The sequence below is a fragment of the Podarcis cretensis genome (genome assembly GCF_951804945.1).
Source record: "Podarcis cretensis genome assembly, chromosome: 11".
NCBI lineage: Eukaryota > Metazoa > Chordata > Lepidosauria > Squamata > Lacertidae > Podarcis > Podarcis cretensis.
In genome coordinates this window covers 47,359,817-47,431,905 of record NC_137180.1, presented here as the reverse complement: position 1 = coordinate 47,431,905, position 72,089 = coordinate 47,359,817, and the positions used below count along the sequence as shown (strand labels likewise).

Here is a 72,089-nt window from a genome sequence, read left to right as displayed (position 1 = left end):
AGCTTCAACAAGGGACTCCATATCAGCAAAGTTGGCAGAATGGCATAAAATCATCTCACTGTAATGACTGTTTTTACAATCCCTTGTTCAGACCAAAAGACAAACACATAAAGTCTGTCCTCAAGAAGGCCCTGGATATATTGCTAGTCAAGTATTCTTATGATGGAAGCTAAACCATTTTACGGTTGTCCTTTCAATTGTAGAGCAGTACAGCAATCAAAGGCTGAATGCCAATCTGATGTACAATGCAGCCACTCGTTTCAGAGAACAGTTTCAGTATCCTTTTCTAACAAGACACCATAGCAAGAAAGGAAATCAGGAGAGAGAATTTTGTTAAAGTTATTTTAGAAGTCAGTCAATTTTAATTGGTTTTAGAATGTTTGATGTGCATTAGTGGCATTTAAATGAATGAATGAATGGAAAATGACAGTAAATGTATTATATTTTTAGGGCCTAGTCATCCTGTTTAATGCTACTCTCTAAAACATGGAAGGTTTGCCTCAAATAATCTTTGTTTGTTCCAATACACGAAGGATGGTTTGTTTGTTTGTTTGTTTGTTTCCTTGCTTAAGAAATGCTTCCAGCTTAAGTTCTCTTCCAATCCAAACTTAAAAATTTCAGAGGCCCCATCTGGAACAATGTTGTTAAATTTCCTCACAGTAGAATGTGCAAATAAAGAACAGGTTCTAGAAATGGAGAAAAGGCATTATTATTCTATTTTTTCCAGGACGTGAGCCTGTAAAAGAAGAAAGCTTGCTATGTGAAAATAAAAGGCACAAGAGAAATAAGAGAAATTTTGACAAGTGTTCTTTGCCAATACATTAAGAAGAACCAACATTTATTTGTAACAGTGTTGTCTGTTCCAAAAACTACATTGTATCCCTTTGAAAAGCAAGCACTGGCTTTCTCCAGAGGCGTTCCATTCTCTAAGATGTTGGAACTGATGGACTCATCTATTTCAGGTGAACATATTTAACCGAGTTCTACTGCCCATCAAAGAGCTTTCACACTAAGGTCAACCTCCAGACTTGCAAAAATCCTTTGGGCCTTTGGCGTACGGCTGGCTGGGTTTCAACCTAGTGCTATATTGGCTGTAGGGCTCTGCCTCCAAGATCCGGACCTGTTTAGAGCTCAGCTCCTTCACGGAAGAAAGCTCTATGCCCCAGTCATCACCCAAGGACTACTGGGCCAGTGTGGTGTAGTGGATAAGAGCGGTAGTCTTGTAATCTGGTGAACCGGGTTCGCGTCCCCGCTCCTCCACATGCAGCTGCTGGGTGACCTTGGGCTAGTTGCACTTCTCTGAGGTCTCTCAGCCCCACTCACCTCACAGAGTGTTTGTTGTGGAGGAGGAAGGGAAAGGAGAATGTTAGCCACTTTGAGACTCCTAAGTGTAGTGATAAAGTGGGATATCAAATCCAAACTCCTCCTCCTCCTCCTCCTCCTCTTCTTACATGCTTTTATTCTACAATTTCCGCCCTCTGGCTTGAAGATGGGCACTTCTGCACTCTGTATCCTTCTGCCTGGTATGAGCCCTGCACTGCTGAACTGGAAAAGTACTGTGGGAAGCATTCAGTTCCTTGTGCCCTGGTGCTGTGATATCTGGTTCTCCACATGCGACAAGGATGCGCCCTCTATCTGTCATTATTGAGGATTATGATATTTTGTAACTAGTGCCGGGTTAGGGTGACCCTGGGTATGTATGTTTGTATCTGGAAATATTCTAAATATGTATGCTATATGTTGGATGCAGACTTTGTCTGCTCTAAACATGGCCACTCCATAAACCTGGAGGCCTCCAGTGTGAAAAGAAAAACATCGTAAATAGCAAGACCACACTTGGTGGTTCTTTTGAAGTCTTTCTCCCTGTTCTAATGGATATTTTGTTTAGGGTAAGTAAAAGTAACTTCCAATTAGATCTTTAGGGCACTTTAGATAAAGATCTAAGAAATTTGTTGACTTTGGCAGTCAATTTATCATGTCCCCCCCCCCTTCCCTGTAGATTTACAGGAAACCGTTCCTAGTAGAAATAAATCAGTCTTATCCCAAACTCAAGGCCAAGAAGACAGATATTGAAATAAAAGCATAACTGTGGGCTCAAGTAAGGTTTATCATTGGGATCATCACTGAGGGTGCCAAAAAGAAAATATACATTGGGGAGGGGGGGTCAGTGTAGCCACCACGCTCATTAAACTTTGCCCCAAGCTCACCAAGTGTTGTTCAGCTGAAAATAGAATAAGATCAGCAAGGACAGTAGTGTACATTGAACGATGGTAAAGACTGTAGTCCTAAACCCATTGACTTGGAAGCAAGTCCTGATGAAATTCACAGGGAATTGATAGCATGGGGTTTCTTGATGTGGGTGGCTCAGAGTGAGATGGGCAGTCCCAATTCTCCAAGAGAGTATCATTTAGCAAAATCAAAAGACCATGTAGGACTATTTTAGATATGCTTATCCATTGCATCTCTGCTTTGCTCTCCCCACAACTCTATACTTTTCTCATTTCTTATTTTATGTATGTCAGCAATTTATATACTGCTGTAAGTGGTGCACAGTGAGGTTCAAAAGATACATTAAACATAGAAACCATGAATACGAACCATGAGAGCCCTAATTCAGCTTTCATATATGGGTCTTAATTGAACATTCCTATGGGTTCCATAATTGTTCCGGTTCCAGTGATTGCTGTCCAGTCTTTCATTACCATAACACTTGCCTCTCTCGTCCATATTATAACAAGCATCAGGCATTAGCACCACTCCTTAGTTCAAGTGGGGATTTGGGGGGAAATAAATGTACATGGATTTCTACTAGATGCTTGATGAAAATTCTCAAGCTACTTAGTGAAACATTTGTGGTCAATCTGCACAATTTATTTCTTGGAAATGTTGCTCGGGAGGCAATAAAGCTGCGTTTGGCTTGGCAAAATGGATTTATGTTCATGAGCTAAGAAACAGATGAAGGATATTCAAAGACCTAAACAGGGGAACTAATGGGAACATTTTGAACTGGTGGTGGCAACACCCTCGTATTCTAACCTTGAGGAAGCATTCTCCAATATTAGAAAGTATAAACACAGACCTATAAGAGATTTGTTCTACCAAAGGCATGGGAAATCTGTGAACTCCCAGATGTTGTTAGACCTCAACTCCCATCAGCACCAGCTATCATGGCCGATGGTCAGAGAAGGGGAGCTAGTTTCCAACAAGATCTGGTGCTTCCTCATCCCTGCTCTACTAGATGGTGGTTTAAATGATTCCAAATGAGAAAAAGTTATGTGAGGGTTTGACATGTGGGCTGCATCCAGATTAATCTAGTTGAGCCTATGTTTCATTGAAATCAGTAGGACCTTTAAAAATAATCCCTTTAGGATTTTTGTGAAAAGAGGAAAATGAATTATTCTGAGCCATTTGGGTTAGAAGATTGGGAAAATATTGCTTAACAGAAAGTAGATCCATTGGATGTCGTTCTAGAGTGAATATTTTGAATAATTTCTTTTACGTAATGGACAGATGGAAAATTGGAAGTCATTTTTATTTTTCCTCTTTTCTTTTCTGTTTTTGGGTTTCCCTTTGCTGTTTTCATTCCCCCCCCCCCCATCTATGTCCTTTCTCTTTATGGTTTTGCGTTCATTTAGATAAGTTTCTTTTATCTTATTGGATTATGTTTTTGGATTAATAAAATCTCATTTTTTAAAAAAGAAATCAATAGGACAACATGGTCACATCTTAATTCCAGTGATTTGAATGGGAATGAACTTTGGCTTTAAGCCTATGTGACTTACTTCTGCGTAACACAGTACAGTACCATTCTAGGTTGTTGTTGTTGTTTAGTCGTGTCCGACTCTTCATGACCCCATGGACCAGAGCACGCCAGGCACTTCTGTCTTCCACTGCCTCCCACAGTTTGGTCAAACTCATGCTGGTAGCTTCGAGAACACTGTCCAACCATCTCGTCCTCTGTCGTCCCCTTCTCCTTGTGCCCTCCATCTTTCCCAACATCAGGGTCTTTTTCAGGGAGTCTTCTCTTCTCATGAGGTGGCCAAAGTATTGGAGCCTCAGCTTCATGATCTGTCCTTCCAGTGAGCACTCAGGGCTGATTTCCTTAAGAATGGATAGGTTTGTCCATGGGACTCTCAAGAGTCTCCAGTCTACCATTCTAGGTAGGTTTACTAAAAAAAGAGAGTCCCCTTGAGTTCAACAGGGTGCACTTCCTAAAAGTCTATTAAATGAATGTGACTTTATGAGTCAATCACAAACACCCTTCCTCTGGTTACAGGCTCAATGAAATTTGGAGCTTTTAAATTTCCCCATCCTCAGACAGATCTGGTGGCTTCTCTCAAATATGCAATAGTTCACTCTGCTTGATATCTGAGCCTCAGAGTATTTGCTAGGTTTCCAAGTTAACTCTATAATCCCCAATGGACAAACCAGGAAGATAGATAATAGATATGATAAATACATGCTCATATGACCTGCAACAGCCCTCACAAGTAAAATATGCATTCCCACATATAATAGGCAACAGGCTACACAAGTAACCTAGGACAACAAAGCCCAATCTCTCCACCTGCTTCACAATTCATGCTAATCACTCTAGTTTATTTCCCAATGTCAATTGCTGTTACTTTAGAGTTCTGTGATATGGATCAGAACGTGCCCATCACTACAACAGAGGGTTCAGCACTCCAGCAATGAATTTAATTAGTAGCTCTGAGCAAAGGATCAAGAAGGGCATGGAAAATAAACTTAGCATGGTATTATGTTAGCAGGTTTCGGAGTAAGAGTTTTATTCACACAATTTAAGAACACTGCCAGTTCTTTTCCCGGCTTGCCAGGACTCCTCAAAGGCCAAGGATATGCATTTTGGATTTTGATGCTCAAATAATTTGACTGTTGTGGGGAGCAAATATAATTTGCAGATGTGGAGCAGAGTTTGGGAGGGCTATTTTACTAAATTTGTGTACTCAACCAGCCTATAAATATAGTAAATATGCCCAGTGTTTTGCGTTTCAAGAAGGCATTGCTCTGTTACTCATTCCATTATATTCAAAGGGAAACACTTTCTTTAAAACACCATTTAATTCACCCACAGATCCTAAATAGCAAAATCATGACCACACACAATGCTGTAACAGCAGTAGTGAGTGACTGTGTTTTGTGTTGGGTGTGGCTTATGGATAGGTTAAGTAGAATTGTTGTGGAACACAGAGGCATGCTGAGCATGGGAAGAGTTCAGTGGTCAGAAGACGTATCTTCAGAAGAGTCCCTACCAGAGAGGAATGGCAAACTAAGCTGATGGACTATGCCAAAATGGCACAGCTGACCAGAAAGCTCAGGAACCATGAAGGCAAAAACTTCAAGAAAGAATGGGAAAAAAATACAATTTATTTAGGAGACCACTGTGAGCAGGTGAAAACATTAGCAGGATTTTAATCACACTTGTAATGTAACAAGTACTATGGGCATTATGGACAGATTTAAAATATAGACTATGAAATAATATCCAGTTGAAAACATTGACAATAAGACCGAAGGAGGGGATGGAGGGAAGTCTAGCGATTCAGAGAAATCTCCAAGTGTTGATATTTATTTGGTATTGTTACAACTTGACACTTGTAAAATCAAATAACATTTATTTTCAGAAGAAGAAGATGATGAAGACATATCTTCAGGATTCCTACATAGTTCTTGTGCTTTCCCATGGCTAATAGAAGACCCTCGTAATGACATTAAAGGTAAAGGTACCCCTGCCCGTACGGGCCAGTCTTGACAGACTCTGGGGTTGTGCGCCCATCTCACTCAAGAGGCCGGGGGCCAGCGCTGTCCGGAGACACTTCCGGGTCACGTGACCAGCGTGACATATCTGCTCTGGCGAGCCAGAGCTGCACACGGAAACGCCGTTTACCTTCCCGCTGGTAAGCGGTCCCTATTTATCTACTTGCACCCGGAGGTGCTTTCGAACTGCTAGGTTGGCAGGCGCTGGGACCGAGCAGCGGGAGCGCACCCCGCCGCAGGGATTCGAACCGCCGACCTTTCGATCGGCAAGCCCTAGGCGCTGAGGCTTTAACCCACAGCGCCACCTGCGTCCCTCGTAATGACATTAGGGTTAGACCAAATGGGTTTGGACAGTTCCCCTCAAACCCCATGACTCTGATGTAAAAAGAGACAGCTGAAGCCTTTGGGAGCAGTCATTGGAAGTTCTAGACTAGAGAAAGGTGTTATCAGGATGCTGATGAAATTCAGGTCTATTTCTGCATAACATCTGGCTGAGGAGAGGCTGTCCCTCCTTGATACCAGCCGGGGGGGGGAGGAGGGAGAGACAGGTTGACAAGTTTATACTGAAATGTGAAATCAAGCTAATGAGAGTGGCTGCAATCCCAGCTCCACTGAATTCAGTAGGACTTACTTCTGAGTAGACACGGTTAGGACTGCAGGCATAGATGGCTACTTCATTAACTTTGTCTTTAAGGTGCCACAAGACTTTTAGTTGTTGTTTTTTGCTGCAAAAGTCTAAGAAGGCTAGTGTTTCATTTGACTCAACAGAACATGCAGGGAAGTTAACTGAACCATAAATATTTGTTGATGGAGGAGATATGCACATCTATTGTGCACCGTGATATATGTAGAAAATATGTATATTTCTAAAGGTGACAAAATGAACGTATTGTGCGAAAGAAACCAATTGCAGGAGAAAGGAAAATACTGCCTGGAAGTGTGAGTGAATGGATTGGGGCACATTAATACATCCCCAGTCTAAATGAAACCAAGCTCACAGAAACATCACAAATCTCCTGTGAGCTAAGAAAACCAAATTCAAGGCATGTTTTGAAACTCCTGCAATGTCTCATCGCCTGGAGATTTGAAAGTACATTGTAGTGTGTTATGCAAAACTAGCAAATACATAAAAAGAATGCTTAAGCTACATCTTTCCCAGGTTTCAAATTTTGGAAACTCAGATTCTGAGTCATTTCACGTTCTAGTTGGGTAAATTTTGTGCCTCAGAGAATACTCAAAATTGCCTTGTGGAATCATGCGAATCCATCTTGAAAAGACAAATTGGCAATCTGTTAGTTTGCTCTTTTTGTGATGTTTTGATAAGGAAACCTCATTCTGCTACCTGTCAAGCATGGCTTAAAATGAGGTGGATGATATCATAGCAAACCAGAAAGTCCATTACCACTGATGCTCAGGCCTTTTGACATTTATGCAACTGCACTCACCCAAATGGAAGCTGTGGCATTTTCCCATTTCTAAATGACCAAATTTCCAACTGCCCAAATTAATGGAAATGATGTAACTGAAACTCAAAGGCTGAAATGCACCTGCTTTTAAAGTGGGAGAACCACAACAAGAATGAAAAATGGCATTGAATGAGTCTGTGCAGGAGGAACTGCCAAGAACTTCCCATCATATTTTCCATGAGTTTATGGGCTGGCCAGAGCCGCTGTTATTCTCATTACTAGGGAATTACAGCAACCGTCCACAAGGCATCAAGAAAATGATCCCAGATGCAGCAAAGGCCCTAAACAAGGGATGCTATTTCAGAGTAGACTTACTGAAATTAATGAACATGACAAAGTCCATTCACTTCCATGCGTTTACTGTGAGGAAAACTTAGCTGAATACCACCCAAAGTTCTCTTGGAGACATCTTATGGCAGTGTTCTTCAACCTTCAGTCCCCAGCTGTTATTGGACTACAGCTCCTAGCAGCCCCAGTCACCATGACCAGTGGAAAAGGATGATGGGAACTGTAGTCTTGAAGCATCTGGAGGGCTTCAGCTTTCCTACCCCTGCTCTAAGTAGAGGCTCCCAGCTCTTCTCTGACAAAGCCAAATTGTTCAACCACAGTAGCCAGTTGGTGCCTTGGAAGGTCAAAGGAGAGTCAAGGCATGCTAAAATGTTCCATAAATGCTACCAGAGGGAGCCAGTTGGCCAACTTCCTGTTGGCTGTCAGCCACAAACCACAGCTTGGGAACTACCATTTGTAACACTAAGTAACCCAAAGATGGGAAAAGAAGCTGATGGGGGGGGGGGGGGGAGAGCTGAAATATTTTTTGCCAGTATCATGCCGCAGGCCAAATTGCAAAGCTAGGCAATCAATTTATAAATGGTTTTGCAGATACATAAAAGAAGCATTTCATAAAAGAACCGATTCAAGGTTCTCCAGGCAAGACTTTTTTTCAAAAGCACCACACACCTTTCTGAACTGCAGATAGATTTGTCAAAGGAACATTCTGTCAAGCGGAGATCACATTTTTATTTAGCAATTTGCTCAATGTAAATAGCCACATTGGGTTTTAAGCAGCTGATGCTAACGTAGCCAATTTATGTGGCACATATAATGGGACTGGAATAAAATCAATTCCCTCCTGCATGGTTTATTAGGATATTAATCCTCTCTGCCATCATAGTCAGTTTCATAGCAACTGTCTGTTTGGCTCTAAACAGACCATCATTCGAGTTTTTGTTGACCACACAAATAGAAAGAAAGGGAGATCGCATTTCCTGCAGGGTGAGACTGGAAGGCAGCTGTGCAGAAAGAGAGGATGGACTGAACAGATCTAGCAGATCCAAGGAGGAAGTATGGGGAATTAGAAATGGAATCACTTCATTCTTAGCCTCTATCCATTTCTCCTGTAAACCAGCCTTTCTTTGTGGATCTGGCTGTATGACACAAAAGGGGGGTGGATTTTCCCAGCTCTCACCTGGGAGCTTCCATTCTGTCAACCTCCCACCCTGGGAGATCTTCCCTTCCTTGCCTCTCATCCAGGGTCCTTCATCTCCTGAAAATGCTTCATCATATTTCTCCTAACATACTTAGTGCATATTTTTCCTAATACACACATATTCATGTGCAATTTTGCCTAATACACACATTTCCCCAAAGCAATTTCCCAGAATATAATGCACTTGTGTATGTTGTTTTCAAAAACATACGCATCTATATGCACTTTTTATCCGAGTGCATGCAATTTTGTACATATTATTTGGCCAAAGAACTTCTCTGAAGAACTGCAAATTGTGAAGAATAGCTGTATTTCAGTATACATATTGTTTCAGATAGTGTGGATTAGAGAAATTTGCCTTCTGAATAATTATCACTAACTTAACCCCAACAATTTCAGTGGGTCTGTTCTACTATGACTAAAAGCACAATCGGTACCATGTTCCATTGAATTCTGGGCTGTAATCCTAATTCCTCTTACCGGGGAGTAAACTCCACTGAATTAAATAGGATTTACCTTTGGGTAGGCATGGTTAGAATTGTGCTGTTAATCATATTACGGTAGGTAGACCCACTGAAACTGGTGGGATTTCTATGGGTCTACTCTAAGTCTGCATCCAACCCCTTCCATTTAGCCCATTTAGTTTCAACACTGCTAGAGAATCAGGTGTACAAAAAAAGGGAATTCATTTTAGTCCCTAATCTTTCAAGAGTATCTTACCAACCATTTCAGTCTCTGAGAAGGATGAAAGATGAATGTCCCCCTGAAATAAATGTTAAAGCATGACATTTCCCATTTTGTGATGAATTATCATGGTTCAGAAGCCATGCTTTTAAGAAAAACCCATGTTTCCCATACAAACCTAAGAGCCAGCTGTCCTTCTCCTTGGGATTGACCACTATTTTTGGCCATTGTTTCTAAAACATTGGATAAATAATGTCTAAGTTTAGGAATGGAAATAAGAAAATGTGTTTGGAGAGGTGGAGAGAGACCAGTCTGAAGAAAATGTGCAGTAATAGATCTATGGAAACTTGTGACTGTGATACTCTATGTTTTTTCCTCATCTTTCCAATGCAGATGGAGATTGTCTGAAAATGCTAAATGCATGGGGGCAGCTCAGTTAAGGATATTGCTGTCCCTATCCAAGCAGGGGGGTGATTCCTAGGCTGAACAAGTGGGGTGCCACAGAGTTCTGTCCTGGGCCCTTTGTTGTTCAAGGAAATGACATCATATTTCCCACCAGCTGCAAATACCTTATTTGGAGCTACTGGAAATTGGCTACTACTCTGAGTATTAAAGTAAGGCAGAATAAAATAAGGGATTGTGCAACAATGGCAAAAAATATTATATAAGATCTGAGGAGTACAATTACAGGCAGGAAGCTTTTAAATCAATGTGGATTAAATTTGTTGATCATTGTAAGGTATATGGGTTTCCTTTGAATGTTAGCAATGGATTTTCTAAGTTGTGAAATGAATAATAATAGGAGAATATTATTATTTTTCTCCCTTTTTATTATTTTGTGGAGTGTTTTTGAATGAAACACATTTTTTAAAAGAAAGCCTTGCATCTTAACACGCTGGTGCCTGAATAGCATGTTCTAGTCGCTTTCCGGGAAAAAGAGATGGCAAGTGATAATGAAGGGAACCCAAGCCTGGTGTTCAAAAAAAGTCACCGGAAGCCTTTTGTATGCATTGAAAATCTTCCTCCCCCAAACACTTACAGTGTGTTCTTTCTCCACAGAACAAGACACTGGAGTCTAAAAGCCAAGTCAGATTTTATCAGTGACACTGCTCCATCTGTGTCTTCCTTGAGATCTGCTGGATAATAAACTTTGCTTTTCCTAGAACATCTTTGTATTATGTAATGCTGCACTGGTATCAGAAGAGTGGATTTTAGTGCTAGGTGGTAGCTTTTTATATACTCTTTGTGCAGAGGGCTTACTTACCTTACTATTTTACACCTTGATCCTAACATGCATTAAGCCCCATTCTGTGCTGGGGAAAAGCTCTCCCATGAGCCCTTGCAAAGGGGGAGCCTGTATAATGCTGCTTCACCTGGAGCTCAGGGCCAGTTTGCCTCAAGAGCTTCCTGCTTGCTCACCCTTGGGTTAGAGCCACCACTGAACAATTTTGGGTTGCTGGTTGACAGAGCTGAAAATGATTCCTGCCCCCCTCTCAAGCTGATTGGCACTTGGTTGGGTATTTTTTCTGTCTTTCTCTCAGTGAAATTATAACTTTCCTTTCTTAGACTGAAAAACATCGTTGAAAGTGGAAATGGCGTTGGGCAGGATCAACCTAATATGGAGGCCCACCGTACAGAGCCTGAAGGGAGGGTTGACCATGGCACTCCCAAGCTCGGGTTGGGGTATCTGCTGGATTGGATTCCGCACCCTGGTTGCCCAGTGAGACCTTGCTTGCACCACAGCAAGATTCAACCCTGACCAGGGTTGCCAACTTGAATAAAATATTTTTTGGGGGGGGGCAGGTAAGCCCCGTCCCTCATAATCAATCATGACACAGCATGCACACACCATTTGAATGTCAATGCCCATCAACTTGGGAGGGGCAGCCTCCTCAAATATTTTATTGGGGGACTCACTCAGCCCCTAGGAGTTGGCTGGCCGACTCCCACAACTATTAAAGTTATAGGAGCCCTGACCTCTTTTTCACCTGACCACCCTATTATCAAACTTAAAAAGGCCCAACCATTTCTTGTCTTCTGCAATGTTTCTGAGGCGAGAGTTCACATTGAGTTTACCCTTCATTGCTTTTGTGATCCAACATTTCTCCTGAAATGACCCTCATATGATAAGAACAAAGATTTCCCTGTGCCTAAAACAGATGGATTTTCTCCACATGGGGACACTTTCAGAAAGCATGTTTCCAGTCCACATGAGAAAAGATGGTGAAGACTTAACAGCCAAATCCTATGAACATTTGTTTAGAACAGGTGTAGGGGAAATTTTGACCTTCCAGATGTTGCCAAACTAAACTACTGTTCCCACAATCCCTGGCCACTGGCCATGCTTGTTTTCTATGTTATTTTTATTTCCTTTGCTATTGTCTGTTATAAAACCTTTCCCCTATCTTGCCTTGCTAGCTGGTTGCTCCTCAGCCCATTTCCCAATTGTGAGCTTAGTTTGGATGTAGCTGGGAGGAAAATACCATTCTGTATCACCAGAGACAACATCCTGATAAACCCAGGATAAATTGCTTCTAATCTCTGCCTGCGGCTTATTTGGAGAATCATAACCCTCTAATGCTGTGCTTCTGAAGGTGGCATTAATACCATTTGTGAACTTTTAGTTGGATGCAAATCAATCATGTTCCTGCTCATTAAACTCTATCGGCTCAGCCTTTTAGATTAACAGCCGGCCTGCTCCTCCCGTCTTTTATTGGTGTCTGTGAACAGGGATTATCATCTTCTTAAATATATAGTTGGATTTCCTTAAAAAGGCACTCAGGGAGTGCACAGAAACACAATAAGCAAGCACAGGCTCTGTCTTGTGGCCTATAAAACCAGCATGTGAAGTCCATATAATCACCCAATGCTCTTCCTTGCAATCCATCAACCTGGAACAAGTTCAAATATTTTCTCCAGTGCTCACAGGACGTTCCTGCACATGCAAGTGCCTCCATTTGCACCAGTGGAGGGGACTGTTAGCCTTGCTCAGGGTCCTGGTTTGGGGAAATGCTGTAGCTCATGCCCTGTATTCAGAAGGCCCTAGGTCTGCTCTCTGGCATTCCCAGGCCAGGCTGAGAAAGCCTCTTGTCTGAAACCTGGGCCAGTAGCTGTCAGTCACTGTAGATACAGAGCTGGATAAACCAATTGTCTAACTTGGTCAAAGGCAGCTCTCTGTGTGCCCATTGTGAGAATCAATGCGTACAATGAACAGATGGAGGAAAATAACAGGATCTGTCCATGCCATTGGATGAATGTGTGGAGATAGGGATCAAATCCAAACCATACATTTAAATAGGGCTTTTTTTTCAGCCACAACTTGAAGGAACTCAGATCTAGCACCTCTCAGGTAGGCATTCTAAGAGGTGTTCATTGTGAGTTCCGGCAACTCTTTTTGTAGAATAATAGCACTGCATTTAAAGCAGATGCTCTACCGCTAAGCAGTGGTCCCTAATTTCTAGGTTTCTGGTTCACTTTTCTATTAAAGCAACATCCAAGGCAGCTTCCAGAAGCAACTAAAGTACGGTATCTTGTAAAATAAAATTCTGTAGCTGAGTGCCAAGTGAATGACCCTTAAGTTATTAACATTGCTAAGACAATCTAAATTGTTCTACCAATTTCAGAAACAGTGGGCAAGTAGTTGTTGGTATAAGACCTAATAGTAATGGGTGTAGAAAGGGTGGAACAAAATAATTTTTCATGTCTCCTACAATTAATCGCTGATAACTGCTATCATTAGTTACAGCAATTTAAAAGAGCTTCAGAAATAAATGTGCCCTTTGTGATTCATTGATTTGTGTCATAAGCTCATGGATTCTGAAATATTTTTGAAGGGCGAGTTATGTTTTCAAGTTGCAACAGCTACAAATAACGAGTTTCTGGAGATAATTACCAAAACAATAAGATGTAGCCAACTGAAATATAATGACAGCTGCGTGTTTTGGTGAGATGGAGCAGGAAGATAAAGGGCTGATCATCCTTTAGATTCACTGAGGCAGATAATGCTGGTATGTTTTCTTTTCCAGTGCAGTGGAGCTAATCAATTGGTCATGATGCTTTGGATATGCATGAATCTCTGAATTCATACAAATGGCCAAACTACTCAAGGCCAAGAAGCTCTTGAGCTGTAATTGTCTTTGCAAGTTGCAAGCGGAATTGCTGCACAAGTTGCAATGATTGTTATAAGCTTGGATAGCTTTGAAAAGGATTTAGACAAATTAATGGAGGGCAAGGCTATTCATAACTACAAACCATGATCAGTACGTACTACCTCCAATGCTAAAAGTGGTATACTTATTTTTTTAAAAGAAGTTGCTGGGACTCACAAGTGGGGAGAGTGCCGTAGCACTAAGGTTCTGCTTGCAGTTTTCCATGGGAATCTGGAATTCAGACAGCACTTTATTCTGTTTTCCTTAGGTTCCTTTACCTGATAATTTCCATGTTCTTGTGATCGTTCACTTCTGGAAAACTAGCAAAATCTAGTGGAAGCTTAGTGCTTGTTTCCATGTTATTTGCTTCCTGGAGAAAAGAAAATTTGTGACCCCCTTAACCTGGAAAATTGTGGGAGTTCCGCATTAGAATTTTACAAGATGAAATTCGGGGCAATATCCTGGTATATAGTTCTTTTTCCGCCTTTTAAAATTTAGCGTGACCTGGTGGAGCTTTCAGTCAAAAAGCCACAGTTCCCTAACATGACAGGTGTAAAAGGAATGTTGGAATCCAAGATAGAAACTGTTAAGTTGTGGGTGAACATATCAGACAACACACCAATTCTTCAAACAGCTCTTGTTTATTCACAGACCGGAACAGAACTGAACTGAACTGAAGGGTTCAGCCAGCCTGCTTATATAGAGCTCCAGTACAACGCAACTGTAACAACTTTCTGTAACTATCCAATCACTGAACATCACTTTCAATCACTTATTTGCATATGTGGACCTGAGTGAAAACTATCTACAGTACCCCCCTGCTGGCCCAGGGGGAGAACTTCAGTACATAACACCAACACTAGCATTATTATTGGGAAAACAACTATAATAATCCTCACTTGTGATGCACCCTAAAAGCAGGACCCAAGCTCAAGAGCATTCTTCTCTACAGCTGTTTCCAGCAACTGCTATTCTGAAGTATTACTGCTTTCAACTGCCAAGGCAGAACATAGTCATTGCAACTAGTGGCCAATGTTAACCTTATCCTCCATGAATTTGTTGAAGCCATCCAGGTTGGCCATTTTTTTTAAGCTGCCCTGGTTGTGTTGGTACTACAACACATGCTGGTTGCGGTTAGTGAGAGTTAGAAGCCAACAGCTTCTGGAAGGCCACACCTGATTTAGTAGTAATATTTTCCCCTTCCTTGACCCAGGAACCTTCATATGGGAGCTGTATACAGAGGAAGAACTGTGAGGGGAGAGAAACTCTGTTTGCCATCAGGGGGTGGTCGATTTCACCTGTCCAGCCTGAGGAGCCTTCCGAAGGGCGTTGCTGCCACAGGTATTGTATGTATGTATATTTTAATAAGCTGAGTAGAGTGACAGTCATGGGGGTTTGCAGAGAGTGTGTGTGTGAACTTAACAGTGCTCAGTTTATTTTTTGTTGCTTTGGTTAATGATGTCCAAATTGCTTTATAGGTTACAAAATGTTGTATCGATTCGTTAATCATATAATATGAATTTTGCTTTCATGGAAATACTTAGCTTTTTCAGCTGCTGCTTTGTTAACTGTGTTTTATAGATTGTAATGGTTTTGCTGATAGTTTGTTTATTATTCTGTATGATTTATGCCATATTTCTGATGGTCTTTTATGTTCTATCTTGTTATTTATTGTTTGTAAGCAGGGCCGGATTTAGGTCTGATGAGACCATAAGCAACTGAAGGTAATGGGACCCTTTGTATGTCCAGCTGTCCTTTGTTAACAACAAATTGTCACTGTTTTTTGTGTTGAATATATGCTATATGGTAATTTATGGACCAAATTACATCACAGGAGCCTACACGACACAAAACACTGTTGCTGTATGTAGGTTTTATTTTATTTGTTTTTATCTTATATTTTGGAAATGTACATCCAGTTTTTTCCCCTTTACATTTTTTGGGGGGCCCCAAGAGAGTGCGGCCCTAAGTTATAGCTTGTTTAAGGTAAAGGTACCCTTGCCCGTACGGGCCAGTCTTGACAGACTCTGGGGTTGTGCGCCCATCTCACTCAAGAGGCCGGGGGCCAGCGCTGTCCGGAGACATTTCCGGGTCACGTGGCCAGCGTGACAAAGCTGCATCTGGCGAGCCAGCGCAGCACACGGAAACGCCGTTTACCTTCCCGCCAGTAAGCGGTCCCTATTTATCTACTTGCACCTGGGGGTGCTTTCGAACTGCTAGGTTGGCAGGCGCTGGGACCGAGCAGCGGGAGCGCACCCCGCCGCGGGGATTCGAACCGCCGACCTTTCGATCGGCAAGCCCTAGGCGCTGAGGCTTTTACCCACAGCGCCACCCGCGTCCCTATAGCTTGTTTAGCTTATATGTAAATTTGCCACTGTTTGTAAGCCGCTTTGGGGTTAACTTGAATGAAAAGCGGCATGGAAATATAATAAATCAAAATCAATTCACATTTCCTCCCCCTTTTGACGAAGCAATATAGTGAATGCTTTCAACTTTTACTGCTCACAAATAAGTGCTTTCTAAACCCTTCAAGCTGCTGAAAGCTGTCCTCTGAATCCTTTCCAACTCATCCTTGAAAGGAAGCGATCATTATGGGGTTGATGACATTCGAGAGTTTTGACTGTGACCACCTCACATGAATTTTATTTTGTAACAGAATGGGGAGACAAATGGTGGCCCTGGGGATGGCTGATCTTGCATCACAAAGCCTTTACTTTTGTTCCAGGAAGGCTGCCATCCCTAGAATTTTCCTTCCAGTACACAAGCAAAGTATAGCATTATTTCAAGGCAAGCCACCAAGTGGTTCACTTCTTCTCAGTGTCGTCAGATGGAAATGAATTGGACACACTGATTTTCTGCTTTAACCAATAGCTTTCGGTTGCAACAGATAGTTATATCCGGGCAGAAACTAATTCACTGGGCGTTTGCCCTGCCCCTGCTCTGCCCGGCTTCCAGTCAGATTGTGGGAACTCTGGTTCATTTGATGCAAAGAGATTGTGTCATCAGATGCTGGCATTATAGGACAGATATAATCAGACATTTTAAAAAAGATGGAATGAAAAAAAAATATTTGTGGCGAACATAAATAAGGGGGAAGAAGGGCCATAGCTCACTGGCAGAGCATCTGCCTTCCAATCTTGGATTTGAATGTGGTTTTCTTCTGAGAATCCTTTTGTAAGCCGCTATGACACCCTCTCAGGTCTATATAGCAGGATGTAAGTATCCCAAATAAACAACACCCACCCCAAAGCAACATTCTGCAGAATTTGGAAGTATGCTCAATTTTAGTTGGTCTGAGAACCAATATTACCCTACTTTGACTTTTGGATTTCTATTTAGTAGTGGACCACCATGGCTGCTTACAATTTCTATAAGGGTCGTTCTCTTCTGTAGACCACAAATTGAGAGACTCATGCCCAGGGGCCAAATGTGGTCTTCCAAGCACCTTTTCCTGACCCTTGTGATCCTCAACACACCACTCCCCCTTACAAGGCAGCACACTTCACAGATTCTGCTTCTCACCTTCCTTGAGTATTTTTGCTTTGCTGGAATGTCTCCTTGAACCTTGAGAATCCCTTTTGCTTGCCTGGGTGAAAGGCAGAGAGATGACTATGTGAAGGTGGGTGGATCTACACACATAGTTTTTAACATTAAGGGAGGGTTAAGGAATGGTTTTGATAACGTAGATGGACATATGACATCCTACGTTTTGTGTACGTAATGCATTACTACTTTGTCTTTTTAATCACTTAATTTTTAATTGCTTTATGCTGCTATATCAGTGAAACGCTGCTCATAATTCCCCTATATGATGTTTTACGGGGGTTTTACTGCATTAAACTCCAACCCCCCTCCAATGGTATTTGTGGGGGTGTTAAGTTTCTCTTTCCACCTTTTGCTTCTTCATTAAAATGTGCCACTAGAGGATGGAGCAGAGCAACCAGAAACTACCAGCAGGGAAAGAAACAGTGTTTTGGAATATGGTGTGGTGGGGTATTGCTTACATTTGATGGGGGAAAAACCAAGGTACAAAATGTTTTAATTAACAAGTATGCCCTGTGATGTTTTAGAACACATAGACAATATCATTCTAATAAGGGGATATAATGTTAATCAGTGTAGATCCAGCCTGTGTGTAGCAACTAGTCTGTGGTATAGACTTAATAGTTGCATTCATTGCTCTGTCCAGTTTTGCCACTGGTCCCATTCACCACTGGCATGTGGACCTCAGCTGGTTACCCAGATAGGAATGTGGCCCTCAAGCTGGGAAAAATTGCCCCAACCTCTCCTTCATTTTGTGGCAAGAAACAGTTGGTACAGCTCTGCAAAGAAATAGGTACATTTCAGAGAGCAGATGTCCTCTTGTTTTGAAAAAATCAGAGATGTTTTTCTTTTTTCCTCTTGTTTGCAAGTTTTCACCATGCAACGGTTAAAAGTCAGTGGGGCTGTCAAGGGCCTAATAATACTGCCTGTGGGGATGTATATGACCTTGAAGCAAAGGGCTAGCTACTTCTGGGCCTGCACAAAAACATCACATACCTCCAATGGTTGGAAACCCAGGGGGAGGAGGAGTCATAAAACTCACGCTGCCGATTCTGACCACTTTCTCAGCATCCTGCTGGTACTCAAATTGATGCTCAAAGGCAGCGGCTGCGACATGCTGTGGTGTTTCATTTCTTCAGAGAAAAAACTGCCTGAGAAGCAATCATAGGGCAACACAGATGAAAGTCGGTGGCATGGTGAGTCAGCTGGAACGAGTGAGCTGGTGTGGTCTGGTAAACCGGAATGATTTGTAGAATTAAACATCACAGCCCTCAAGTCAGTTGGCCAAAGCAAAGCATGCTCCAGTCATTCCTGTAATTTCAAAATGCCTGAGGTTTGGTATGTCAATCGGATTCTGCAGAGAGGAGGGGTGGGAATCCATACAGAGAATGTATCTGGGGGCAGGACATAGACACTGCAAGGAGACAGAGGCCACATCCCTACCATACATTCAAAGCATGTTATTAAGCCACTTTAGCAGTCATGGCTCTCCCTCCCTAAAGAATCCTGGGACTTGTAGCATGTTCAGTGTGCTGGGCATTGTTAGGAGACCTCTCAAAGAGCTACAATTCCTTCTGAGGCAGCGGGGTGGAGCTGAGTCAAAGTTCTGTCATAAGAGGAACTGATGGTTAAACTACTCTGGGAATTCTAGCTCTGTGGAGGGAATGAGGGGTCACCAGTGCCCTGAGGGGAAACTCAGACTGAAACACTGTGACTTGCTAAAGACCACCTATTTAATTATCCTATACTCAGGAGATATTTGAATGAGGGGCCTTGGTGTCTTCCCCTTTGGTGTCAGCCCTGATGGAAATACCCCACCACTCTTATGGGGTCTCTTAGGTCAGGTATTTTCAAAAATCCCTGGGAGGACACGGTGCTCTTCACCCAAAACAAATGCGAGGTCAGGTAAGTGATGGTCTAAAGGGATCTTCATGGGCCTCCAGTTGCTCCATTGGGTCTGCAGGGCAAAATCCCACCTACATTAAGAGGCAACCCTAAAATCTTACAATTATGGTCCTCTTTTACCATAGGATGTCACTATTGCTCTCTGCAAAGTTGGATTGCCCCTTACCTGGCTGCAAGTGTGCTTCGCTAAAGGGAAAGTTCTTAAAAATCCAAGATACAGGTTATTAAGTTCATTTCTTAACGAGAAGACGATGAAAAGCAGACTTGGCAGAACTCATCACTATTTCCCATGTGGGTTCTTCAGAATTAACTTTAAACTGATGGATCTACAAGTCCCATTCTCCTTATGTTATTTTACAACTTTTCTTTCCTTGCTTCTACTTGCCTGATGTGTTCGCTATGGTAGAATTCATGACTACAGGATACTGCAAAGTCCATTAGCTATGCAGAACTGTGCAACGGAACGAGACAATAGTGAATTGGCTTATATACAAAGTTGAATATGGTGGCACTGAAGCTGCAGGCAGAGGGGTAGGACACAATTTTGTCACTCAGAATCCATCTGTGCCATCATAGATAGGATCAGAACCCATTTTGCCTGCTGAGCTCTCTCAAAAGCTCTTGCAAGATTTCAGTGAGATCTCATGAGATTTCAATGAGATTTCATGAGTTCTCGTCAGAAGCCACCACTGCTACTGCCACTTCTCCACCAGTGGTGGAGGCGGTGGTGTGGGTGGGCAGAGCTCCCACGGGGTCACTGACTCTTGAGGTTCCACTGCCCAAGGCAGCTGCCTCAACCTGTCTCATTGGTGGACCAGCTCTGGGTCAGACGCATATCCTCAGATGGGATGTGCATGTGTGTGTGCAGCAGACTCACAGGGCAAGAGAGTCCCATGAGTGAGCTCACTCCATCTCAACTGCCAGGACATTGTTATAGGTTGTTTTTTTTTTTTTTTTTTTTTTTTTGGCTATGATTCTCTTGCCTTGCTCATGAACCTTGGAATCTTGACTTCTGGACCTTGTGTTTGCTTGCTGCTGAGCATGCTCTGCTATTAGTAGTAGTAGTAGTAATAATAATAATAATAATAGTGATATATAAAAAATCCCTTGCTTTCAGTAGAGTTGCTGCCCTTGTGTTCTGGGAGAGGAGCTTGACAAACGCCCAGACTACTTGGCTTCTGAATGTGGAACAAGGAGGAAGCCATCTTATCCTTTATCTCAGGCAGCCAAACATCGTGGGCTGACTCTTTTGACACATTGTACCGTGACTGAAATCCAAAGTGTGAAAATAGCTGGACCCTTCCAAGTGAAGTGTCCGATTCATAAAATTGAAAGAACAGAGCCAGCCACAACTGGAATAAGCAGATGCACTTTCAACAGACACCCATTCCTTGAGGCCCAGAGAATGGAAGAGCCACACTGGAAATTCCTCCTGCAGTTTTCACACATCACAATGTGAAACCAAGAATGTTTTAGTGAGCTGATTTTAGGCCTGCCAACTTGCCTGAGTAGAATAAGAAAGAAAGACAATCCAGTGGTTTGGCAGGGGAACTTATTTTTTTAGGTTGGCCTGCACATAGGAACTGCACAGACTCATCTTCTTTGGTTGAATGGAAGGGTGTGCCAGTTCATGTCTCCCGGATATGGCTGAAGGAAGGAAGGGGGCGGGAAAACGGTTTTAGTTTAAGAGCAATGCAGAACCTCTGTTGCTTTTTATATTACTAAATTCAATACAATTATCCAGCAGCAGAAAAACAACCACATAGCGTTTTGGCTCAGTAGTCAATCAAAATGAAATGAAAAGAAATCCAGCAACTGGCCACCTAACAAACAATTTAGTGCCCCAATCTAGTGTGGAGGCATAGTCTGAGAAATGAAAGCTACAAAACAAATGTTCGCTGGGACAAAGAGCCATCTTGCATCCATCTTGAAATAAATAAATGCATCAAAATGAATGCGCAAGTTTTTCAGAATTTGAATTGAATAAAGTTGCTGGGCTGAGAATAGCTTTGCTAAGGGAGGAGATGTTCTCTAGAAAATCCATGGAGCTGGCAGGACAGAGTGGGGCAGTTTTGCTCCATGGCATGGAGTCAGTAGTGGCTCACCTGGCTTCCTAATGTGGATGCTGCTGCCCGAAACCAAGGATAAGAGGCAGAGAGGTTAGGCAACAGGGAGTCTGGCATGCTGTGGGCACAGTGGGGAAAGCATCTGATGGACTCCATTTCCCTGCTGACTCTCCCCTCTCCCTCTCAGTTACTGGCAGTAACCTCTGCATTGGAAAGCCAGGTCGGCCACAATGTTTCACCCTGCCAGCCAGTATGTTCCATGCCATGATTGGCTTGACAGGAAGTAAATACATCCAGCCAGGGAGTAACAAGCAGGGCCGTCCCTACCAGGAGGCAGAATGAGGCAGCCACCTTATACACCAGATGTTTCCCTGTTTTTTCTTCTGAGCCCTTTAGCCATTCTCCCCTGTTGGAGAAAGGTACTGCGGATGCTACGAGGCCTACTCTACCCTTGAAATGAGACTGCTGCTTCTAGCTATAGTGAAGGAGTCTCTTACACCACCATTGTTGAAAAGACAACTTCTAGAGGCAAGGAGGAGGGGTTATTGATTTGTTTTTGTATTCATTTTTATTATGCATGTTGTGCTTTTTATCTTGTATTTTTATGTTGTGAACTGCCCTGAGGTATACGGATGAAGGGTGGTATACAAAGTCTAACAACAACAAGTCAACTTCTTTTGTCCATTGCCTCAGGCAGCAAAATGTCTTGGGCCAGCTTTGGTGACGAGGTACTTCTAGTAATAAGGTATGGTTGTCCCCAACAATAGCCAGTTGACTCCATGCAGGCATGATGGGGAGGGAAGAGAAGAAGGGTTACCAGGTCTCATGTCTTGAGGTTCATTCTCAGGTCAGCAGGTTAAATCTCAGGGCCATCAGCTGCTCTGGCACACTGGTGCAGATGATGGTGTATTCTAAAAGCATAGGACTGCTAGACTAGCTGCCAACCTGTGGCAAATATAGCACATGTACCGGTAACTTGCACATGCAAAACCAGCAGTTATATAAATGCACAAAGCACAGGAGTAGTGGATGCTCCCAGCTCATTCCCAGCACAGAAACAACACATGGAACTGAGGGGAACCCATAAGATGAACTTTTCTACTTTCTAAAAAAAAAAAATTCCCTGGTTTTCTCCCACAGGTCTAGTTAACCAGTGAGGACCTTCAGCTCTGGAGGTCAAATATGGCCCTCTAGACCACTCTATCTGGCCCCCAGATTGCTTCCCAGGCCACCTCCCTCATCAGCCCAACCTGAGTGAATTTGCCTAGCTAGAATGTATCACTGAATTGTGATAATACCTCTTTACTGCCTGGATAGAGAATGGAGGGGGATGTCTGTGCCTGTGTGCAGAAATGTCTGGGTTTTGTGTGGCTGGAATGTAGCCTATTGTACCCATTGCCCACCCATTGCCCATTGTCCTTTCCCTCTTCCAGGCTCCACCTTATGACATCACTGAGTGTTGCCTTGTGATATCATCATCAAGCGCCACCTGTTAAGTCCCAGGATTTCAAATGCCAGAGCCTTAGCAAACCTTAGCAATTTCCTTAACATTTCAGGGAGGTCTAGGGTGTACAGTCATACCTCGGGTTACAGATGCTTCAGGTTGTGTTTTTTTGGGTTATGGACCGCCGAAACCCGGAAGTACCAGAATGGGTTACTTCCGGGTTTCAGCGGTCGTGCATGCGCAGAAGCGCCGAATCACAACCCGCGTGTGCACAGACACACCACTGCGGGTTGCGAACACTGCGGGTTGCGAACGTGCATCCCGCATGGATCGCATTTGCAACCCAAGTGTCTACTGTATTGATCTTGTGTGCCCTTTAATTGCCTTACAGTCAAAGACAAGAAAAGGAACTAGTGAGATATGATTGCTTAAGAAGTCTGCACCTAAGGGAACCATAAAATTCTTCAACTCAGATCTATTATCTCCAAGAAACTAGACTGTGGTTTATCCCACTTAAAAGAAAACATGTGATTCTTCTTTGTGGCCATCTCTTTTGACCTTGGTAAACCCAAAGGCTTAAGTGAACACATAAAGCGGCCATATGCAAATCACTACCCTAAAGTCATTTTACAGAAGTCAATTCAGATGCTTCAGAGGAAGTGGTCTGAGTTTGGAACCTTAAGCTTTATGCCATTATTTAAGAAACGATTTTCCATAAGTGCACTCTGAATTAAAAGATGATGTGAAGCAACATAACCTCTGGCCAAATACTTTACTTGAGCACGCTCTACTGAATCACCCTTCTGTAACTTCAAATGAAACCACTGGAAACATTTCTGCCATATCAGGCTATGCTTCTTAATACTAAATTTGGACTTTCATTTTCACTGAGTTTACAGCATTTCTCTGAATTGTGGCTCATTATTGGCACCCCTTAAACCACTTTCTGAAACTGTTTTTGTGCATCATGCCCCCCCCCAGGGGACGCCAGCCACGCACCCGCCTGCTCTCTGCCCCTGGTAGCGGATCATGCAGCTTTGCCACTGAATCAATGTACTGTACTATAAAATAAATAAGACAGTATTGTAGATGATAAAAATTAAAATATTTTTTCCCCTTATGTGCACTGAGGATAGTCATTGTTTGCATGGGGGGCTTTTATCCATTTCTGCAGTCACACAACCAATCAGTCAGTAGCTGAACTGGGTTCCACACAGTCACAAAAATAAGTCACAAAAACAAAGTCACAAGCCACAGTCACAAAAACAAAGTCACAAGCCACAGTCACAAGTCAGTCCCATAAAACAAAGAACAACTCACAGTCAAAAAACCCACACAAACACAAAATATAGCAAAAACAAAAGCTCCAACTATCACCTCTGTGTGGGTGTGCGGGACTCAACAGCTGACAGACTCAACAGGAAGCCTCTGATTAGCAGTTAGGGACCCAATTTACAAATGGAAGACACTCAACAGGAAGTGGAACATGTTCAGCTTCCAAGGCAAAGTTCACAAACTGGAACACCTACTTCCGGGTTTGCAGTGTTCTGTTTCCAAGTTGTTCATAAACTAAGCTGTTCTAAAACCAAGGTAGCACTGTAGCTTTCTTTGTTGCTGCAGGGGGATAAGGATTCGAAGCTCATCCATGCTTTAAAATCCTGGCTCTTTCCTGCCGTGCTCCTACTGAGATGTTGAAATGGGAGGCAATGTACATAATGGCAATAACTTCATGCACCAGGCTTCATATTGGAATGACTTCATCTAGGCATCTAGGGAAACATTTCTGACCTTCTTCATGGGAGGTATATCATATGCCTATTAAACTTGCAGTTAAGGTTCTGTCGTAAAAGGGGAGAAAACCAACATTAGAAATGGCTTGTGCAATTTGTTTGAATGGGCCATTCCCCTCCATACACCGTTCTCTCTGTGTGTTCTTCTCTACTTTTAAGATATTTTGTGTCAATTATGGCATTGTTATGTATAATTTAGCTAATAAGGTCTACAGCTCCAGAATTGTGTAAACATGCAAAATTGTATAATTCAGAAAATACTCTCTCCGCCATTCCTTTTAAAAAGCTTTCCTCATTTATACATACAAAACCAGGGCTCCCTTTTCTCTCTCTCTACAGTTTGGCATTGATGTATTTATTATGCATTCATTTATAATTCATTTATATTCTGTATTTATTCAACCTGGGAAGCTAGCATGGGCGTAGCTGGGATTTATTTGCAGCTGTATAGCTGAGTCCTAAGCCTATTTCTGGACCAGTTTCAGCTCAAAATTCCCAAGGTAGTTCAGAATAATTTAAGCAATATAATAAAAACACCACAAAACAGTAAAAGGCCATGCTAAAAACAATAATAGAAAGCATTAAAAGGCATCAAATGGCAGAAATTCTATGTCCAAAGCACACCTAAGTGTTATTTTCTATGACGGTCAAAATCTCACCATGAACAAATTTATCCAACTTGTGTGTATTTAGAGCTTTTGGGAGGGATCTTCAGTCCTGTGAAAATAAATGGGAACACACCATATATTGGCATGCTCCAGCTTTGGACTTCTATTCCTTGTGAGAAAATACAAGTCAAAAGGAAAGGAAAGACTTTTGTATACACAGAGCTATTTATCATGTCTTGGCAGACCCTAGTATGTAAATTACGAGAGGGAGAGAGAGAGAGAGAGAGAGAGAGAGAGAGAGAGAGAGAGAACCAAAAGGCAATTTAACTAAAGATGGTTCCCATTATACTGTTCCCAGAATTCTGTATCTAAGAAAACTGTACAGTGGTACCTCAGGTTAACAACTTAATTCGTTCTGGAGGTCTGTTCTTAACCTGAAACTGTTCTTAACCTGAGACACCACTTTAGCTAATGGGGCCTCCCACTGCCGCCACACGATTTCTGTTCTCATCTTGAAGCAAAGTTCTTAACCCAAGATACTATTTCTGGGTTAGCAATGGGTCTGTAACCGGAAGCATCTGTAACCTGAAGCGTCTGTAACCCGAGGCACCACTGTACACAATATTGGCAAGATCTTCAGAACTTGCTGTTTCTTGAGAAAAATCTATACTGACCTGGTAAGCTAGAAAACGTCTGGATTTTAAACCACTGTTTAGCTTCTAAAGATGTGACTTTAAAAGCCAATACCTCAAATCCCCACCACCACCAGCTGAGAAGTAGCTACTCTGGGAAAGATCTCTGCCTGAGCCTTGGAGGGCTGATGTAAATGCATTTTTCCTTCTGTCCACAGAGCAACAACATTAGATACCAACACACAAGGTCCTTAAGGGAAGGGCAGTAGCTCAGTGGTAGAACATCTGTCTTGTATGCAGATTCAATCCCAGGTGCTTCCAGGTAGGGCTGAGAACTACTCCTTCCTACATTTCAGGGGACTGGATTAGTCAACCCTTGGGGCCCCTTCGAACTCTTGAGGTCCCTTCCTATCATTCTAATATTTCAATGTTCCCATAGTATTACACATTCTTGTGAGCTCTGCAATTCCTACTCTCCATTTACTTTGCAGTAGTTTGTCCTGAATTTGTATCTGAAGCTGGGAATGTGTATTTCTGGATGGTCAAGCAGAAGGTTCAGTCTCTGTTTGTGGATGAAATGATGATGATTTTACACAGGTTAAATCAAGCCCTAAGCATGCGAATCATCCATAGAATTATATTTATGTTCTCTGTGTAGTTGATTATAAACTGTCTACTAGGGCTAGGGAAGAAATGTGATTCTTTTCACATGTAAAAACAAACATACCTTATTCACTTTCCCCAAAACAATATGTCAACTGAAACACAGTCACCCCTCAAAATTAGCACTTTTCTGAATTTTGCAATGTAGTTCTCTAGCAATGTAATGTGCACAAAATTCATATACCAAAGTGTGCATAAAAACTCATATGTTCGTGAATGCATTGTGTTAGGGGAAATTGCTTTGGAAAAATGAGTATATTAGGTAAAGTTGCATACAAAAAATTAGGAGAAATTTGCACCCAAATTTGTTGCTTGGAATCACAAGCACATTTTGGATAGCAATCGTTATCTCTGAATTTCACCAGTGTTGAGAATCATTCTTAATTCAGCAATCTTGGGGATGGCTATACTGCCATTTTTGTACTGGTTTTTTTATGCAGCAGCTAGAGATGGATCTCTCAAAATGAATGCCCAAGTAAGGTGAAAGGGGCACTATAATTCTTCACCTTATCTTCAGAAGATAAAAATAGCCCTCTTGCAAATGAGAGGCAGTTTCGGATATGATCACAGCTAAAGGTCAGCCACTGATTTACTGGCATTTTGCTGCAGCATTACTAAGCACTGATGCATGTCAGTGTAAGGGTTAAGTAAACTGCACATTCAGGAACAGAAATCCAAGCCACAAAAATGCAACTGAATTGTATTGAATGCGGCAATAATTTCAAGTACGTCCTAGTAATGATGTCCCCAAATTAGATCTGACAGCATAATCCTATATGTCCTCCCAGAATCAGGTCCTGCTAAGTTCAGTGGAGCCTTAAAATCACAGCCTTAGGATGCAGTCTTCACCCCCTAGTTCATACCAGAATTTTCAAATAATGTATTCCCTAAGAATCTCTACTCCCTATGAAGTATGGCTTGGATTGCAGCTGTAGGTTAAGAAGGCCTGTGGCTCAGCGGAAGGGTCCATGGCTCAGGTGCAGAGCACATGTTCTGCATGCAAAGGTCACAGGTTCAGTCCTTGGCATTTTGCAGGTATAAACCCCCAAATTTATCAGTAGCCTTAGCTCACAGTCCTATACTTCACTTTGGAGACTTGTGCTGTTAAAAATGTTTCTCTGTCTCCACCCTTGGGATTTGATCTGTGTTTCCTCATTTGAAAGCCATTGCCAGCTCTTAGTTAGCAAAACTGCCCTTGGTATTCAGATCCACTGAAGTTACAAATAATGTGTTTTCATATGCTTACTGGGTTGTGAGCAAAATATCTCCCATCAGGTCCATTTCGTCTGTGACTGACGTCTACGTAGAAATGTTCTTGAACCATCAGAAGCAGGTTCTTGTCCATTAGTTATTCAAACCATTTTTTAAACATACGAAAACAGAGAAAACAGAGAGTTGTTTGCCATGGAAGCAGGGTTACATCAACAAATGCCAATAGTTTTTTGAGATGCAGGTCAAATTTTTTGCTCCAAGACAGAGGGAGAGAGAAATACTACACAGAACTTTTTGAACATTGGATGCTGTCCATGTAGTTACAAGTGCCAAGTAAATATAAATTTATGTTCACCAATCCTTGGCCTGAGAGAAAAGAGACGGCTTTCTGTGGGAAAATGGTCCATTCATTCAGCAACAGTTTGTGGAAAAGAAACCTGAAAGTTCTTGTTCACCTGTATGTTAGGATGTAATTCAAAACTTGTGGGGACATTCTGCAGATACAAAGGGTCAAGGATTAATTTATACAACACCCTACTTAGGTTAGGCTAAGGGTCATTAACTGGCCCAAGGTCACCCAGTGAGCTTCATGACCGAGGTGGAATTTGAACCCAGATCTCTCCCAGGTCCTAATCCAGCACTCTAAACACTACACAACACTGGCTCTTACATGTATCCATATCAAAAAATATGTGTTCCCCAGTGCACCTCCATTATGTCCTTGCTGCCACACCTCTTTACCCTGACATTTGACACCCTAGACATGTATTTTTTTAGGACCCAACCTATTCCTCTGACTGTCATTTGTTTTAAACTGTGATTTAGCACTATATATTTGCATTGCTGCAACCCACTTGGGGACTTTATGAGGAAGTGTGGGTAAGAAATTGAATTGTTGATATTATTCATAACAATATGCAAATATCCCATGTCCTCTTTGCTCTCTTTCAGGGTGATCCTTTTCCGTTCTTTTAAGCAATATGTAAGTTGCCACATTGCTGGGATCACGAAATTTATGTACAGTACATGCCAGGATATACTCTTTAGCTCTGTTTTGAAGCTTGCCTGATATCATTTGAACTGCACTCTTCAGCTCCAGCTTCCCAGCATCCTTTGCAAAGGGAAGCCTAGAGAGGCTTCTGTCAGGCTGGTTGACAGCTCCCATTTAGTGCTTTAGAGCCTTGGACTTGTGCATATGTGTCCCCCTGTTTCCTTTCCCTTGTTATCTCTTGACCTCCCCTGAATCTATATCTGCGATGAATCCTGCCCCGTCTTTCTTCCTTGTCCTTGACAGTTTGCCCTTAGATGTCCTGGACCTCATGGCACACATCCCAGCTATTGCTGCCCACATCCTGGCTTGCCCCCTGACCATGTCTTTTTATCACTCTGAAAACTTCCCTCCCCTTTCATTATAGCTATGGACAAACTGCATGTAATAACGCATTTCTGACCATTTGTGGCATGTGAATCAGATGGGTCCAAGAGGAGGAAGAATCTTCCCGCAGGAGATGGTCGGCACAAGCTTAGGCATCATTGCAGGCTTTAGGATATCAGCTGCATACCCCTTCCCTTTTATTCATGGCTTGTAAGCAGCAGGCTGCAGATCTCTCACCACATCTGGTTTGATTTGGACATTTCCCAGCAGGTCATAGTAAATGTCACCCTTTCGCTGGTCAATTTAATAGCAAATGAGCCGTAAGTGAAATCCAGATTGGAACATTTCTAGATTTGGGTCTGCTGGAGCAACTAGAAAATTTGGAGTGCCCTCCAAGCACTGCAGTAAAACTGTAGAAAACAAATAAGAAATGTGTTCACTGAACAAAGAGAACAATTATTTGAGTTGTGTTAATAATTCTGGAACTTTCTAACATTGGCTTCCCACAATGTGAAGGCTGACTGGTTCATTGAGTGCCTGATATTAGTTGTAATTAGTTGTCTCCAGTTGGAGACAAGCAGTTGTCCCTAGCAGACTTTACCAAAGGTATCATAGGCTTTGAAGACAATCAAACTCAGGATGAAGAGAAGAGTTTGGATTTGATATCCCGCTTTAAGGACTAAGGAGTCTCAAAGCGGCTAACAATCTCCTTTCCCTTCCTCCCCCACAACAAACACTCTGTGAGGTGAATGGGGCTGAGAGACTTCAGAGAAGTGTGACTAGCCCAAGGTCACCCAGCAGCTGCATGTGGAGGAGTGGAGACGAGAACCTGGTTCACCAGATTACGAGTCCACCGCTCTTAACCACTACACCATGCTGGGAGAAACGCGCTAAGAGGAAGGCACGCTTGGGAAAACCTCACCATGATCAACTCCCGCCTGGAAATCTATGTCTCCACTGTGGAAGGATGTGTGGATCCAGAATTGGCCTTCACAGTCATTTATGGACTCACTGTTAAGACTGTGTTAATGGAAGACAATCTTACTCAGCTACGAGTGATCACCAAAGAAGAAGATTAGTTGTAATATATAATGTAGCATTTTCATTTTTTGTACTTTGCATCTATACCCCAGCAAGCATAAACAGGATTTTGGGGAAGGGCCACAGCTTAGTGGTAGTCCACCTGCTTTGCATCCCAAATATCTGGGTTCAATCTCTGGGATCTCCAGTTAGGCACAGAAAAAAACGCTGCCTAAAACCTTGGAGAATTGCTTGTCAGTCAGTGTAGACAATAATGAGTTAAATAACTAATGTAAGGCACTTCCCCCTGTTCATTTGCTTCTCATTTTTTAATGTCCCCCACACATGAGTTCTTAAGAATATGTTTAGGCTGTTTCGTCTTGTTCTCAGTTCAGATTCAGAGCAAAGGTCGTGTTTCTTTTATCTCATCCAATTCATCAAAATACCTTTGAGAAGAACTGGTTTTACTCAGTGTGGTGAAGAGACTTCAGATATTAGCAGAGATGCATTTCAAATCCTTTAGGCAGTCTCTTGTCCTCAGGCACTCTTTTCTTGAAGAAAAAAAAGTGGTATTACTGAGGAAACCAGATGAGGACTCTTTGGCGAAGAATACTTAATGGACCCATTGCTCTGAAAATAAGAAATACAAATAAGACAACACCTCAGTATGTACTTAAGAATTCACCCAGCACAGTACAACTAGACAACGCTTTGGATTAAATTCCTGACATACAAACAAATGTGTCTGGTAAAGACAGAGCAAACTCTGTCCTTTATATAACTGAATGCGGGAGGTGGGATGAATATCTGCTTAGTAAAAGATCTAAGCCTGTCTGAACTTGCTGGAAGTCTAATGTTCCACGGAAAGTAAACTAATGTACCATGTTTACCATGATTCAAGATGGGGGGGGGGAGGGAGGTTCCAGTAAGAGTCTTTTTCAAGGTCATATCAGGTTCATCAGAAAGACAGTCCTGGGCCCAACTATTAGTAATAGATCTAGGGCTAAGTTAATCATTACATCAAGTGCTGAACTAGACATATGAGAGAGACATATGAATGTGGAGTCTTGGGTCTCTGCCAAACATCTACAAGCAACAGGAGGAGGAGGAGGAGGAGGAGCAGGTGTGAATGGAGAAGAAATGTCCAATCCACTTCAGAAACTAGACTGGGTAATCTAGAACTTCAAAGTCCAATGAGGAGAAATGGCAATGTGGAGAATTTCAGAAGCATGTCTAGCACATGATCCTTTAGTCTTCCCTAATAAGGTCGTCCCCAAGTGTCACCACCTGCCAATCACCACAACCTGAGCCCACCATTAGGAATGTAAACAGGCAAAAGTAAAGTTGAATAATATATTTTTTTAAATCACATAGGGGCCAAGATAATTTTCCAGGCCAAAATAATTTCAGAAGTATCACTTGGAAGAACTTGTGTGTGTGTGTGTGTGCTTGAAACCCCAGTCAATTTAACACAGAGAGACACACCGTGACAGAACTCTTGCCAAACACAGTATGAAATGCTCCTGGCTCCTGGCTAAGGTCTATGAAAGTCAACAAGGTTATAAACAATTGAAAACACGTGAAGGACTTTGTGTTAGCCAAACTACTAAAGTTAAAGGGATTAACCCTCTTATCAAGGAAGAGATGCTGACTGGTTAGTTTCAATGCCCTTTTGGCACATCATGTAAAATTTAACAAGCTTCAGAGAGGTAGTGCAGAGCCAGGGAGAGCAAACGAAAGCAGACATCACAGCTCCTTTTCAAGTTCAATAATTGTAAGGTCAATGTAATGTTTGTGACAGATCCATGCCTCGATCCAGGCCAAGATTTCAAAGTGCCCCAGGTTCAACACATAGAAATCCACCCCAGGAATTATGCTGGAGCACTTGAGTAATGGGGATTCTACAGGGAAGATGAGGAGTCTGCTTGTGGTTAAAAAGGTGAAGGGACCCCTTATCATTAGGTCCAGTCGTGGCCGACTCTGGGGTTGCGACGCTCATTTCGCTTAATTGGCCGAGGGAGCCGGTGTACAGCTTCCAGGTCATGTGGCCAGCATGACTAAGCCGCTTCTGGCGAACCAGAACAGCGCACAGAAACGCCGTTTACCTTCCCGCCTATTTATCTACTTGCACTTTGTCGTGCTTTTGAACTGCTAGGTTGGCAGGAGCAGGGACCGAGCAACAGGAGCTCACCCCATCATGGGGATTCAAACCACCGACCTTCTGATCAGCAAGTCCTAGGCTCTGTGGTTTAACCCACAGCGCCACCTGTGTCCCTCTGCTTGTGGTTAGGCATGGGCAAATTTCTCAATTTTTGCTTCTTTCAGCGCCTCCTTTTTCCCAATTTTTGTTTCAGTTCACTGCATTTTCACATTGGTTTGTGCAATCTTTAAAAATAAAAAGTCATAACAAAAACATATCAGCATGTTAGTGCATATTTCTCCCAATAAACACATTTTCCATAATATAACTTATTTTAAATCTATTTACATATATTTGTGTAATATGTATATATGAGGTATGTGTGTGTGTGTGTAATATATCTATGAAAGGTTGCCCACTCCTGAGCTAAGCTGACACATCACCTAATATGTGCTTGTGTCTATGTTGGTTTTTGGGGACGGGAAATAGTTTGTCATGACACTTGCTAACAAGTAACATCTGCCTGCTAGGGAAACACAGCTGACAATTTACTGGAAGGCACACTCTGTTTGAATATACAAAGGGAACATTTCTTGATGTTTCTGATTAATGAAGGATGTGCAGAAGAAACTTATGTTCTGACTTGGTCTCTTAGGCCAGCATTTCAGCCACAAGTGATTTGCAGATTAACAGAAGTCTTCAGAATGGGCCATATCCTTGATGGAAGGTAGTGCGGTACAGTGGTTAGCTGGTTGGAAGGGGGTCATGTGAATCGGCAGTCACATTCTCATACTCTTGTTTCTGACTTTACAAAATTATTGGGGACACCTGTTGCAGCTGTTTCGGAGTGAGTGGGAAAGCGGCAATTTATTTATTTATATTTTTTAAATATAATTTTATTGATTTCTTTTTTAACACAATATTTAAATATTTCAATATATCAATATATAACAAAACAAATAAATTATTTGCTCTACTGAGCTCGTGACTTCCCTCCATCTCTTCAACAGGTTTTTTATTTTCAAGTCTTTGTACCACACTTTATATCCTCTACTTCTGACCTTTATGTCCTTGTAATCAATTCTGTCTCTTTGGTCTAGAACTTCCTTTTTTTCGTTGCAGAATTTATATCAGTCCCGCTAGTGTCTTTACATTTTTCAATAATTATTCATATACCCAATAAATTTACTCCAATCTCTCTGAAATTTTTGGTTTTCTTGATTCCAGACTCTGCCTGTCAGCGTGGCTAGTTCTGCATAGTCCATCATCTTCGTCTGCCACTCCTCAAGTGTTGGTAATTCCTGCAGTTTCCATCTTCGGGCTAATAAAGTTCTTGCCACAGTTATGGTGTACATAAATAGTCTTTAGTCTATCTTTGCTATTTCTTCTCCCATCAGACCCAGCAAGAATGCCTCAGGTTTTCTGGGGAAGGTATATCTAAACATCTTTTTTAGTTCATTGTAGATCAATTCCTGACTTTTTGTCAGGCTTAGACTGATTTTGTTCTTGTAAGTTTCATTCATATGTTTCTGGACTTGATTTGATTCTTTGTTGCTTGCTCATTTTTAAAATAAATACAGTGGTACCTCGGGTTAAGAACTTAATTCATTCCGGAGGTCCGTTCTTAACCTGAAACTATTCTTAACCTGAGACACCACTTTAGCTAATGGGGCCTCTCACTGCTGCCACACTGCTGCCACACTATTTCTGTTCTCATCCTGAAGCAAAGTTCTTAACCTGAGGTACTATTTCTGGGTTAGCAGAGTCCGTAACCTGAAGTGTCTGTAACCTGAAGCGTCTGAAACCCGAGGTACCACTGTATCCTGTTCCAGATTTGATTTCAGGCACTGGTGTGTGCACAGCTTGAGAAATCAGGTCCACTTCTTGGTGGGGCCAGGTTGCGGTCCGGCCATCTAGCCACTCTCCTCAGCGTCGGGGCAGAACAGCATCCTGCATCACGCTGGGGGAGACCCCGGTCACGTCAGGTTGCCAGGCAGCCAATCAGGTCGCTTGGGGGTGTGGCCGGGAACGATTTAAGCCATGGCGCAATTCTGAGGCTTCCTCCTTCAGCCTCGCGCCATTATTCTCTTGGGGGTGGCTTGGGGGCCTTGACACACAAAACAGTTGCCAATATGCATTCGTCATCCACAAAGCAACTGCAGATGGAAGTGCAGACTCTCATCCACAAACGAGGTGTTTTGTACCTGAATGTGAATGCAGGCACACCTAGTTCGCAAGCATACATGATGATTCCTGGCTGAGAAAGGAAATTCACAGAAAGGCTTCTTCCATGATTGCAACTCCTTTTCTGGATCATGGGGGTGGGGATGCATGGGCGGGTGGGTGGATATGTTGCTTTTTAATACTATTGGACTGCTGCAATCTGCTTGCCCAGATTTTATTTTTTGAAGCTGGGGGAGAATTAAAATAAGCACATCTGTGGATAATTTTAGTGGCACAAAAGCATTTCATGGGGTAGAGTTTCAGCCAACACAAATGCTTTGAGCATTAGAGTAGTAGGTATCTATCTACATGATAAATTACCCTCGGTTTTGTTGTTGTTGTTGCAAAACTTTTGCTTGACATAGTTGCCAAATTGCCTCTTTTCTGTTTTGCCAGGGGGAGAAAATTAAGCATTTTGCAATATTCTGTTAAAATACTGTAGACATCCTGTTGGGGCTTGCAGATAACATCTCAAGATCATCTCTGAAGCATGTCATTAGAGATCAAGTAGTCCAATGTCTTAGAAGTATAGACTGTGTCTGATATATTTTGGATACTGTTACTACATTAATAAGGTTGCTGTTATCAAGAGGATGATCAGTGCTTCTATGTGCAATCATGTCGAGATCAGCTTGGATAGCTCAGTTGGTTAGAACGTGGTGCTGATAATGCCAAGGTTGCAGCTTCGATGGGACAGCTACATATTCCCGCATTGCAAGGGGTTGGACTGGATGATCCAACTCTATAGTTCTATGATACTATGATCTCTCTTTAGAAGGAACACAGGAACATGGGAAGCTGCCTTATTCTGAGTCACGACATTGGTTCATCTCACTCTGCCTTGTCTACACTGACTAACAAAACAAAACAAAAGAGCAGTCTTCAACATCAGCAGTCAGGAGCGCTTCAGCCCTGTTTTTGAGTTTCTGTCCTGTTTTCGAGTTTGTTTGAAACCTAAACAGCTTATCTCTTATTCCTTTGTAAATTTTTCTTAAAACCTTTTTTAAACTCAGGGAAGCGTTTCATCCCTGCTCTTTAGTTTGCTGGAAATCATTTAAAATTATTTAAGGTTTACAAAGTTCTCTTAAATGGGGCTATGTTCAAAACTTGTCATTGAGGTTTTTATACTTTTTGTAAACTCAAGAAAGCGTTTCAGCCCTGCTCTTGAGTTCGTTTGATATCACTTAAAATCATTTAAGGTTTATAAAATTCTTTATTTCCTTCTGAGGAAACTGATTAGTTCAGTGAAACGAGTTTTGTAGCCGGCATCTTGTTAAGTCTTTGTTTAATTCTTGGTTAATTTTCTGATTTTTGTTATTTAATTTAATTCTATAGTCGATTACCTCTCATTTCAGGGATTTTCACGGCAATTCTTTTGTTTTGTTTTGTTAATCTTTTGGTTCCATGACTGTTTTTCCCCCACTGTTGTCTACATTGACTGGCAGACTTTCTTCAGGATCCCAGAAAGGAGTTTCTTCCAGCCCAACCTTCAGATACTGGGGATTGAACCATGAACCTTCCGCATGCAAAGCAGATGCTCTACCACTGAGCTATGACCACCAGTTTAAATATAATATAACTGGGGTATCATCCGGGGGTATAACAGCAATGTTGAATCCTTGCATTAGGGCAGTGGTGGAGATCTGAAGATTTACATAAAGGCTGTTCAGTGTCCCCTTTATATGTTACCTCCATGAAGGGGACACCACACAATTGCAGTTATGTTCCTGGTCCCATCTCTGGCATCAGTCAAGCTGCCACATATAGGCCTCTTCATGAACATGACCACACCAACGCATGGACTTCTGGAACAGGGGTCAGGCAGCATGCTTGATGCTGGGCCTAGGAATCTTGGCACCACTCCCCAGCAGTCATGTGATGCCCCTTTCATGCCAGGGATCTAGTATATCACAGTGTGTGTGTGTGTGTGTGTGTGTGGCCATAACTCAGTGGTAGAGCACCTGCTTTGCAGGCAGAAGGTCTCATGTTTAACCCCCAGCATCTCCAAAGCTAGGAATGTACCCAGTCTGGAATCTTGGAGGTCCTCTGCCAGTCATTGTAGACAACACTGAGCTAGATGGATTAATGGTCTGACTCAGTACAAGGCAGCTTTCTGTGTTCCTATTTATGATGTTTTTGCTTCTTTCCCCCATGGAGTTATCCTGGAAAACAGACCTTAGACTGTCTTCTGAGCTGGTAGAAGAAAATGATGCTAAGATAATGAACCAAAACCCAAAGTTTACAAAAAATAATTTGTGTACAGCTGTGGCTTCTCTGTGTCTATGTTTTCTTCCATCTGAAGTTTCATGTACTTGACTGAGCTCCTTCGCTTTTTAAAGAAGGTCCCTACTGAGAGTAACAGCAGAAAACAATGCAGTTTTTCTTTTATGTTCCACAGTGTATGGGAAAGAACGGTTCCAAAGCAACCATAACTCAAACCAATCTGCACATTGGTATTTGAGAAACAGAACTTACCCTTCTGCAAAGTGGCTCTCTGGAATTTAAACTTTCAAGGTCATGCAAGGCTCAAGCTCTGTATATTCAAGAGGCAGGAAATGAATGTCACTCTAGCTAGACTTTGGTCCAGTGTTGCCCTGCAGTACAGTGCCAGAATTTGCTGACTCATACCTGTGATTCACCATGTATAATTGCTTAAGTGATTGGATAATGCCAGCAACTACAGCCACTGTAAACAGAAGAAATAAACAGAAGAAATGTTATACCTGCTGCACTGCAAATTCAGGGAAGAGGAGTAAATGAGAGGAAGAACAAGACACAGACCTGCAGGAGGAAATGGAAGGACCTCTTGATATCAAGCCCACAGCATTATTATCCCTATCTATATCCCATACTATTTCTTACTATGTATATAATAAAGCAGTAAGGCTCTCATCACGCTGCAGCTTGTGAGGTCACCAATAGGTGGCCACAGAAACTCCAGCATGATAGCAGGCTAGCAGGCAGATGCGCAAGCAAACAGACAGCCAAGATGAGTTGCATAGCAGAGGGTGGGAGGTACTTCAGAGAGCAGAGTGCCAAACCACTTACACCATACCCTCCTTTCAAAGAGGGTGAGGTGAGCTGTTAGAAAGAGGGAGGGGCTTGGAGTGATCTATGACTGGGAGGCGTGGGGCGAGCTGTGAGGAGGAGGGATTGGGATTGAGCTATGAGGGGGGAGAGGTTTGGGTGAGCTGTGAGGGGATAGACAAGGGAGTGGGTGAGGCATAAAGAGAGTAAGGGTTGGTCAGGTGTGGGGGAAGGGGGGTTGGCAAAGGGGCTGGCTGGTAGGTGGCACTGGTGAGAGGAGCAAGTGGGGAAAGCAGTCCCTAGTATTAAATATAAATGCACAATCAGGCAACCTTACAAGGAAGTCTGCTTACCCCCTTTTAGGGGTACCACGGCATTGCGGAACAGCCAGAGCTTGCCCCCTGCCAATGGTGCAGGGCTGCATGTCAGGGACTGCTCCTTGCCATGAAAACCTGCCCCGTGTCAGCCTACAGAATTGGCCAATGGCAGGCTGGTGTGGAGGGCTTGGCTTTCTGGGGGTGGGCCTGGGGGAACAATCAGGCTTTCCTCAGGTCCGCTCCTGGGGGATTTAAATCAGCCCATGCCAGTCCCTGGCACCCAGCTCTCTTCCATGGTCTTGTTTATTTGGTAGCTCACCTGAGGAGGGGAGAATGTGTGGTCTGGGCCTGCAAGAACTCTGTTGGCAATATTGGACAAAATGTTTTATACAAAAGTACTTGACTCCTGCAATTACTCCTGAATTAGGCACAATAAATGATTCCATTCTGTAGACTTGAGGGTTTTTTCTTTTTGTTTAATAGAGCTGGACTATCGTCTTGAGAGACTGCTGGTTCCAGCTCCCGCACAATATCCCCACATGGTTAGGGTTGTCCCAATAGTTTATAATTACTCGGTTTGAAGTATGAATTTGTGTTAACCTGACTTGGCTGTCTTCTTAATTAAGTGCTATTTCTCTGTTCGCTTCTGCTTCAGGATGCAGTACAAGATTCTGAGCCAGCGTTCCAACAGATGAGGTGCCCAAAGCCTTAACCAGCTGCTTTTTTTAGACACATTCACATCCTGCACTGTTACTGAAACTCTAATAAACTGGCATGAAACTATAGGGGTATGCGGACAGTGTGTTCAATGCATGAACCTTTTAGGGACACCCCCTGTGCCAACGCACTGGCTGGACACACACTCAGTACCTGCATATTCAGAGGAAGTGTGAAAGGTGGTTTATATGCCTATACAGTGGTACCACGGGTTAAGTACTTAATTCGTTCCGGAGGTCGGTTCTTAACCTGAAACTATTCTTAACCTGAAGCACCACTTTAGCTAATGGGGCCTCCTGCTGCCGCCACGCTGCCGGAGCACGATTTCTGTTCTCATCCTGAAGCAAAATTCTTAACCTGAAGCACTATTTCTGGGTTAGCGGAGTCTGTAACCTGAAGCGTATGTAACCTGAAGCGTATGTAACCTGAGGTACCACTGTATATGTGTCTATGTTTGTGGCTGGGAACCCTTTTTCACAGGGCTACTTGGATGTGCAGTTTCTGGGGTTGTGGTCAGTGTTTATGTTGGGGGCACCATCACACACAACCCTCGTGCATTCCCTGAAGACTCGAGGGAAGAGAGGGGGGGCATGTGAACTACAAAGCCAGCTGCTTTGTCAACGCATACACAGATAGTCACTAATGTTAACCTCTTAACGCTCAAGGAAACTCTCACTGACTGCTGGGACTCCATGCCAAGACCACCCAACTGTGCCGCCTTTTGTTTGGTGAGTTTCTTGAAACCTCTCTTTCAAATCATTCTTGGAAATGTTTAATGTGGTTGCTGTCCCCTATCCAGATCTAAAAACCACATCTCATTCCTTGGGGTATTTGTTATGAGAGAGGAGCAGCTGCGCTGGTTCCTCCATCGCAACATTCCCATTCTCAAGCAGCATTGTGAAAGCTTGGAGGCGTCCTGGGAAAGAAGCGTGCTCACAAAAGAAACAATTGAATTAAGAATGACTTATCCTCCAAGTATATATCTTGCTTAGTGTTTCCCCAACAGTGCTTATCATTGCTGAGCTGCATCCTATAAAGGATGGGGGAAGCTATTGATTTCAGATTCCCTCAGACCACATTCGCACCCTAGGTTGAAAGCATTACGCTACCACTTTAAAGCATTATGATACCAGAGTTCCTCAGGAAGAGGGATTGTTAAACCACTCTGGGAACTATAGCTCTGGGAGGGGAACCAGAGGTCTCCTAACAACTCACAACACCCTTAACAAGCCATACTTCCCATAATCCTTTGAAGGAAGCCCTGACTGTTTAAAGTGATATCATGGTGCTTTCAAAGAACTGTGTGAATGTGGCCTCAGTTTCTCATTTTTCCAGACTTGAGTTCTGTTCACTGCATCATTTCCGACATCAGTAATAATAATAATAATAATAATAATAATAATAATAATAATAATTTATTATTTGTACCCCGCCCATCTGGCTGGGTTTCCCCAGCCACTCTGGGCGGCTTCCAACAAAGAAGAAAAATACACTAAAATGTCACATATTAAAAACTTCCCTGAACAGGGCTGCCTTAAGGTGTCTTCTGAATGTCAGGTAGTTGTTTATCGCTTTGACATCTGATGGGAGGGCATTCCACAGGGCGGGCGCCACTACCGAGAAGGCCCTCTGCCTGGTTCCCTGTAACTTGGCCTCTCGCAGTGAGGGAACCACCAGAAGGCCCTCGGAGCTGGACCTCAGTGTCCGGGCAGAACGATGGGAGAGGAGACGCTCCTTCAGATATACTGGACCGAGGCCGTTTAGGGCTTTAAAGGTCAGCACCAACACTTTAGTGTGCATTCCTTGTGCACATTTTGGTGTGCAGTTTTGCTACTCTTGGCTGCAAGCCATTTCCCACAACATAATGCATATTGGGATGTTAATTTCGCCAATGTATTTTAATGCACACTCATTGCCTTGATTGGTGAGTTTTTGTATTCATACCTTCGGTTGGAGAACCACATTGCAAAACTAGGTGAAGTGTGGGTTTTTAAGGATAGTTGTGTTTCGCTTTACATGTTGTTTCTGGAAGTGACATTTAGGTAGGTTCCAGACCAAATTTCTCCCTCATCCCTACTTCCTCACTGAGCCCTCATTATGTATAATGAGAATAGCAGAAGAGGGGTTTCGTACCTTTAAAAGCTTTATAGAAGTGGTAGTTTCAGTACCACTCAGGTCCAGCACCGAGGGCTTTCTGGCGGTTCCCTCGCTGTGAGAAGTGAGGTTACAGGGTACCAGGCAGAGGGCCTTCTTGGTAGTGGCGCCTGCCCTGTGGAATGCCCTCCCAGCAGATCTCAAGGCAATAAGCAACTATTTTACAACTGAAGGCAGCCCTGTTTAGGGAAGTTCTTAATGTTTGATGCTGTACTGTTTTTAATATTTGGTTGCAAGCCTCCCAGAGTGGCTGGGGAGACCCAGGCAGATGGGCAGGGTATAAATAATAAGTTGTTGTTGTTGTTGTTGTTGTTGTTGTTGTTGTTGTTGTTGTTGTTGTTATATTCAGTAGAGGTAGTTTTGTCTCACCTAGGCATGACAAACTGCACCTATGAAATTCACAACTTGGAGTTGTGCAGAATATTCCCATATATGGATGCCTGAGTCAAAAATGGCTTTTGTGGGGTAGAAACATTTCCTAGAAAGACTTCTGTACTGTGAAATATTTGCCTTTTTATTTTATTTTATATGTGACACCATTCAATGCCAACATTTTCTATGGTGATCCTAACCAGTCAGATATCATGCAGTGATGGCATTGAACTATGATGCTTTATAGAAAATCAGACTGAGCTACATTATTGATAGACTGATGGATTGATGGATTGGATGCATGGCGATATCACAGAAAGCAAGTGAGTGAGGGGAGTGCTTTCTGAACTGATTGTATGGCTGGTTCCAACTAATAAGGAATCACATAGCATGAAATCACAATACTGCATTGACAGATTTGAATACATGCTAATGCTGTTAAGCTAACCGAGGGCGAAAGCAAGTAAGGGCAATGCAAAGGATGGGTGGATCATTGGGGAAAAAAATGTGCAATTGAAAAGTTGCCAGATAGATTTTTTTTCTGTTGCTCCAGGGAGTATAACACAAACCCCACATTTACTAAGCTTTTCTTTGAAGGTGTCATGTAGGACAAAGCCAATAGACTTGCTGAAGTAAAGATGGCACTATATCAGTTTTGTTTCTCTTGTCTCTTCAACAAGTTACTTTGTCAAAGGAGGAAACCTGTTTCGACCATCTGGTATGATTCTTCTTCATAAAACCATGTTCCGTAGCTAATAGCCATTCCATTTTACCCCAAGCGCTTCCAAAATAATTGTATTATTTGCTCTCGTGTAATATGTTTTCACCAGTAGACTTTCCCTGAGGCCTGCCGGTAGAGTCCATTGTGTTTCTTACTGCATTGTGCTCTTCTTAGCGTGTTGTTCGAAGAGCATTTTAAGAATTTTGTTTTATACAACAGATGTTGCATTTGGGCTTTTAATTGATTTACCTGTTTGTCTTTGTTAAATTGCTTCAAGACTTTTTCAATAACACCATAAACAAGTGTGATTAATAATAATCATAATAACCACAACCCTAATAGTTGCATGGAGATGATTAGCTTTCCCAGATTACTCATTCACTGCAGCTTTCAGGTTAAACCAGGGGTCAGCAACCTTTTTAAGCTGTGGGTAGGTCCACCGTCCCTCAGACCATGTGGTGGGTCAGACTATATTTTTTTTTGGGGGGGGGAAATGAACAAATTCCTATGCCCCACAAATAACCCAGAGATGCGTTTTAAATAAAAGCACACATTCTACTCATGTAAAAACACCAGGCAGGCCCCACTAATAACTCAGAGATGCGTTTTAAATAAAAGGACACATTCCACTCATGTAAAAACAGGCTGATTCCTGGACTGTCTGTGGGCTGGATTGAGAAGGTGATTGGGCTGGATCCGGCCCCCAGGCCTTAGTTTGCCTACCCCAGGTTAAACTTCCCTAACATGGGTGTTGCTGGTATAAAGAAAATAATAGGCACAAAAATGAGAATTCCTAGATGCCAAGATCCAAGTTTAGGGCAAGTATTCTTTGGTGAGAGAACCCCAGCAGAAATTTAAAATCATAGAATTTTAGAGTTGTAAGGGATCCCAAGGGTAATCTAGTCCAACCCTGCAATGCAGGAATCTCAGCTAAACTATCCATGGAAGAGGGCCATCCAACCTCCATTTTAAAACCTCCAAGGAAGGAGAGTTCACCACCTCTCATGGAAGTCTGTTCCATGGCTGAGCAGCTCTTCCTGTCAGAAAGTTTTTCCAAATGTTTAGTCGGAATCTCCTTTCTTGCAGTTTGAAGCCATTGGTTCGAGTCCTACCCTCCAGAGCAGGAGAAAACAAGCGTGCACAAAATATGCAGCAAAGAAAGGACAGGAATATAGGTGTTAGGCCTTTAAAACTTAACACTGTGCTTTCCAAAACTACCATCTTCCCTCAGCATAGGAAAAGACCAGACATTTAATAAGTTAAAAATTGGTTTACTTACAAACACTTCAAAGGTCAGGTTCATGTGATTTTCCATATGTCAGAAAAGTCGCACAGGCAGTAAAACTTGGCCTAGTTGCAAAGTGGTGAAAGTTCCTAACTCAAGAGTGGCTTGTGAGAGCCGTGTGTTCTGAGCTAGGAGCAGCCAGTTCAGATCTCTTTACACATAAAGATTCTCAGGTAGACTGGGGGAGAACAACAGACTCTATTACATAGTTCTTCCCGAGATGAGGGGAAGTGGACATAGCTAAGCCTAAAAGGTTGCTGGCACCCATCTGTCTCAGGAGACAATGGAGGAGTGTGCCTTTGGTGGTGAATTCAAACTGTTCAAAAGCCCATCTGATACACGTACAATATCATCTGTTGTAAACATCTTGAACACTTTTCAATAAACCTGAGGTTCCAAACTGGTGGTCCGGGTGGTATGTGGCAAGCCTGTAAAAATACAATTAAAAAAACTATACAACATGTAGCACAAGACATTACAATTGTTACAACAGGCAAATAATTAAGTGGTTTGTCAAACCCTCCAGAAAATGTTCAAGTAGTTTGAGGGGGTGGAGTTTGGGAACCACTCCAATAAACAATAAATTCAAAAACAAACATACACAGAATCTAAGCATTTTTCAGATGCAATGGGCTGTATCCAATCTTACACAAACTCAGAATCGACTCATTGAATTTAATTGACATTGCTAACTTAGGTCCATTAATTCCAGTGGGTCTACTTAGTTGGGGACTGCTCAGTATCACTACTCCCGTAGAATTGCTGTTTGCAGCCTGAAAATTGAAGTGGAATAATAAACTCTGCAGCCCTAACTGGAATATATTCTAAATTAGTATAACCATACACATATAACACATCATATCAAAATAAAGTATGGTGGATGTAATTCTAGGAGGGGGAAATTTAACAGTCAGATATTCCAAACAAAGCAGTCTGTCCAAAAAGGGGAATTAACTTATTAATAAAGATTTGGAAACACAGCAAAACTAATCTTCCAGCATTGCAGGGGGTTGGGCTAGATGGTCCTCATGTCCTTTCCAGGTCTACAATTCTATGATTCTGTGATTTACATCATAGGGATTGAATAAGAAGGGGGAGAACCATGTATGCCACCTTGAGCTGTTTGGAGAAATAAAGTGCACCAAATAAAATAAACAATATATAGTAAACAGAACATTAAAAGAACAACAACCTGAGAGTTCATTTTATTGGGTCAAGCTATATTTATCCCCCCAACCTGCAAGGAGTAGTCAACAGTGCAGGGAGCAAAAGAAATACAGCAAAATGGCCTTGAAATTTAATATTCTCTTTCATATACCTGGTTTTAGCCCCCTTACAAAAAATGAAAAGGGAAGGGAGAAGAACATGCAATTCGAAAGTATTAACAAATGCCCTTAGAGGGAAACAGCTAGTTTTTCTTGGATACCATTCTAGCGATGAGATGAAAAGGACAGTAATACATTGGAAAAAGTCCCATTTTCTGCAGACAGAGTGCGAATGAAGTACCTTCAGACCAGACTCTGCCAGACATATCTGGACACCACACAAATAAACAAGACATATCCTAAATCTGTCTGGGGGAAGGAAAACCCATTATGATTCCTGCATTAAGATGAAACTCAGAGACAGTAGAATTCTCTCCATGTAGAGGGAGAAGACAGGGAGTCTCCAAAGCCAAATGTCCTCACTTGCACCTTGTAGGAAAGACCTAGTTCTTACTGGGGTGATAACCCTTCAAGTGGGCTGCATGTCTGGGTCACAGTTCTCTTTCTAGCTGTGACCCACACCAGCCTCCCATACCACATTCAGTCTTGGGGGAGGGGATGATGACGACACATATTATTTTTTATAAATGTTTTTCAAGCCTAGTTGATGTCATGCCTGGCTCTGTCCTGGTGCCAGAGACTCAATGAACAAGGATAGAAATGTTGGATTCAAAGAATGTATAATCTTGTACAAATGTAGCTATATGTTTATATATTTTGTAACCGTCCTTTCGTTTGAAATATATATAAAAGCGTCCAGCGGTTTTTTTATATTTTAAAGAATTCCCACAAAGCAATAAAACGTAACTTTGCCCTGATCCACAGGTAGCTAAGCTAATTAAAAAAAAATGGATGGTGTAAATCTAAATGGTTGTGGTGACATTGTGAAGTCATACATATTGTTGCACAGGACTATGAAGGGGAAATCATAAATTGTCCACGTTGCCTGTTTAGAAATAGACAAGGGGGACCCTGAACAAAATATTATAGTTTGGAGTGCTGGAAAAGCAGTGCACATGAGGATCTGCTTTAGAGAGGAACCCAGTTTAAGAAAGTTCCCAGCATTGTGAAAGGGATATCTCAAAAGGAAGGGAAATAGCTCACAGCGCCGGCTCTCCCATTAGGAAGAGTGAGGTAGCCACCTCAGGCTGCAGATGCTGAGAGGGCAAGGAACTGTTGTTCTGACATGTGTGGGCCTTGTCTCCCCTACGATTAAGAAGAGCCTACTGGATCAGGCCAATGCCCCCTCTGTTATCATAATGGCTGCCCAGATGCCTGTGAGAAACCCTCAAAGGGGACTGAACCACAGCAGCACTGTCCCCTCCTGTGTTTGCGTGGACAGGCGGAGTCCCCCAAACCCTGGGCGGCCCCCGTGTGGAATAACGACTCAAGACAACGTGCTATGGGATTAAAATTGGCCACAACTTTATTATGTTTCAGATGTGGGTAGACCTTGGCTCAGGCATTGGGCGTTTATCCTTCCCAGTCTCCCACCGGGGATCTGGGGAACATCAGGGTTATCCAGAGTGTGGGGGAGATGGGCTGGCTCTGGAGAACATATGTTCAAGCAGAGAGAGCCCATCCCTGTTATGCCGCCGTCGCAGGGGAGAGGAATGATGACCTCTAGGCATATGGCCAATGCCTCCCCTCAAACAACCCCTTTAGCGGGGAACCCTGGTATCGCCGCCATGAAGAGGAGGGGGCGTGGGTCACCACTGCCCGTCCCCCCATTTAGGGAAGATAAACTAAAGGATTCTGCCCAAGGCCTGATACCGCCAAAGTTGTGACGTTTTGCTACGGAAAAGGCAAACCTGCCAGTGCAGGAGAATTCCTTTCCGGCCCTTCAACAGCGACCTTGACATAGCAGCACTCGCGTACCTGTGGAGAAAAGGTTAACCTGCAAAAGAAGTCTTAACTGAGGGTGGGTAGGGTGGGAGAAGCTCTGGAGCCAACTGATGATTCCCAGGTAAGATCCTCCCCCTATTGTGTGGGCAGGTAGTCCCTCCCCCTACCTGGCCTTATCACCTTGGCAACGCCTCCCCAGGCGAGATTGGGCAACTGGATGAAGTAGGCGGAGACCTCCAGGTATCCCACCTGGGGAAGGCGAAGCCAAGCCTGTACTAATGGTGCCGCATAGGGTCCAGGGGGCTGCGCGCGACCACGCAAAGGGTACCCCCCATTTAATGTGGGGAGCGGTCATTTCTTGCAACTGCTTTGCAGAAGCATTACAGCCTCCAGTTTCAGAATCAGAGCACAGCTATCATGGCTAGTATCCATTGACAGCCTAATCCTCCATGGAGGTTCAATTCTCAGTCCGGTTAGCTTATGTATGCACCTCAGATATCAAAATATCTCAGACTCACCCTGGTAATAGGGCTCAGAGGGTTCTTCCCATTTGCGAATGATTTGGCCTCTTGAAAATTGAATTGTGGCATGGCATTAGCTAGCGTTATTGTTTAATGTGATCCAGCTGTCATATTAGTGTTTCTGAGATTTTGAGTTGCTGTTGCCTTGGGTGTCTTATCTTGCTTATTAAACCAGCCTGCTTCATTTCACATCTATGTGCACCATTCGCTGCTTCAGCTAGAACAGCTGCAGAACTTTGCATGGGAAATAACTACTTATGTCAAACTGCAGTATGTTTGACTGATAACGCGGTTGGTCCTAGCAAAGCGTGCAGTCATCATATTCCGTGAGAGAGTGGTTATGCCACATCTAAGTAGTAGTAGTAGACTAGTCACAGAAACAGGGTTTGAACATAGGAAGTAGCTTGTTTCCAGATCCAGTTCAAGGTGCTCACGTTGGTGTTGAAAACTCTAAATGACTTGAGCCACAAATATCTGAAAGACCACTTCACTCCCTACAGATCCTCCCTGGTGCTAAGATCAGGAGAGGGGCCATTTGGGTAGTTCCCACTCATAGAATAGAATAATGGAAGGTACCCAAGGATCATCTAGTCCAATGCCCTGTAACTCCCACAGAAGTTGTGGAAGGTAGCCTTGGAGGGGGCATTCTCTGTGGCAGCCCTGAGTTCTGGAATTCCCTCCCGACAGAGGTGTGTCTAGATTCTGCACTATACAACTTTTGGCAAATGCTGAAGACTTGCCTCTTTACTATGGCTTGTGCTTTTGTTCTTAGTTTTGCACCCACTGAAGTCTGCCAAGCTTTTCTCCCTGACCTATTCACAGTTCTCTTTTCCTTGCCTCCAGCTCCCTAGAAACCAACTTCCAAAATCAGAAGTTGGCAAGGCTACTTCTCCCCATATAAACACCTCCCCTTCTCCAGGTCCCTCCTTTACCAGAAATGAGACCATAAACTACTAGGTACAGGGCCTTCCCTCAAATTTCAGATTGTATCCCCTACACACTCCTTTCATAATTTCTGAATTGCATAACTAGGTCTGGTATTAGCTGCTGGGTTTTGCCAGCAATTAGCTACAGTTGCAAACTGGAGAGCTGGGGTGGAGGACCTGTAGCCCAGGGACAGCCAATGTGATGTCCCCCCAGATGTTATAGAGTTCCCATCATCCTTGACTAGTGACCATGCTGATGGGAGTTGAAGTTCAACAGCATCTGGAATGGCTGTCACTGCTGTAGCCTTTCAGAGGTTGTTGGAATCCAGCTCCCCTTAGTCCCAGCCAGCATGGTCAATGGTCAGAGATGGTGAGAGTTGGAGTCCAGTGACATCTGGAGAACCTCAGTTTCCCCATCCCTGCTGTAGAGACTTTCTTCTGAGTGCTCCCTCCCTTGCTGTGAATATTTGTACTCTGGATGGCTCTGGAAAGCAGTTCATTGGCACAGGCTCTGCTTGCACCAAGAGTACTATTAGCCACAGATGTTCCTCTGAACAATGCAACATGCCATTCAGTAGCAGTCTTCCTGTGCAGAACATTTATCTCGATAAGTACATCTTTTGTGCTGCCATTCCCCCCCCCCCTTGGTAATGTTGGTACAATGTGTTTTGAACCAGAACTGCTTTTTCTTGCATCGGATCCATCTATTTTAGCCACTTCTGGCACTCAAGCAAAATGGAGCAAGCCATTTTTCAAAGGGCTTATCTCTTTGTTCCCTGAGGAATAATTGCTTGTGTCTAATTTTATCTAATGAGGATTGTCATTTCTGTCTTTTGGAAGAACAAAGGTAAGGACTGTTTGTTTCATGGCACTTCAAAAATAAATTGCAATTTTGTTTGCTATTGGTGGTTTTCCAGGCCGAAAGTCACAGTGGAGTGAATTTAATCCCTAGAGTAACATGGTGTTTTTATTTTGTCCACTGACTATATACTAGGAACAAGCCATTTCATTATTCTTTTCCTGTCATGCTGTTCCATTTCAGCTTATGTTTTCTCCTAGTTTGTGCTGTGAACACACCAATCAATATCTGGCACGATGAAGAATGAGGAAAACACTTGTGTTTCTGTTCTGCACATGATTTGGATGCTACCTTCCTTTCCAATATCCTATCTGCTTCTTTGAAAATATCTGGAAAGAAGCCACAGTTGACTGTGTATGCAGCAAGGTCTAGAGAGAGACTTCAAATTCAGCTCCCTTTGGGAGGTTAAGGTGCCGCCCAACAATGTGTGATGGGGTTGTGGACCTATGTGGTCTAGCCACAGCCCTGCCATCTGCATATGAGGGTGTGCACCAGCTCCAGTTTTTGTGTTTGTATCTGCACATTTTAAAATTCCAATCTGTGTTGTTTTGGGTGATCTGTGCTCCAGATTTCAAGATGATCATGGTAAAATGAAGCTATGTGTTCCCCTTCCACAGTAATAGGGAAGCGAGAAATGACTTTAACTCTTTTCCCTCTGGACCAAAGTGGATGGAATTGACAGGCACAGGAGTTCCTCCAGAGTAGACTACATCTGCCAAATTGGGGCCAAATAGGTCCAGTGACTTTTGTGGGGAAAGTAAAGGCATTTTATTTTTCTCCATAATCCACATTAGGACAATGCATTTATTAAAAATACTAAATCTCCAAAATGCATTATCTGTGTGTTTTTGAAGGGTGGGGATGGGGAGAGCAGGGGTCTGCTTCGTGCTCTGTCTTACCTTTAAATAATTAAGAGATGATTTATTAGTTCATATTCTTATATGTATATATACTCTGTAGCATCATACTGTTCCTTTCAGGGTTTGCCTGTGTACTTCAATAGACTTTAGAGGCCTCTGATAGAACTTACAATTTAAGACAGTATAGTTCCATATGGAGTTTTGAACATTTTTGAGCAACATAGGATTAAAAAAAGAACACCTTAAAAAAACATAACCTTTTTTCAAATCCTCAACTGCTGTACTTTAATACAAAAAATCCCACAAAAAACTGCCTTCGGCCATCTGTCATAGGGAAAGAGATACTTGAATTGTGATTCTTGACAGGAGAAAGAGGGGCGAATGCACAACAGCACCCCTATTTTCACCTGTCAAATGTTGTGGAGACCTACGTGATTGGCCGAAGTCCAGATACTGGATTAAATTATGAGCTCAGCTCTCTGTTCAGGTATCAGAACAGACTGATCGCTTTGAGGTTTGATTTATCAGCTGCTTCCCCCCTGACACATTTTGCTTATTTGCTTTAGGTTTGACTCCTTCCTGGCAGACGGTGGACTTTCACATCCAATCTTTTTATCCTGTTAGCTCGCCTGCTGCGTGTGTTCTCTCCCTCTCTCTCTCTCTGTGGTAAAAGCCGAGATGCTTCACGTATTGTTTGAAAGAACTTTGCGTCCTCTCTGGAATAATGTGCCGTGTTTAACACATCAAACCTCAGGACACATAAACAGATGATCCATCACAGTAAATGGAGCAGTTGAGTTTACTTACTGGAAACCTTTGCCCTTGGTGGTCATTTTCTCTTTATGTCACAAGAAGGTGAATTGAGGTGACCAGCTGCAAATGAAGAATGCTTTTCAGTCTAGGTAACCTTCTAAGGACCACATCACAGTGGTGGGTGAGGTCAAAGGCAAGAAAAGTGGGGAAAGCAAGTAATATAATTTTTACTTTTGTGCAGGAGGCATGGTTCTGTCCCTCTCTGTCCCCCATCCAACAAACAAGATGAATAATCAGGGTCCAATGAGACATTACAGCCAGGCAAAAACACATTGGGTACAGAGCAGGGCCAGTGAGGGTGTGTGGACACAGAAGAGGGTGTGTGGCCTGGGGAAGTTCTGAGGGCCAAGGGGAATTCTGAAGAACTGCATTTGACCGTCACCTTCAGGCAGGCACGCCAGCTTGCCCCCACGATTAAGGGGGCTGGTGTCAAGCGACATGCACATGCTGTGCGACCAGTGCCGGATTTACATATAAGCTAAACAAGCTATGGGACGCGGGTGGCGCTGTGGGTTAAACCACAGAGCCTAGGACTTGCCCATCAGAAGGTTGGCAATTCGAATCCCCGTGACGGGGTGAGCTCCCGCTGCTCCGTCCCTGCTCCTGCCAACCTAGCAGTTCAAAAGCACGTCAAAGTGCAAGTAGATAAATAGGTACCACTCCAGCGGGAAGGTAAACGGCGTTTCCGCGCACTGCTCTGGTTCGCCAGAAGTGGCTTAGTCATGCTGGCCACATGACCCGGAAGCTGTACGCTGGCTCCCTTGGCCAATAAAGCGAGATGAGCGCCGTAACCCCAGAGTCGGCCACGACTGGACCTAATGGTCAGGGGTCCCTTTACCTTTAAACAAGCCATAGCTTAGGGCCTCACTGTCTTGGGGCTCCCAAAGAATTTAAAGGGGGGGGAAACTGGGTGTACAATTCCGAAATATAAGATAAAAAACAAATAAAACAAAACCTACATACAGCAGCAATGTTTTGTGTTGTGTATGGACCTATTAGGTCCATAAATTACCATATAGTATATATTCAACACAAAAAACAGTGACAATTTGTTGTTGGCAAAGAACAGCTAGACATATAAAGTGCTCCATTACCTTCAGTAGCTTAGGGCCTCATCAAACCTAAATCCAGCCCTGTGTGCGACATGCTGAAAAGATGGTGGCAGAGAGAGAGGACTTTAGTTCTCACAATGGGAGAGACCCCACAACTGCAGGAGCCACTGTGACAAACAAACAACAAAACCCTTAAGAAGCAGGTCACCAATGGATTTAATGTCAAAGCCATGATGAAAAACACTGGTCCAGAGAGTAATACATCAACAACAGATTCATCTGATGCCAACCAGGAAAAGGACCTTCACTGTGGCGGCACACACTATGGAAGATATCCCCTTAGAGATTCAGTGCTGTGTTTCTGCCAGTATTCAAAGACATTACTGTTTGCCCAAGCATTTCCAGACTCTTGATCAAACAGCTCACCTTTTATTTTATTTTTTATCCTTGAGCTACTGTATGCTTTTGTATATTTATATATTTCCTATCAAGCTTGATTTGGTTTCAGTGCTTTACATCGCTTTGATACATTCTGTGAAAACTGGAACAGAACTCTTTTAAAGAAATGAAAATTTAAAAAAAACACACAAACTTCTTCTATACTAGTTGAAAACCCTTTCTTCCTTTCCTGATGTCCAGCCTGCAAGTGCCATTGTTTATATGCCTCTTGCGCACCAGAGGGAAGAACCAGCAGGCTTGGAAGAACATCAGTGTTTGCAGAAGTAAAGCCTGGAGAAAATTTAGGACAGAAATGCTGACGACAATGGAACCAATTACAGTGGTGCCTTGCAAGACAAAAAGAATCCGTTCCGCGATTCTCTTCGTCTAGCGGTTTTTTTGTCTTGCGAAGCAAGCCCATTGACGGCTTAGCGGATTAGCGCTATTAGTGGTTTAGCGGCTTTTAGCAGCTTTTAGCGGCTTATCAGCTTAGCGGATAAGCGGCTTAGCGGCTTAGAAAAAGGGGGGGAGGGGGAAAAAGTCGGAAAAACTCGCAAGACATTTCGTCTTGCAAAGCAAGCCCATAGGGAAATTCGTTTTGCGAAGCGCCTCCAAAACGGAAAACCCTTTCATCTAGCGGGTTTTTCGTCTTGCGAGGCATTCGTCTTGCGGGGCACCACTGTACCTAGAGCTGTGGTTGACTCTTCCTCGCTGGAGAAATCAAAGAAGATATCGGACAGCCGATCTGCTGGTGAGCTCTCGATTTCCTGCATCCAGGAGGAGGTTGGATTAAATGGCCTAGCAAGGCCCCTCTTCAATTTTGAGGTCCATTGTTGCTATGATACACTGGTTTTCCTTTAGATCCTGGCCATTGCCTGTCTGAATTAGTGTTCTTAAGCCTAAGAGTGTAGTTTTTCCTTGCCCTATCTGCTGATATCATCATGTCAGCTTGTAAAGGAACAGGAACTTGTTTCCGAGACAAAACACACCACCTGTAAGTTAAAATTTAATGAGAATGCTTGACAAAAAGCTTTTGAGAGCTTGACAATAACACCTTAAGCAATCTAGGTAATGAATCTTTCTTCATAACGACACAGCCCGATGTTTGTTGACAGTCCCTATTTTCAGACACATTTATCTCTTCCTTCTTAAAAAAAGAGGAAATTCCACCTCTGATTTCTTTTTATTTCCCATATTCCACAAATAGCCTCCATAATAAAAGCGAGGCCAAAAAGGCATTGTGCCAAACACTGATTGAAATATAGCTTTGGAATCAGCATATCTTTCTCCCCATTGGAGTTAAAAGGGATTTTCCAGACAAGCCATTTTTGGGTGGGATTCAATCACATTCCGGCATATTCAGGTTGCACAACTGAAGCTGATTTGGAGCTCTTGAACAAGAAACCCACTTCCCCAAAGGTTCAGCCTTTTTACAATCAGGCAAGTGATGGGGAAATTCACTGGGATGTGTGGGATAACGCTTCCTTGGAGACAAAGTCACATACCCACCAAGGCAATGTGGATCAAATCCAGAACACCATCTTTTGGGCCTGAAATTCCATGTGAGTCACATGACCTTTGTGAGATCACGGACCTAGGAAAAGTGCTTTTTTGGGCATGATGACAAAAATGCACATTTTGGAGTATGGCGTGAGATCGTGGACTTGGAAAAAATGCTTTTTTTCTGTGCGAGTTCTTGGCCCAAAATTGCACAAGAGCAAGGCGCCCCAAATTGTTGCTGTGCTCTCATAGGGAAAAAAATGGGATTCACAGTTTTTGGGGGGCAGTTGATAGGTATGATGTCAGTTAAACTCCCCACAAACAACCTGGAGAGAATGTTCATTAAATAACCAACACCACCTAATCTCCTGGTAAATAAATCAGGATGAATGTTACACTGTATAAAGAAGGTCACCTGGAAGTCCCCAAAGACAAATTAATGGTTAACCTAAGAATGAGGAACCTTTGATGTGTCAGATGCTTCTGGACTTCCAACTCCCATCAGCCCCTGCCAGCATAGTGAGGGATGATGGGAGTTGTAGTCCAGTGACACCCTGGAAGGCCGGAGGTCCCCTATCTCTGAAGTTGTCCGACTTTTAAAACACATATTAGAAGTGCATCCTTATCAAACAGTAATGAACAAACTTCCTGAATTCTGAATGTGTCTCCTGAATTCTGCTTTCCCTAGGAGGATTTTTAAAATTAATCCCATATACAGTCGTACCTTGGTTTTCAAACAATTTAGTTCATGAACAACTTGGAACTCGAACGTCACAAACCCAGAACTGGGTGTTCCGGTTTGCGAACTTTGCCCCAGAAGCTGAACGTCCAGTGCAACTTTTGTGGCTTCCGATTGGCTGCAGGACTCTCCTGCAACCAATCGAAAGCCACACCTTCATTTCTGAATGTTTCAGAAGTTGAACGGACTTCCAGAATGCATTCTGTTCGAAAACCAAGGTATGATTGCAATGCTCCTGAACTGATATCATATACCACTTTCAATTCCCTCATATTATTTCTCCTGATTTGTTACCAGCAGGGATGTGCATGTTGATAAAGATGCTGCAAATGTGCATTCTTCATGTGATGCTATTATGATTGTAGCTAGATTGTCTTTGAGTGATGTCTCACTTCATACGTTTCTTTCCCTCTTCTAAATCTTCATTTCCCCCATGCCCCATAGCATACCTTAATGTGGGTAGCAAACATGCATGCATGTCAAGATATTTTTTAAAAACCAGATTCCGACAATGTAAACCGTCAAGAAACAGGCCTACATCATTATCAAATGCATGTGTTTGCAATCTGTAATGAGGAAGACAGAGTAAATTATTCCACCTCCTTTGTGAACACATTTCTCCTTAATTTAATAACAGGAAAGTAAACTTCAGAAAACTATCAAAACTGACTCAGTACATGAGCATAGTCTTAATGCTTTTCTCCCTAGATTGTAAATTGAACAATAATATATATCATGCAACCTGAATTTGTTGAACTCAGCTGTTCAGTTTGAATTTTCCAGTAGTGATCCTTGAGGTATTGCAAAGATATTGTTTTAAATTGCCCCATAAAGAAGACGGAAAAGAATTTCATCAGGAAATTTCACCGGGAAAAGGATTTCAGGCCACAGGAACAGCTTTCTGAAGCAGACTCTGATAGTTTTTGTTAGGATTTATGTGCTCTGTAACAGCCTAATGCCTCCCTTTGAGGCTTCAGAGATGCAGAGTGGTTCATAGCTCTATGCTCCACCTAGGAGATTCGCATCTTAGGCAGCCATTTGCATACCCTCCAACATTTCTCTGATGACAATTGGGACATCCCATTTGATAATGATAGTTATATTTTTATACCCCACATATCTTACTGAGTTGCCCCAGCCACTCTGGGAAGCTTCCAACAAATAAAAGAAACATAATAAAACATTAAACATAGAAAACACTTCCCTACACAGGATTGCCTTCAGACGACTTGAGGGTTGGATAACTCCATACCCTCCAACATTTCTCCAATGAAAACAGGGACATCCTAAGGAAAAGCAGGACATTCTGGGATCAAATCAGAAACTGAGACGGCTTCTCTAAATCAGGGACGTCCCTGGAAAATAGGGATGCTTGGAAGGTCTGCATTTGTGTGGTAGATGCAGGTGGCACTGTGAGTTAAACCACATAGCCTAGGGCTTGCCAGTCTGAAGCCTAGGGCTTGCCAATTCAAATCCCCACAACAGGGTGAGCTCCCATTGCTCGGTACCTGCTCCTGCCAACCTAGCAGTTCAAAAGCATGTCAAAGTGCAAGCAGATAAATAGGTACTGCTCTGGCGGGAAGGTAAATGGCATTTCTGTGTGCTGCTCTGGTTTGCCAGAAGCGGCTTAGTCATGCTGGCCACATGACCCAGAAGCTGTATGCCGGCTCCCTCAGCCAGTAAAGCAAAGTTGAGTGCCGCAACCCCAGAGTTGTCCATGACTGGACATAACGGTCAGTGGTCAGTATAGCTACAGGACGGGATCCATACACAGTCAATTGCTGTTCATAGTAGGGGAATGACAGTTTGGAAACTTCACAGGGATAAGCAAGGAAACATTTTTCAGTGCCAAGTTATACCTCTTTAATGTCTGAAGCAAGACATTTCATGTTATAGGTTGGAGACAAGTGAGTAAATTGTGCTTTCCTCTCCTGGGCAAAAGGCATGCCCTTCTATCATCTCTCATTCCTTAGGTTTGCTAATGATGCCTATTCTTACATTATCCCAAAAGGAAGAACTGCTCCCCCCCTCTCTTTTGCAGTGCCTTCAGTAATGTATGCAGTCTCCATGCAAAAGCTGCTATGAATCATACTATACAATAATCAAAGCTTACACAAAGCTTCCTGTGTAGAAAAGGATGTGTGTCTGTGTGTCTGTGTGTGTGAGAGAGTGGATACAGATATATACCATCCAGGGGCAGCCCCAGAATTACAAAAGCCATTCCCACTCCTGATATGATCCTGGAATGCCCCTGTTTCCTCTGCCAGTGCCGCCACTGCCTAGCTCAGGGAAGAAGATCATAGAATCCTAGAATCATAGAGTTGGAAGAGACCACAAGGGCCATCGAGTCCAACCCCCTGCCAAGCAGGAAACACCATCAGAGCACTCCTGACATATGGTTGTCAAGCCTCTGCTTAAAGACCTCCAAAGAAGGAGATATGCTGGCGCTTGTCCCAAAAGATATGCTGGCGCTTGTCCCAAAAGGTGGTGGTGGTCATGGCTGCAGCTGCAAGGGTCAAAACTTATACAATACCATGCTACGCAGATGCAATGGTTACAAAATATAGAGCACAACAGGCTGAATGGTAATGTTTGTAACAAATTTATTTACTGGTTACATCCTAACATACGAATCAAGTCCAGGATGTACACCATAGACATCATTCACCATAGACTGATTCACTGTGGATTGATTAATATCTAATAGTCAAGAGCCATTAAATGTTTTCCCTGTTTGTGACTTTCCAAAAGTACTAACTGGCTAACTGCTGTTGGAGAAAGAATCCATCCAAATTTATGGATGGGAGCATGAAGCTCATGCACAGCTCCCATTTGTTTCAACATAGCTTTGTTTAGGATATGTTCCCAAGAATGTTGATACCCTTGGGAGTAAAGGGGAAGGGCTAATCTTTTAAATAATCATCATAAAATCCTGCAATTGGGAATCTCCCAATTATGTAGATGTCTGGGCTCAGCAGCCTCCCTTTCATTTTAACAATGACTAACAAATTAATCCAGAGGATATCATTTTGTCCTCCAAATCCTTTTCATCAGCAGGAAACATGCCCCTGCTTCCAATCTGATTGACTCTTTGGGGGCATTGAAGGGCGTTAAAAGCATTGGGCCTAATGGAAAATTAGATGATATATTTGGTGTGGGACTGTTAAAAACTAATTTGCAAAAATATGGCTTCACATCAGAAGACAAATTTAGAGGGCAGGGAGTGTCTACTTTGGAAGCTACATGTGCAAGGATTGAGAGTCACACAAGGACATGAATGAACACCTTCACATAACAATAGTGTGTCTCAGGGATTCTTGGCAGATTGTACCCATTCAAACAAATTCATGGAGGCTATAATGCTTGTCAACCATGATAAATAAATGAAATTTCCATGTTCTGGTGCTGCAGACCAATGAGGAGGGAAGAGTTTGATCATGCAGTATTTCAAACATTGAGCTTTCGGGGGTGGGCAAAGTTATTTTGGCATTTTTTAAAAAATTAGAAAATTTTTTGACTTGTTTTAAAGGAAAATCTCCAAAACAACATGGGCTGCCATACGTCTGGATTTTCCCGGACGATTTTTGCAATTTTCACCCAGACACTGCTTCTGACATGCAGTATTCTGGGTATGTCTGGGAAATTCCAGACATATGGCAACCCTAGTTTCACAAAGCATCCGCCTGTCCACTACTGGAAACAGGATGCCGATGTGAATATATGCCCAGGATCACATGGAGAGGAATTGCTTCTGTCATTTCTGGCCCTTTAAAGTGACCCCCGGAGCCATAACTGATGCAACTCAGCCAGTCCAATCTGCAGCAGGGCAGGGAACAGCTGCTACCACCAAGCCCTAATGGAAGGCTCTTGTAGCTTAAATAGCCAAGGGGAAGTAATCAAAGGAGGTGAAGAGGGATGCAGTGGCTTTAGAGACAGAGGTCTCAGGGCTACACTCCAGCTTCTTCAACATGCAGGGAAGCACAATGAGACACAGGGAGTCCTCCCAACCCTCTTGGAAGATGGTTTTGGGCTGTGCCCTCAGGGTATCCTAAAAAGGGGCTAGCAGCTGAACCCCTTGCCCTCTGACTTAAAATGGCACAGCTGTGCAGTATGGACCATGGTGTATGGGTGTGGGTGTGTTGTTGGGTTCTGCAAGTGGCCTGGAATTGGGGGGAAATGATTCCCTCTGCTTTCGAGTAACAGAACTCTAACTTTCAGCTCAGTTGAATACAGTGGTACCTCAGGTTACAGATGCTTCTGGTTACAGACTCCACTAACCCAGAAATAGTACCTCGGGTTAAGAACTTTGCTTCAGGATGAGAACAGAAATGGTGTGGTGGTGGCTCGGTGGCAGCAGGAGGCATCATTTTAACCTCAGGTTAAGAATAGTTTCAGGTTAAGAACAGACCTCCAGAATGAATTAAATTCTTAACCTGAGGTACCACTGTAATTGAATTCAGGCCTATGTGACTGTGGTTTATGGTTTAATCATTCACCTTTTCCACAACTTCCAAATAACAGCAATTATGTTGCTTCATTTATTAGGGTTAAAGAATTAGTTCCCACCCACCATACTAATGCGTGGAAACAGAAAGGGATTTACCCAGCACCAAATTTGCATGAAAATTATGCAGCCCTCCATACACAGTAACTATATGTAACACAAAATGTGTGTCTTGAAGCAAGCAGAGTCTTCACTGGTAGAAAACCTCATGCCAACTATTCAGATGCTGAGAACATAAGTTTTCAAAGTGACCTTTGACTCCCCAGGCCAACATCTTGGTTTTCTGTCAAGACATGACTGAATTATTATTGATGGGCCATGTATGGTATATTTTTGCCTTGAAACTGGTGACCTCTCTGACCACTCTGAGCACATTCAGAATAAGAACAACTAGATCCTAGTCCTTTGGGGTTCCCCCTTTGATACTTTGCTTATTTGAAACAGAAATGTCATTGCTGAGCTGGATTCACACGGGATTGGTTGCTTTAAACATCAGCGCAGAGGAGAAAATGAAGGAAAGCTGGAAGCAGAAACGAACAGCGGGGGAGTTGAGATCACACCAAAAAAAGGCAAGTCATTTGTTGTATTTTGATACGGATTGTTGAGGATAACTACATCCATCATTTATAGGGGGTCCATGTGCCTTGGAAGTCCTGCGTTCAAAAATCCAGTTTAATGATGAAGAACCCTGAGAAAGTAGATTAAGGGCTTTAGAATTATAGACCAAGACAATCAAATCCCTATGAACATAAGACTGGCCTTGCAATGACCAATGGGGAGGCTGTTTTTACATTTTTTCTCTCCCTGCCAGTATCAACGAGGATGACACTACATTATCATATAGCTTCATTCTCTTTGGTCCATTCGGTGTGAAAGGGAAATTCTGCCAGGCAGATTCCTGTACCAATTGTAGCCTCACCACTGCTTGAAGTGGTGGCAAAGCTTTCAGTTGGTTGTTTAAAGCAGGGGGTGGAGAGCCACTTTTGGGTCAGATGGCCAGATCCCAAAGTGACCAATCTCTTGTGAGCCACATTGACATGTGGGTGATGCCCTCCTGTCAATTACCTGAGATCATATGGCGCCAGGCATGGACCTGATCCCTGCTGAAAGCTGCAGGACTTGCATTGGGCACCAAATTCAACCAGTGCCTAATGTGAGGCAGGATGTAAAGGAACAGTGTCTGGAAGAAGCAGAGATCACCGGTTTTGAAGCAATGATTCTTCAACATCAGTTTTGTTGGACTGGTCATGTGTGGTTATTGTCTTCCAAAGCAACTCCTCTATTCCCAACTTAAGAATGGTAAGCATAATGCCAGTGGACAACAAAAGAGGTTTAAAGACTCAAGGCAAACCTTGGCAAATGTAGTCTAAACACTAACGACTGGGACTCACTGGCCTGTGAGGGTTCCAATTGGAGAACAGCCTTCACCAAAGGTGTCATGGACTTTGAAGAAGCAGGAACTCAGGATGAAAGGGAGAAACGAGCTAAGGAGAAGGCATGTTTGGCAAATCTTCATCGTGATCAACTCCCACCCAGAAACCTATGTCCCCACTGTGGAAGGATGTGTGGATCCAGCATTGGCCTCCACACAGCAACTTACGGACACACTGTTAAACCACATTCATGAAAGGCAATCTTACTCAGCCAAGAGTGATTGCCAAAGAAGAGGAAGTAGAAAGGAAAAACTGAGAGCACATGGCTTACAGCGCACTCTCAGTTGCTCCTCTTCAGGCATGGCTTGCATTTGGCCCTGTTTAATTTGGCACCATTCACAAGCTCAAATGTAAACAGTGCCAAATAAGAGCCATGACTGGAAAGGAAGAATTGGGAGCACACTCTCAGGTCGTTGGTTGCTTATTTGCAGCCACGGGTTTACCTATCCTGTGCCTCATGTATAATAATAATAATAATAATAATAATAATAATAATAATATACTATTTATACCCCACCCATCTGGCTGAGCTTCCCCAGCCACTCTGGGCGGCTTCCAAGAAAATATTAAAATACAGTAATGCATCAAACATTAAAAGCTTCCCTAAGCAGAGCTGCCTTCAGATATCTTCTATAAGTCTGGTAGTTGTTGTTCTCTTTAACATCTGGTGGGAGGGTGTTCCAAAGGGTGGGTGCCACCACTGAGAAGGCCCTCTGCCTGGTTCCCTGTAACTTGGCTTCTTGGAGTGAGGGAACCACCAGAAGGCCCTCGGTGCTGGACCTCAGTGTCCTGGTAAAATGATGGGGGTGGAGACGCTCCTTCAGACATACTGGACCGAGGCCGTTTAGGGCTTTAAAGGTCAGCACCAACACTTTGAAATTGTGCTTGGAAAAAGATAGCAGGTTAGTGAAAGGTGGGTGCAACTTGGCCAAGGCAGCCTCATGGGACTGGTGGATGTAATTAAGCCTCTGGGCTAGAGATTCCTGGCTGTTGTTTTAAGGGGGGAAAGAGTGAAACACCCTCTCCTGTTGCCTCTTATAATGAAAAGCAAGTCCTTCACCCTGATATTTTATCAGTCTCTCTCTCTCTCTCTCTCTCTCTCTCTCTCTCTCTCTCTCTCACACACACACACACACATACCGAAAGTCACCAAAAATTCCTCCCAGTTTTTACAGGGGAATCCCCGCCCTCTGCCCCCAAAGTGGTTGAGGGAGAATATTCAGGAGTAATATAGCCTAGGATGATTAGTTTTCCTATATGTCAGAGCAGCCATAGGCAAACTCCGGCCCTCCAGATGTTTGGGACTACAATTCCCATCATCCCTAGCTAACAGGACCAGAGGTCAGGGATGATGGGAATTGTAGTCCCAAACATCTGGAAAGCCATAATTTGCCTATGCCTGTGTTAGAGCCGCCTTCACATTTTTCAGCAATCTGAGAGCATCTGGCAAGGACGCAAGAAACTTGTTCTGAGCCAAAAGGGAAAGGAAAATAAAAGGCAGAAGTTTTGGATACAGTAGCACTGGAGGTTGCTGCTTATTATCATTATTTGATTAATTCCCCCGTACATTATCTTGTCTCATCTTGCAGCCTCAACATATTATTGTACAGAACGTTGCAAGCCAGAAGAGGAAATCTACTTCACAGTGTCAATTTATTCTTGTATTTAGGCTGTTATTAAGCACTGGCAAGTCTCTGGATGTCAGAGGAATGTTGCACTCCCTGACTAAAGAAAGGGTTTTTCCCTCAAGGGAAAGATAGTAGCTGCTGGCATTTATTTATTTATTTTAATCACATGCAGATTTAAACTGGCTTTTCAAGCACTGTTTGGAATCTATGCATTGCCCACAATAATAATTGCATATGGAAAATTCAAGTCGGCATTGCTAATGTGTGTATAATGTTGTTGTTGTTGTTGTTAATTAATTAAATGTATATACTGCCCTTCTTCTGAAGATGTCAGGGCTGTTCACAAAAGAGAGAGAAAAAGACAGGACTAAAACACAAAATAAAATGATGCTGTGGCTTTAAAAGCATTTCCCTCCCGGGAACATTCTGTTGCTTTCTTTCAGGTTTGAAGATTAGTCCTGGGATTTGGAACAGAACCCAAAAGCATTTCCAGATAAGTTAAACACAGAGACCATTTCCCTCTTAACACTATTCACAATAATGCTGATCTAGCATCCCGAGGCCTGGATAGTTCAGTGTTGAATGAATGAGCAGCAGTGAGCCTTGGACTTGTACTCTTCAGCTCTGCACAATTGCAGATTCCCAGTGGTTTAATAATTGAATCATCTTCCTAGAAAACTCGGGAATTGTAGCTCTGTGGGAGGAATTGGGGCTTCCTAACAAATCTGAACACCTTAACGAACTACAGCTCCCAGAATTCTTTGGGGGAAGCCATTCCTGACGAAATTGGCATCATATTGCTTTAAATGTATAGTGTCAATGTGTCCTCAATTACCCCCAGAAAACATTGTCTCCCTTGATCCTCTACCCTATTAGACACTGCTGGAAATTCTACCCTGACTGTCCCATTCATTTACTCTGGAACAGCACGTCCTGCAATGTTTTATAAACCAAGAAAGTTTTTGTCTTTTTGGTCAAGGTGTGTTAGCAGAAACATATTTGCCCTGCTCAGTTGAGAACAAGCCTCGCCAGTGCCTGAAATGGCAGTCTAGAGCTGAAGGCAAACTGGTGTTTTAAACTTGTTTAAAATGTATTTGATGTTTCTGTGTTTTTAACAGTTTTCAATTATCTTATGTGCAAATCACATTGAATCAAATGTGATTAATAAATTGATTACAACAACAACAACAACAATAATAATAATAAATTCTATCCCACCCAAGGAACTCAAGATGGTATACATGGTTCTCTCCCTACCCATTTTATCATTGCAACAACACTGTGATGTAGGTTAGGCTGAGAGTTGATGACTGGCCCAAGGTCACTGTGTGATGGGGATTTGAACCCTGGGCTGGATCTAGACACATCAAAAAACATTTCAGGAAAACACATTGTAAACCTCACAATGGGAAGTCATGTTGGCGAAAGACAGAACTCTACAGCGCCATCTAGTGTCACAGTGTTATAACACATTTAAAATGCTTTTTCTTTACTAATGTAGCTCAGCCTGACACTCTAACCTAGGGGTCAGCAAACTTTTTCAGCAGGGGGCCGGTCCACTGTCCCTTAGACCTTGTGAGGGGCCAGACTATATTTTTTTTTGGGGGGGGGAATGAACAAATTCCTATGCCCCACAAATAACCAAGAGATGCATTTTAAATAAAAGGACACATTGTATTCATGTAAAAATACACTGATTCCTGGACCGTCCGTGGGCTGGATTGAGAAGACGATTACCTTTGCCTACCCATGCGCTAACCACTATACCACCAGCTCTAAAACAGGGAATTCTCCCACTGCTGACGGAGGGAGGGAGTTTCTTCCATAGCAGAAAACTGCAGAAAACTTCTTGCTATCCTTCTTAGCTCATCTGTGAATTATTTTGTTACCAAGCCTGTTGTGACTTCTCCACTAAATAGGTTTGGATATATTCCAGTAACATTTTGGATCACGTTCTAGACACGATGGAGATGGTTATCTGAAATAACTCAAACCGGCCAGATATAACTTCCAACTTTTTCAAGATCACTCATCATGTTGATTCACACACCACACAAACTCAGAATGTTTGTTTCAGCATGGAAGATTCTAACTTGTCAACCGTTCATAATTACGATACGATACGATAATCTTGGAATTGTTCTCCTGGTAGTTTCATTATCAGTACCCTGAGACAGGAATGAGGAGTGGGGCAAAGACACAAGACATATTTTTGTCGCTGGGCAAAATGTTCTCCTGCAAAGCTCATAACTCAGGTTAGCTAAACAATCAAATTCTAAGAATAAGAACCAGGAACTATTAAACCCTCTTTATTTCATTTTCCCACCCTTGCCTTTTTTTATTTCCTTCCTATCTTCCACCTCATGAAGAATACTTTAATTTGACCTGGGAGGAATACTTGACAGGCTTATTTTGTAATCAGTTTAAAGAAGTACAAAGCAGGTACAGTTTAGCTTGATATATAGTTCGACTGTTTCTTCCCTGTGGGCACACAACCAATCTCTATGCTACTGTGTGATGTTATATAAGAAGAGCCTGGAGATATGAGGAGGAAATAAAACTCTAACTCTTTGAGGGAGAACTGATGACAGACTATATATCTGATGTGAAATGGGACAAAAAAATGAAGTTCAAGAACTGAACTGGTTTGAACTTCCACTGTTGGTTGAAGTGATCTCCAGATCATCTCCCCTTTTGATATTTTCACATGTTCTGCCTTCTGCCCCATTCAAAAGTTCAAACAAACAAACATAGGGAGCTGCCCTGTCCTGAGTCAGAGCCACTGGTCCATGTAATTCAGCATTGTCTGCACTGATCGGCAGTGGCTCTCTCTTTTTTTAAAAAAAATACATTTTTATTAATTTTAGCATATAATTTATAAAACATACCTCACAGTTTATTACAAATACAGTCTTAGTGGACTTCCATCAGCACCTCTGATGATCCTCCATCTTAACCACTTCTTATGCATTTCTTAACTTTATATTGTCTTTACATCTCTTAACATATCATCACCCCTTCTCCATTTTTACAATACTTCCAGTAATACTCCTCATAGAACTTCTTACAAACCTACAAACGTCGTCTGGTCATCACAAATACTTTTCAAATAGTTCGTAAATTTACTCCAGTCTTCGGTAAATTTCTGGTCCCGCCGGTTTCGGATCCTTCCTGTTAATTTGTCTAATTCTGCATAGTCCATTAACTTCATCCTCCATTCTTCAATCATCGGCACTTCTTCTTGTTTCCATTTTTGGGCCAGTAGTATTCTAGCTGCTGTTGCTGCATATAAAAAAAGCTTACATTCCTTTCTATTTATATCACTTCCAACAATGCCCAGTAGAAATGCTTCTGGTTTCTTAATATATGTATATTTCAACATTTTTTTTCCAACTCATTATATATCATCTCCCAGAAGCATTTCACCTTTTTGCATTCCCACCACATATGATAGAATGTTCCCTCTTTTTCTTTGATCGGCAGTGGCTCTCAATGGTTTTTAGACAGGCCTACCCAAAGATGTCAGGGATTGAATTTGGGACTTTCTAAATGCAGGGCTGATACTATGTCACTGAACTATGGCTTTCCCCAAACTCCCTGCAAAATCAGGAACCCTGTTTCAGTTTCTTCATTCATTCAGTACAATTTATTAGTTGTCTTTCTAGCTAAGTTAACTCTCACATACAACACGAAAGACACCCACGTTGTGGGTGCACATGTGCCCCAGATTTGCTTTCTGTGTTTTTTGAGTTGCCCTATGCTTCATTCTCTTCACTCTTATGTTTCAGGCTCTGAGAATCTCTGTCGAGAACTGTTATGAACATCACTCAGCTACACTCATCAGTTAAAACATTATAAATGTGCTATAACAATGTGGAAACAGATGGTGCTGTAGAGCAGAAATCTGAAGTCAATGATAATTTCCACTGCAAGCTTTTATAGAGTTTCTTTTCATAACTTTTTTTATATGTAGCTGTGTAGATTCAGCCCCAGCCTTTGAGCACTGAAAGATTCCTGGGGTGCCAGAACATACTTCAGGTTGGGTTTCCTCGGACTAAAGGTCACTGGAGACTGCAGTGTCTTTATGACATGCGTTGTTTTTTTAATCCTTACAGGCTGAGCGTAAGATGGCAGGGCTCACAGCATTGACATTCCAACAAAAGTTGCTTACCAGTTAGGTTTCTAGGGGGCCCTTCAAGGCCATAGCTTTGGATTCACTACAGACAGCAACCAAGGCTTCTGTGTTTTCCCAGCTCCAGACCAAGATTAGCCCGGGTCTCTCATTCTCTTATACTCACTGATGACATCATCACCAACCAAGGGGGGTGGGCATGGAAACCATCACTTGCAAGTCAAGAAAAGAGATACTTAGCAGACTGGTCTAGAGCCATTAATTTAGCAAAGAGACTGCTTGGGCGACTGTAGCAGCATCTCTTGTTACAGAATCCCATTATATAGATATAAAACACAGGCTTAGAAGGAACCCGAATATAATATCGAGCACATCGCAATCCTATAACATCAAAAAGTTCTGTGTTTTCCAGTCCCTCTAATGAGGGACCTAGAAATGGCTATAACTTTTCCTCCTTTTGGCCAAAATAGATGAAATTTACAGGCACAGAAGCTCTTCAATAACATATTAAGGCTGCCAAATTGCAGACACATAGGTCCAGGGGCCTTATGTTTGAAAAATAAAAGGGATGAATCAGGTGAGCATAGCCAATGAGTCTCAAACCCTCAGTGAGTTAGAGGCTAGAAGAAGGGAAACTCTGGTCCTAAACCTCTGCTGCCTGGCAGGATATCTTTGGGAGAAGAAAAGGCTAAGGTGTAAACCCTACACAAATCCAGAGTGGAGTCCCTAAGATGGTTGGATAGTGCCTTGTACACCTCCTTCCAGCAACTGCTGCAGCTAAGCTGGCGACAAACATATTACTCTGCTTTCTATTGCACCACAAGTCCCAGAGTCATCTGGGCAGCTCAGAACCTCCGTACACACTGCCCTGGCTTACACCCTGGCTTCACCCCTGTTTGGCTTCACCCCTGGAGGCTCACTCCATTGTCTCTCAAGACAGAAGGATGCTAACAGTGGTAAATATCAATGCACTAGATTTAAAATAGTGTGTGATTTAAAATGTAGCAATCAAAGCTACTGTTAAAGCGCTATACCGTATTGGCCCGAATATAAGCCGCACCCGCAAATAAGCCGCACCTTTAAAATTCAAGGAGGGGGGGGGGAGAAAGAAAGACAGTACCTAAATACAAGCTGCTCCCTTAAAATTCCGCAGGCACTCACACCCATAAACAGCAAATGTTCTGTTTTACTGTATGTCTGTTTCAGCAGCAATGTCGTAAAAGCCAATTTTTGTAAGGTTGTGAATTTAAGCTGCACTTTAACTTTTCATGGTTGGAATTTGGGGGGGAAAAGTGCGACTTATATTTGGGCCAATATGGTAATAGTGCTACATATGTTTAGTTTTCTCTTCTGCAGTTAAATTTCAGGTGGCCTAATCCCAAGCATATTTACTTGGTAAAATGTTCCACCGATCAATTTCAGTATAACTTATTTCTACATTATTTCATTGCAAAAATCAGAGGAAGAATGTACTCCAGTCAGCTTCAGTGTGCTGACCTATTTTTTTTAATGTTGCCTGTCGGGTGGCATCATCAATATGTACAACTCACCGCAAACCAAAAGCCGGAGAACACAAAATTGGATTTTTTAGCGTCAAGCCAAAAGCATCTCAAATATGTCGGGAAACTCAACGTACGGTAAATGGAGTTGAAAGGGTAGTTAGATGACGCACTGCAAAAGAAATTGTTCAGTAACTCAGCCATGTTCCTGGAAGGTTGGCTACCAATCCAGAAAGCTTTGTGAAAACTGATGCCTCCATTGCGAGTGTGGTGACTGAATTAACGCCCCAAAATGCACAATTAGTTCTTTAAACTCTGCTGGTTTGGCACTAGGATTTTTTGAAGCTAAGTGAAAAAGCCGAAGCACTCTTAAACCTTCTGCACTTGCAGAAAGTACTTTACAGATTGGATAAGGGGGTAAAAGAACAAGACCCCAATTTAGTAGTGGGCTTTCGAAGAAGATATTATTACAAGCTTCAGTTGGCAACAACTCTGTATATGCATGTTCTGAAATGTTATTAAGGGCTATTATTTATTTAAATAATTTATATCCTGCCCTTTATTATTATTATTTTTTAAGTACCAAAACTTACAGCAGTGGGAGAGTGGAGAAGCAGAGCAAACTCCATTGGCTCCTCTGAGACACGCCATCTCCGGTTCCTCTCAGCTATCATCTGGGGGCAGACATTTCATCCAGCTGCCTCAGTGGGAGAGACAGAAAGCTTTGCTGAACACCCAGCTCCATCTGAACTATGGCGGCTGGTCAATACAGGGACAACTGTCTGGAAATTGGTGCCTGAGTTTTGAGTATTATTTTCCTCATCCTTCCTTGCCCCTTTTTCCTTGTGTGTTGTATGTATGTATGTATGTATGTATGTATGTATTTAAATGTAAACCTGCAGGTAGGCAGTGTCATTTTTTAAAATTTCATTTAAGCCACTGTGGGGGTCTTTTTGGCTGAAGAGTAATGTACAAATGCTCTAAATAAATGATAAATAAATAAATAAGGTGTACAGCTTTTCAGGGATAGTATCTGTAGTTCTTAATGCTCCCCAGTTTTCTAAGATACTTATTCCTAAGATACTTTTCTCATCACTTTCCTCTGTGTGTGTGTGTGTGTGTGTTTCTTTATCTACGTTCTTGAGACTTATGCATAATAGTGCTAGCTCATACATTGCCTTTCCAAATTATATTTTTCTAGATTCCTCCTTCTCTTTTTTACCCTTTTAGTTTTTGTTTGAATGTTCTTGTATATGAAGAATCTAAAATAACCTCACTGCACTACTGATTGTGGAGATCTAGGATGGATGCCTTTGCAGGATAGAAGCAATGTCAATGGGAGCAGGGGCCTATACATCATCCAATCAGCCTCCAAAGGAGCTAATTCTGCTAGATCAGGGGTTGCCAACACGGATGCAGTTTGCTTCCTAAATGAACTGGATGTTACAAGGCAGGGAAATTCATATTTCGGAGCAGGTAAACTAAATGCAAACATCAGTGACATCACTGGTCTCCAATATTGTTTCTTCCATATCCACACTGTCTGATGTTGACAGTGTTGTTTTAAAGCGCGCGCACACACACACAAATCTGGGAATTGTAGTTTACCCCACGTCCCAGCATCCTTAACACGTCCCAGCATCCTTAACAAACTACAGTTCCCAGGTTTTTTGGTGTGTGCCTGTGTTATGTGCTTTAAATGGATGCAGCCATTGAAAAGGTTCCAACACCTTTTGACCTTTTTCAATGCGCTGGCTGAACAAACATGTGGAATCTTTGCATATTATATATATCTGCTGCATCTGTCAGCGAGGACCGTCCCTTTCAGCATGACTCAGAAGGAAAAAAATGTTTCAATAAACTGTTACGTGCATCAATAACAGTAAAGCCTACATCGAGCAAAAGAACCAGGAACCTCTGTTTTTCTCATCCAGTCAAATAAACTGCAAGTGTGAAGAATTCCAATAAGATCTTTTTATAAGCCTTCTTCTTGAGCTGACTTTTTATAATTATCAGCTGTACGGAAAACACTTGCCTCATATTGGCTAGAGCCACCCCACTTTGGAAATCCATCACTTTGCCTTGCAACGTTTCATTTGCTATTTCATATAATTGTCTAAGTCCTAAATGACCTCGGGTCCACTTACTGGAAAGAGTGCCTTCACTTTCTGACCTGAATTATGCGATCTTGGGGTTGTACTCAATGCCAGACCTCTTGAAAATAATGGACAGGGCTAATTCAGGCCTATGAATGCTAATGGTTCTATGGTGGGAACTTAGTTTGAAACAACCATTGGGGAGTGTGGTGCTGACCTCTTCCCAGCCAGCCTTCTTCCCATCATTTCATTTCCCCCCAACATTTACCGTATTTTTCTGTGTATAAGATGCCCCCATGTATAAGATGCACCCTACTTTAGGGAACCCCGAATTTATAAAATGGGCATATGCACTATCCGTGTATAAGATGCCCCCAGATTTTTAACCTTATTTTTAAGTAAAAAAAAAAGCCCTAGTATTATACACGGAAAAGTACGGTATATACCACCTGCTCCTCCAAGGGGCTCAAGGTGGTGTACATGGTTCCACCTGCCCCCATTTTATTCTCACAACAACCCTGTGAGGTTGGTTAGCCTGAGAGCTTGGGACTGGCCTATGGTCATCTACTGAGCTTAATGGCTGAGTGGGGATTCAGACCCTGACATCCCAGGTCCTAGTCCAACAGTCTAACCACTTCAGCATAAGCTCTCTTTGAAGTGGCAGAGACAGGCAGAGATCGTTCCACCAGCTGGACAGCAACCCAGGCTACCTCTCCGGTTCCAAAGTTGGGAGGGAGGGTTGGGACTGTGAGATGCTTCCACAGAGAGGAGTTGATAAAGAGAAGTGTTTCTTTTATCTTGTATACCACTGTAAACAGATGAAAACATAGCAGGATTGCAATAACACTCGTAGTGTAGCAAGTACTATAATGGATTTACAGTCATACCTCGGGCTGAAGTAGCTTCATGTTAAGAATTTTCGGATTGCTCTCCGTGGTGACCCAGAAGTAACGGAGTGCGTTACTTTCAGGTTTCGCCGCTCGTGCATGCACAGATGCTCAAAATGACGTCACTCGCATGCGCAGAAGTGGTGAAATGCAACCCGCACATGTGCAGACACGCAGTTGTGTGTTACATTCTACTCAGGATGCGAACGGGGCTCCGGAATGGATCCCGTTCACATCCAGAAGTACCAATGTATATATAATATGGACTATTGGAAAAGTTGCAGTAGAAAAGGTTTAATAATAGGACCCATGGAGGGAAATCCAGAGATTCAGAGAAATCTCCAAATGTGTATGTGTATGGTTGTATTGTTATAATTTTATACTTTTAAAATCAAATAAAAATTAGTTCCAAAAAAAAAAAGATAGAGGTGTTTCTTCCTTTCTTGTATAATACAAGAACCAGAGATCATTCAATGAAGATGAATATTGGAAGAGTCAAAACATAGAATGGGATGTCCTTCTTCATATAGAAGACGTTAAGTACGGAATTCACCGCTACAAGACATTGTGGTGGCCACCAAGTTGTACACCCTTAAAGGAGATAAGACAAATTAATGGAGAGCAAGATTATATCAGTGGCTGCAAGCTATGACGGTCATGTTCTCTCTCCACTGTCAGGGGCAGTATGTGTGTGGGGGGGAGAGAGGACTGATGTTCTCATGCCCTACTTGTGGCTTCCCATGGGCATTGTTGGCCATTGTGGAAACAGAATGCTGGCCTAGATAAACCTTTGGTCTGATCCATGGAAGGCTCTAGCATGTTCTTAGAAGTGTGGTGGGAGTCAGCGATGGCAGCATTTAGACAAGTTTTAGACCCTTGGGTGAAGATCCGCCATGCAGTCATCTAGTGGGCCATTCCACCTCTATCCCAAAGAAAGCTTTTCAGAGAGTAAAGGGTTGCTGAAAAACTGTAAAATAAGGATGCAAAAATGGTGAGGTATGGGGAAGTCTGAGAAAGAAGGCTTATGAAAATGAGGTTATGAAACTATATTAGTGTGTTTGTTTTCGTTTGTTGATGTGTGTATGTTGTTTTGTTTTAAAATTGGAAAATTAATAAAAAAATTATTTAAAAAAAAAAAAGAAACCTTTTCAGAGAGAACTTTACAGCAAGTTTACCAGAGCCATGGCAGACATTTGCCATAACCGGAACTAAAGTCACACTGTACAATAAATGAAGAATTTACGTAAAACAACAGCGGAGGAGGAATGTTAAAAATAGGCTCTTTGTTTACACTGCCATCAGCTAAATTGACACTTGAAGTGAGATGTAATAGATGAGTGGAACTTCCTTGGCGTTAGCCTTGCTCTTATCTTGACAAACGAACCTTTTAATACTCTTGAAAAGAAAATAAACTGCCGTGCAATTGAGGAATACAATGAAGGCCTGTAAGCGTGGGAAGCAGTTTACTGAAGCCACCATCAAATTCTCACACATTGACTATATCCTTTATCTTATAATGTTGAGAGCGGAATTTTCTTATGTGTGGATGAAGGCAATCATTCAGCAAACCTCACAGAAGCCAAATAAATGTACATGCAGGTACATTAATTTTCTCTCTCTCTCTCTCTCTCTCTGGTGGTGGGGGGGGGGTTGTTGTTGGTGGTGGGTGCTGCTCAGTTGGCACTGGCCCACAGCAGCGTCTTCTTGGTGGTTGTTACCCATTTGTGGAATGTCCCTTCCCCCTTGTGAGGCCTGTCTCTCCCTCATTTTTAACTTTCAGGAGGAATTGCAAAACATTTCTGTTTACTCAGGAATTCGATTGCTAAAACACTGTCCCTGGCAACCTTGAAATTATTAGCTGTGAGAGTGGTTATCCATGTTTGTGGACATTTTAAATTGTTTAAAATGCATTTCTATTTCATTTTTAGCTGTATTGTTTTATCACTTTGTGTTTGCTGCCCTGACTTTTACTTTTCCTCAAGCTACAGCCAAGGATAATAATAATAATAATAATAATAATAATAATAATAATAATAATAATAATATATTTATACCCCACCCTTGCCGGTTTAAAAACCGGGCTCAGGCAGCTAACAACAAATTTAAAACACTTAATTGTAAAAACAGCATAAAATACAGTATAAAAACATGAATAACAATAAAATTCAAAATTCAGAAATCAATTTAGGGGAAATAAGCATTAGATAATCCCCAGAGCTAGCTGGCTGAATTGGTCCTGCTTGAGCCAGCGAGGAGGCCAGGGGAGAATTAGCTGTGGGGTCTCAGAGTGGATAATCTTCATAAAAGGGGAGAGGGAGG

General features: G+C 42.6%; 3 long non-coding RNA genes across 3 annotated transcripts; 1 reads left to right on the top strand and 2 right to left on the bottom strand.

Moving 5' to 3' along the window:
• Positions 1-30,081: 30,081 nt before the first annotated feature.
• LOC307226435 lies at positions 30,082-37,032 on the bottom strand. Its single transcript, XR_013843416.1, has 3 exons — positions 36,962-37,032; positions 36,656-36,866; positions 30,082-30,447 (listed from the first exon to the last, which is right to left on the bottom strand). It is a non-coding gene; the product is annotated as an uncharacterized lncRNA (long non-coding RNA).
• Positions 37,033-37,183: 151 nt separating this feature from the next.
• Positions 37,184-38,307, top strand: LOC307226544. The gene is made up of 2 exons (XR_013843490.1): positions 37,184-37,251; positions 38,180-38,307. It is a non-coding gene; the product is annotated as an uncharacterized lncRNA (long non-coding RNA).
• A 4,431-nt stretch (positions 38,308-42,738) lies between these two features.
• LOC307226469 lies at positions 42,739-54,412 on the bottom strand. The gene is made up of 2 exons (XR_013843456.1): positions 54,334-54,412; positions 42,739-43,201 (listed from the first exon to the last, which is right to left on the bottom strand). It is a non-coding gene; the product is annotated as an uncharacterized lncRNA (long non-coding RNA).
• Positions 54,413-72,089: the final 17,677 nt, after the last annotated feature.